The following is a 69067-nucleotide window of genomic DNA, read 5'->3' as shown; positions in this document are numbered from 1 at the left end:
AATGTTGAAACCTTATCTAAAGTAGTTGCCGTTCAAATATAAAAATAAATTTGACGGACCAATTGTTTTTAGTAAAATCATCTTAACCAATCTTATATCAAATATTACGTTCATCAAATATATTATGACATTATTTTTAATAATAAAAAAATTTACATTTATATTTTTAGTCTTTTATTAAAAAATAGTATTTATGTTGCTACCATATGACAATAAAAATTATATGTATAGTAGTTAGGGATTTGTAATATTTGGGTACAATTGAATTAATCAATCGAATCAAATTAGAAGTTTGGTTACTTTGGTTTGATTATAATTATAATTAATTTTTTGAGAGAAATATTAATCCTGCTTGGTTTGATTTTTAGTCCAAATTTTTTAAATTAACTAAGCCGACCGAATTAATTGAGTTATCAACATTACTTTTATAATTTTCCAAAAGCTATTTCTCTAATTTATTTATCAAGTTGCTCCCTCAATTTATATATAATGAGCAATTAGCATCAACATTTATATTTTTTAATAATTAAGGTTAATGACACCAAACCAAATATATTATTTTGGTTTGGTTATAAGTTAGTTTTAATTATAGTCCGATACCGTTGAGATATAATTCAAATGGTATAAGTGTTAGACAATAATCTGTTAAGTCGTGGGTTTGATTTCTCTCACAAGCGTTCCTCTTTTCTAATTATCAAAAAAATTATAGTCTGATTAATAAAATTTAAAGAAATTTAACTTAATTAAATATCTAACCAAACCGACATGAAAGGTGGGGAGTTTTTCAAAGGTTAAGCCTTAATATCTTAATCGAATCGACTATTGGAAAAGAATCCAATTTATAGGAGTTGGCCCTTCTACCGGAGATGGCCTAAGAGCTATAAAACTTGATTCTGAAAAGTTTTTCATTTCGAGTAGCATATTGTTTAGAAGAAAGGATTAATACCTGATCAAGCACCTAATTAGATGGCTAATTACGTTTTTATTAAGATAATATGGAACAATTATGACTATTGATTATAGTCAAGAAAGAACAATGTTGCCATGATTTAATTTTGACCCAAAATCCACTTGAAATTTTATAGTAATATCTCAAATTATTTCAATTTGAAGTAAAAAGTTTCAAAATAAAGGAATTAATAAAATCAGCAGCCAGTCTATTCTATTGGTTTATACAGCAGAGCTGTTGAGCAACTATATGGATTTTAGTCTATGATGAAATTATGATGCTGAAATTTCCTTTCCTTTTCTCGATTACAAATTTATTTAGTTAATTGGGTCTTTGTAAATCCATAATTGCATTCCACAATTTAAACATGTAGATTTTTTTATATGTTTTTTTTTAAATTGAAAAATAAATAAAAATCAAATCCAAACATCGCCGAATTTGAACTAGATTTGGTTATAAAATTTAAAACTCGAGAGTGGTATGATAATTAATCGAGTTCAAGCCCGCACGGGTTTGGTCTATTGGTTTAAACCTCAGCCATCTGGGCGCCAAAGGTCGCGGGTTCAAATCCCGGCTACGCCCTTTCTTAATATGGAGTGGTTGAGGTTAGATTGCTAGCCATTATAGCCCAGAATTACCAGGTATATATGTGGGCTTGCGGGCAGTTCACATCCCGGGGTTTGACAATGATATTGAGTTTCGGCTCAGTAGAGTGAGTTCTCGTCACCAAAAAAATTAAGGGTTTTTTAGATAAATACCAAAAAAAGATAAAATATTCTCAAGAATACTACCTCAAATTTTTTTTTTGAAAAATACAACCTGTACTTTTTTTTTTTGAAAAATAACTTTTATTATTCTCAAAAATATCTTTTTTAATCTCAGGAATACGATTTTAGTTATCCAACGGTATACTAACACTGTTGGTTAACCAACAAACAAAACTATTACAAATTCAAACCTCCATCTTTATTAAACTAGTTGAAAATTCTATTACAAATCCCTCCGCCTTCATCACCGCAAGAATAATTGTCAAATAAAACCCAAATCGTCTTTTTAAAATCTAAAATTATTGATTAACCATTTGTTAACCAACAAGGTACTAAAAACAAGGTCATTGGTGTACTATTAGTACACCATTGGTTAACTAGCAACAAACATAAAATTCAGCAACTGTTTACTAACGATTTTATTAACGATATATTCAAAATAAAAATTACAGGTTACCTAACAGTTTACCCAATATTAACCATTGGTTATCCAACATCCAAAAATATTATAATTCTCACAAGCATTTCTTCAAACACCTAGAGTGCAACATATTGTGCAACACAAAAAAATCGAACCACAAACATAAAATTCAACAACTGTTTACTAACGATTTTATTAATAATATATTCAAAACAAAAATTACAGGTTATCTAACGGTTTACCCAATGTTAACCATTAGTTACCCAACACCCAAAAAATATTACAATTCTCACAAGCATTTTTTCAAACAATTAGAGTGCAACATGTTGTGCAACACAAAAAAAATCGAACCACCATTCATCAACAGCATCGTTCACAAAAGAAAAATAAAAAATGGATTAAAAAACACACAAAATGTAATTAACTCAAAATATTCACATTAACAAAGGATTAGACTGAAATCAAACTTCGGATCTGCCCATGAAACCTAATTTCCTTCACCATTTTTAATGATTCTGCTGTGGAAAAAGTATTTGTAATTTTCTGGAAACGTAGGCAATCTCTTCACGAACGGCGATGGCGGACGATGGCGGCAGACTTACAACGGCGCCGATGGTTTGTTGACGATTGAATAGAGGAGAGGAGATCTCTAGGGTTTGGAGATTGAAGATGAAGAATTGATATGGGATTAGAGATAGAAATGGATTGATTGTAGAATAAAACAATAATAGAAAACGTAAATGTCAAAAATAGAAAATCTAAAACTCAAAAATAAAAGATGGAAATTGTATTCCTCAAAAAGTGAAAGTTCAACCGTATTATTCTAATTACTTTGGGTAATGAAGGTATTTTGTCTAATTAACTCAAAAATTAATCGAGTTCATCTCGTTCAACTTAATTATTTGTATTAAAATCTAAATTTAACTTTAGCATAAAAAATTTATTAATAAATTATATAATAATGAAAAATAAAAAAAAAAGTAAATAAATTGTAGCTTGATTAAGCTTGTAAATTTATCGAACCGAATATTTTTATGTTGGAATTCGACTTGACAGTTGATTCGGATAGTTCAAATTTAACTTTAACTTGGTTAATACTGAATTGATTAAATACTAAATAAGTTATGAGTTATCTCGATTACATTATATATTTTCGAGAAATTTTTAGCTAAACTCAGTTCACCATATCATTCATGGACTAAACCCATAACATTACGACACGTCATTAAAATAATGACACTATCCTAATATTACTATTCAAAAGTATAAAAACATAATAAACAAAATTACGATAGTGCCACTATTTTAATAATGTGTCATAATGTGATAGATTAGTTCACGGATGACGTGGTAGACTCAGTCTACCTAAGAATCTCTTTATATTTTTATCCGTGAGGAATATACAAGATTTAACAAAGTAATTATTAGGACTACCATATGATCAAATGTTTCTCTTTTCTTTTTCTTATGGAAACATTTGGATTGAGAAATTTAAAAAAATTAAAAAATTATGAATTTTACTCGATTCATATATTTAAACCAAATTTATCATTTGGTAAGATTAGAAATTATAAAAAACATACAGATTTTTGAAATTTTTCATTCCTCAATTTTTTTTGATTTGAATTCCCACCTTTTAAGTAGAAAAATTTTATGTATTACTTTTCAAAAATGATGGATTATTTTAAAAATACTTTTATAAATTTATTGATTCTCACATCCAATTCAAATAGTAAAATCTATAATTTTATAAATGTCACATTCTATAAATTTAAATCTATAAACTTAGTAAAATTTAAAATTTTAAAAGTACCTAATAATGAAAAATAATAAAAAGAAGCATCTATACTATAAAAATAAAATAAAATATCACTTATCTAATTAAATCAATTCCTATAAAATATAATTTATCCATAAGTATCTTATCTATTGCGTGTTCAACATTGTTTATATCTTATTAAATGATTATTTTTAGTGTTTTTCTGGCCAGTTCTTATATGTAAATTTAGAAATCATTTATTTCGTATTCAAATTCTTATGCTCATCCTAATCATTCGCTATTAATCACTATGACACTCCAACTTAAAATTCCCTATTATTAAACTTTCTGAATTTTAAAATCGGCTACTAAACCTCTTAAACTTCACCTGATGATCAACTAAATTTACTCCAAAACCGCCTCAAACAACCGCCCCAAACCCCTTATTTTCTCAAAAATGCCCAAAATACCCCTAAAGTCAATAAGAAAAACCAAACCAACCCAATCTAATCAAATTTAAAATCACCTACCCAACCAAATCAAACATAATCCATCCATCCGACCAAAACGTACCTAAATCACCAATCCACCTATTTAAATCAGACCACTCAACCGAAAACCGCCACCCGTCGTCGCCAATTTTCCCGGCCACCACCGCCCATCGTCGAAAAAAAATTGTTCAAATAATAAATATATATATTTCTAAGTAAAAAATTAAATAAATAATTATTTTTAATTTTAATAATTTTAATAAGTATTTTTTTTTTATTTTTTTAAGCTGATACGGTGAACAGACCCTCTGTAGTGAGTTTGCTCTTTGTAGCAGACCTGCTACAAAGAGATTCATTCTTCGAAGAACAGGTCGAAAAAGATAACCGGACCGGAAAATTTATGGCGGTAGTCAGGTGGCGGCGGGCGACGATCGATGGTGGATGAGTTGACCGGGTGAGTTGGATTTGATCGGGTTGGGTTGGGTTGGTTTTTTTATTTGTCTTTTTAATTAAATATTAATAGTTCTAGTGGTGTTTTTGGTGTTTTAAGTTTTTTGACTCTTTGGTGATGTGGCATGGTCAATTACAGTTGCCAAAAAAAGATGATGCTATAGGTATTTTCGTCCATAAAGGCCGTGAATGGGCGCCGACATAAAGTACTACAGGTTTATTGAAGCTTTTCGAAGTAGATGGGGTTTACTGGTAGAAAGGCCAAAGAAAAGGGACTGTGGTTGATTATTAGCCGATCTATAATAGACTTTAAAAAAATTAAAAAATCAAACACATCCATAAAACAACCATATCTATTTTTGCTCGGGCCAAAAGGAATTTAAATTCTAAAATTAAATCTAAATTCAGTTCACAATGGTCGGACTCGATTGGTAGACAACAATTAAACCAACATTTTCAAAATCGGACTGGACGTGCAAGTTCATTCAGAGGCAAGATGAATTCAGTTTTTTAAATTAAAAATACAGTTGAACCGGTTTGAACTAAGAAAAACCATTTGAACTAGCGATTGTTGAACCAGATGGACCGTATAAATCAAACCCTTTTTATAACTTTTAGTTGTATATTTTTCTTTTAAAAATTTATAAAAACTCAGATATAAAGTTAAATTGTATTTTTATTTTATCGCTATTTAAACCAGTTGAATTATGAATCGATGACCATACCAGTCCAATTACTAGTCTGGTTTTTATATACTGCATTTTTAAAAATATTTGAAGAGGGGTGAAATTGTACTTATCGGAAAAATTGAACGTACAATTTAATAGTTTGATGTTCAACATTTAAATCATTTGAGCGATAGCTTATTAGTATAAACTGCATTGAACGTTTTTACTTATGAATTATGATAAATATGGAATTTGATGGATTAATTGATCATTCTTTCTAATTTCCATAAACAAGTCAAGAAAAAATCAAATTTGACGTGTATGACTTTTGCTACCCAAAAGGCACGAAATTAAGTTAGTGGCCAATATATATCACTATCAAACACCACACCAAACCCTACACCTAAAACTTGTTCAAATATTCAACTTCCTCTCATTTCTCTTCTCAGCCTCTCTATCCAAAAATATCAAACTCAAAGCATTCAAGAATTCCAAAGAAGGTTCATCAATGGAGGGTCTCCTACCTCTCGTGTATAAAGCGATAAAGAAGAACAAAACTCGACGGAACTACGAGTGTCTTTCGTCCGGTGTAGCTCTTTCAGACCTTTATATCAATGATCATGAAGATATTTACTTGACAAACTCATCTTCGAATAATATGGATAGGAAAGTTCATCGGAGATCATACAGTTCTGTAGAGTTTTCGAAGGATTATCGTAGCGGAACTAGCGGTGATTCTCCTCCGACGAAGAAGATTGTTAGATTTGGAAGTCAAAGAATGTTTTCTTGTGTTAGAGGTTGCTAGGAACATAGAAATGTTCTTATATATATATTTATTTGTTTGCTTTCTGTTTCTTTTGATGTTTTTATAATCTGTAAATTGGGTATCAATTACTGCCTTTGAATCTTAAAATCTTGAAGGACGATTCTTGTGTTGTGTATAGTTTGAGGTAACTGCGAAATCAGAATGAGTTGAAAGAATTAAGGTGTGTGTGCATTTAGTTCAGCTGAACTGAATCATCTAACGAAACCAAAATTTTATTTTATTTTTAGAATCAATTTTAATTTTTTAAAAATCATTTCAAATCTCATATCTCAGGAAACTTATTGAAAGTATTTGGACGAGTTGTTGCAAGCCCGTATTAAGTGGAAGGTGGTATGCGGAGGCTAGTCTCCCCAAGAGTTTATCCACATGGTCGTACTCTGTCCAAAGAGATTGTCGGCCTCCGCCCGAAATCTCTCGTCACAAAAAGAATATCATAATCAAACTAAATTGAATGAGATTATATCAAATTATTATTTTATTTTATTCGATTTTTACACATTTTAAAAGTAGTATCAAATAGTTAGTTGAATTCAGACTATTTTTAACCGTATGTAGCACGGAAATGGAAACGGGAAACGGAAACGATACGAAACGGACACGAAGAAACGACGAATTTTTAAAATAAAGGACACGAAACGTGGAGGAAACGTGTAAATAATAAAAATATAAGGATATATTTATAATATTAGAAATTATAAAATGCTATATATATTAAATTTTATTTATATATTTATGCCAATTAATAAAATAAATCAAACATAATTAAATCCAACAAAAATAAGAAAATAAGCTAGATTATAGATAAAGTAAATAATAAAATTTGTGGGTAATTGATTCATAAAAATTATTTATTGAGATTTTTTTAGGTTTTTTTATGACTATATAATTTTTTTTATTTATGAAGATGGCCCGAAACGTTTCCTTATGAATTTCAGAGAGTTTCTGGTTTCCGAAACGGGACACGCAACTTTGTCGAAATTTCCGTGCTTTTAGGTCACCAGTCACCCTGCTCCTTAATTGACCATATTAGTCCATCCTTGCGAGAGTAATTCCTATTTAAGAGAAGTAACCTTAATACTCAAGAACTAATGAAAGGAATCCAAATTAATCTCAACATACCAATTCAAACATTATCATCACCGATTATAATTATATAGGATAATTAGAATTTTAGTGTTTGCACTTATTTGAAATTTTTTTCTATAAGTTTAGTGTTTGAACCGGATAAAAAGTAAACATGAGCTTTTTATCAGGTCACCTTCATGTTGCTAATTACAAAGCCATAAAAGATAATCTTAGGCAAATCTCATAAGAAAGTTCTTGTACTATACAATTTTTATTCCGGAAGTTTTTATATAGTATTTTTTTATTTTTCTAATTTCTCTATCTATTCAATTTTCGATTTTCATACCATTTTTTAATTTTTTTTAAAAAAAATTCTTCTACTTACAATTTTATTTCCCTCAAGTCATATAAAATGGCATAAAAATGAAAAATCAAGTAAATAGAAGGACTAAAAAATAAAAAAAATAGTTCAAAAACTCTTAGAACAAAAATAGTATAGTACATGGACCTCCGTATGGATATATAGCCATCATTTTATGCCCTTACTGTACATCAAATATCAAAGGGGTCATAGAGTAAACTTGAGAGTATTTTCTATCCTCGTTATCTTTTTAAGTTCTACCTGCTGAGAGATTAATCTAAATTTTCAAGTGACGAAGATTAGTGACAATTACTATATGATACGCATTATTTATATAGAATTTTTTACGTATTTAATTTAGTATTATCATGTATTTTTAGGATATTATATTTAAAAAGGTGTTTATTTTGTAATTTTTTGCGTATGGAGTGAAGCGGAGCAACAATGAGCAAATTCGTGAAGTTTGGAGCAAATTGGAAAAAGCTGACAAAACATGACGAATTCCTTAAAAGTGACGAGTTCCTTGAAACCAGGCATTTTTAGGAACCCGCCCGGAAGGCATTTTGATTGCCTTCCTTGCCGAATTCTAAGAGTGCCGGATTCCCAAACCCGATACTATTGAGGAATCCGGCACTTTTGTACTGCGAGTTAAAAAGATGAATTTTTTTTCCTTCGCGGCTTTGTCCCGAATTCAATTACAACTCTTGCATTACTTCAAGGGCTCTTCCACTATATAAAGGCATCTCAAGATTATGTATTCTAGCGAGTTTTTCATTATTTTCTATTTTACAAATAATTTGTCTTAGGTTAATTTTATTTTAGTCCTTAGTTTATTTTTAAAACTTAAACCTTCAAAGGTTTGATTCGTAGGCTTGTGTTCCGAATAATTCCAAATTTTTATTTCAAGTATTTTTATTTCAAACTCTTATTTTAATTATGTTTATTATTATTATTGATTGCTTATTTAATTTAATTATGTCTAGTTAAATTTCTTGATTTAGAATATTGTGAGTAGCATAGATGCTAGGTTTAAATTCTGAAAACTAAATTTTATATCTTTTTTTGTTAATGCAATCCTTAATTATTGAGAGTAATGCTTGTGATTGAGTAACTAACAATCACATGAACTTAAAATAAATTGTGAGGAGGGGGAGGGGACCTAAGCAATTTAATTGGAAAAGAGTAATTAAGACATAATTATAGGACATTGAGATTTTAATTTGTAGAAAAGAGGATTTATTTGAATATATTTTAAGTTAAATCATTTGTTTTAATCCATTTTGGAAAGAATATAATATAGTCTTTAAATTTAGTTTTTTTAAGTACTTTTATTCTTATAATAATAAAATTATCTATTTTTTTTAATTTAAGGTGCTATTAAAACGTAAAAATTTAAAATAGATTGCAATTGACTATTTTACAGGATCAGAATGCTATTGAATAAAAAAATAAAGGCCAAAGGTACAAAAAAAACCCTCGTAGTTTTCACAAAAGTACAAATCAGCCCTTTTACTCTTTTAGGGTATAATTAAGCCCTCTTTGTTTTCAAATCGAACAAAAAACCCCTTTCATCCAGCATCATTAGAAACACTCGTTAATGGCTGACATGTCTCTCATAATCATATAAGAAAAAAGTTCAAAAATAATTTTAACGTTTAAAATATTTACCGAAAATTTGAGGGGGTAAGTGACCCAAAAATAAACTAAAAGGGTTTATTTATTCGATTTTAAAACAATAAGGGTTTAATTATTCAATTTTAAAAACACGAGGGTTTAATTGTGCCCAAAAAAAGTAAAAGGGCTGATTTGTACTTTTGAAGAAAAGTCGAGGATTTTTTTATACCTTCTGCCAAAAATAAAGATGCATAGTTTTTGAGCTATTAACCTTTGTTATATGTTTAATTAAAATACATATCAAATATTAATAATATATAACTACCTTAAGAAACACGAAGGTACATGAATGGCAGGAGTATGAGAATTGATGTAGGGCCATCTTATATATATATAACCTCCCTATGGCGGTTGACTCTGGGCCGGACGCAGCCTTATAAGCTGAGGTGGCGGCTGTTTTTTCATATTTCTTGTAAAGAAAAATGTACTCTTTTAACTTTTTTTTTTAAAATATAATTATTATAGTTTAATTTCTATACAATTCGCTCCTTCAAAATAAATTGTACCAACCAGCAACCCTAGTTTAAAATTTCTAATTCTGCCCTTTGATTGACTAAATTTCTAGGTGCTTCTTGATTGGTTGTTCTTATTTCTAATCATTTATTTATCCAATAGAAAAATATAGAAAAAAACTAGAGAATTAAAGAAGTTAAAGAAAATAAGTCGGCCACTTTTTATACCCCTCAATGACTACTTTCTTGAAACGCTCCTTCTTCTCTTACCAAGTCGCTTTTTAAAATCTTAATTTTTACACGGCTAATTCTCGATCTTCAATTTTCATGTATTTCATTATTAATTTTTCATTGAGGTTGTCTTTTAATGTTCCATGATCCTCCGTATTGTTATTTCGACAATCAAAATTTGAAGGAGAAATTTTATAAAAAAAGGTTTAATTACATATAAAATCACCATCTTTACATAAAATTGCAAAAAAAACACGACCTTTAAAACGTGGCACTTCAGGGCACCACCTTTCATTTCTTTTCAAAACGGACACATTTTTAGTGGCATTTTTGCTGACGTGGCGTGACACGTGGCACTCTCATCGGATGTTCAAGTCAGCAAAATTTTATCAAAAAATATGCCCATGTTGTTTTTGAAAAGAAATGAAAGGTGGTGCCCTGAATTGACACGTTTTAAAGGTCGTGTTATTTTTGAAAATTCGTGTAAAGGTGGTGATTTTATATGTAATTAACCCTAAAAAAGATAATTGAGGAGAGGATATTAGGACTAAAACAAATAATGTAATATATAAAAATTTAAAGGGTTAATTGCAAATTTATACACGAACTTTACCCTAATTTGCAATTACAACATAAACTTTAAAACTTGGCAATGTTAGTAACCAACTTTACACTTTTGGCAAATCGATACACCATACACGAAAAACACTAACGTGGATATTGTAATATACCGCCATGTGTCGTTGCGTGATTGGTCGGTGTACCAATTTGCCAAAAAATGAAAGTTGGTTACTGACATTGCCAAGTTTTAAAGTTTATGTCGTAATTGCAAATTAGGGTAAAGTTCGTGTATGCATTTGCAATTAACCCAAATTTAAAGAATGTTATCATTCGCCAATTTTAAAGCATAAGTGTATGCGCTCTTAATGAATATCCAAGGAAAAAACTCAAAATGGTATTTTTTTATTTTGATACTCAAATCAAATTTTAATTAAAGAAAAGGGCAAAAACGATCCAAAATAACTTTCTTGATTACAGCTTGGCCGCTATTTGGAGGTGTGATGGAAATAAAACTTCCGGCACTGAATTTTTATTTTAGAAAAAAAAAAGTTGGAAGATAATTCATGTGAATGTTATGTTGTTTGATAATTTTTTGGATAGACTAAGGTTACTATATTATCCGTATTTTAAACAAATCACATTATAATTATTTATTAAAATAATGAAAAAATTATAATATATGTATTTAAATTTTATTGTTAATATTACAATTTTATCATCATTTTAATGGGATGTTATATATAATTAATTTAGTTTACGAATGATGTAGTAAACTCAATCCATCTAAAAGAATTTATTAAATTTTTCCTATTTCACAGGAAAGCTTCCCGCTAGTACTTCCTCCTCTTTTGTCTTTCTAATTCTAAAAGTTAAGGGTGCCACTAATCCCCCTAAATTTAGACCAATAAATTTGATTAACGGTCTTTATAAAATTTAGTGATGATCTAGACATATAAGTTCGAAAGGGCCAATTTATAACTGAACTGATATATATATAATTTTTATATATATAATAATAAAATAAAATCTTAAAAAATTCAAAAACTATAATTTATAGCAATATATTATCATTGTATATAGATATGATAAAGGAATAATATTAAAACTGAATAAAACAATTAATAAAGAAATAAGTATATACAAATAGTCAAAATAAATATAATATAATCATAATTTTAAATAATAATAAACATTTAATTAGAACTTTAGCAGAATTTCATTTTTCTATTCGGAGAAAATGAGAGCAAAATAATTAGTAAAAATAAGCATCTTTTTAATTGCCAGGCTCATATTAGTAGGATTAATTTCGAATGGAACATATGTTATACTGTAACATTTATTTCTCTTCTTTGAGGGGGCCATGGCAACCCCTGGTCATAATGACGGTCCGTCATTGATAAAATCATCGATAAAACTTTCTTTCTTTGTATGAGACCAGTTACTAGTTGAAGAATTACAAAGAGCAAAAATAAAATTTAAAAACTAGATAATCAAACCACATATAATTAAAGAAACTGATAATGGTTTAGCCTAAATTTTATATCAAAGTTTATTTTAATTGATTAACGTAGTAAAATAATACGAATAGTAATAAGAGATTTAATAAAAGGTACCGAAAAGACCTTCTAAGGTAAAATTGATTATTGCAAATTGTGGAAATAAATTAAGTAGAAAATATCTTAATTTTTTTTTTGCCAAAGATATATCTTCATTGAAGAGAAAAACGACTATAGAAGTCTCGTTTCTAGCCACTCAACTTGGGCTAGAGGGTTACAACAAAAACTATAATCAGAGAGGGCTTTCTTGGCTACATTATGCGCCACCCAATTACAATTCCTCCTAACAAAAGCAAAAGAGCAATCACTTATCCTGCGGCAAAAGTTTTGACAGTCCACCACCGCAATTTGGCAGTCCAAATCAACCAAAGCATTCCCATTCACGGCATCAATAATTGATTTGGCATCACTCTCAAAAATGACACTGTTGAGCTTAAGCCGAATAGCGAGGCTAATAGCTTCCCGGAGGGCTAACGCCTCCACTAAGGCCGGAGACGAGACCTGCTGAAACCGCCTGGAGATAGAGGCGATGACCTGCCCCCTGTTGTTACGAACCACACAAGCACCTACACCCAGACAGGCAGCAGCTCTAAAGGCCCCATCAAAGTTGATCTTATACGAGGTCACCGGAGGAGGGAGCCATTGTTGTAAGGGCTCTGAGCTCCTACCAGAAAGACTGTCAACCCTATTGTTTCGCCCTCGACCTCCAACGTCATTCCATTCTTTCTGCAAATCGCTAGCCACTCTTATAACAGAATTAGGGTCACAATCCTCGTTCCTGAAGATTAACGCATTTCTGGCCAGCCACACCGACCAAAGCATCCACGCAACATTTAAGAGCACAGCCTCTCTCACCACACCCTCCACCGTCATATTATACAAGTCAGCCCAAAATTCTCTCATAGAGAGCCACGACGCCATACCAACCTGCAAGTTTAAAGCCGAGCCAAGCCAAACCACTTCCACAAAAGGGCAAAAAAGAAATAGATGAACCTGGGACTCAACTGCGTTGCAACGAGGGCACATGCCTATTCGATCTGGGATGCGACGGTTGATATTTCCATTTGTAGCTAAACCATTATTAAAAATCTTCCACATGAAGCATTTTATATTTGGCGGGAGCTTGAGTTTCCACAGGTGTTGCCAGTTAAAGTGAGATGGGTGTTGATGGTGGTGGTTCTCACTGCTAGCACCCCTGAGATTCGAGTTTTCCATAGCTAAGTGATATGCCGATCTAACTGAGAAGGTGCCAGCCTTGTTAAAGTGCCAGATCAGTTTATCACTCTGCCCAGACGCACTGATAGGAGAACTCAGGATAGCCAACGCTTCACTAGCTGGGAAAATCTGCCTGACTAGCTCAGCGTTCCACTCGTTCCTATTTCTACAAATAAGATCAGAGACAAGATTCACCTCCCTAGGAATCACCGTTGAAGCTGAAACCTTAAACGGGAAATAAGTTGGCAGCCAAGGGTCATTCCGAATCTCAATGTTGGTACCCGACCTAGCTTGCCAACGCACCCCAAGCTTCAAAATCTCCCTCCCTTTTAAAAGACTTTTCCAAGCCCACGAACCATTAGAGTGGGAGTTCGCATCAAGAAAGGAACCATAGGGAAAATATTTACCTCGGAAGACTTTAGATAACAGAGACTCTGGATGCACCAGGAACCTCCATCCTTGCTTGGCTAGAAGAGCTAAGTTAAAGTGCTCAAGGTCCCTAAATCCAAGCCCCCCCCCCTACTCCCTTCGAGTTACACATCCGCTTCCAAGCAATCCAATGGATATTCCTAATATCTTAATTGGAGTGATATTTCCGTGATATATATTATATTAAATGGGAAAAATAATACATAAGCTTTAAATAATTAAGATATCAAAATAAAACACTACCAATTTATTTTGTACACTTACCCGATTACCTCATGTGAGTATAATCTAAGCTTGATTAGATGCAATATGCATGAATGTGTTTGTTGATGGTCATCTAACCATAATATAGAAAAAAAAAATGAACAGATGACAATCAACAAATATATCCATGGATGCAAATATATAAACATTCTTCAAGCTAGCCTATAATCATCATCATATTGTAGCAAAAACAATATGTATATAATAGTATCTAAAGAGTATATTCCTAAGCATTATTCTAATAGAAAAGCATATCCAAAGGAATATTAACAAAATTGATTGGCACGAAAATGAAGTTTGATTGAAAACATCCAGCTTCATGAAAGCGGAAGATCAATGCTGGAAGGCAGGTTGTAAATTTTGGGTACGTACTCTACGAGACAAGTGCAAGAGCAAGAAAATGATTTTTCATTTTTATTTTGAGAAAATTAATTAGATCAATTTCTGAGATCACGGAATAAACGGGTATCCGTTTTAAGGACCCGATAAATTAAAAAATAAAATGAATAATAAATTAGATAAATCAAATATCAAAATATGATTACTAGATAATATCAAATGAAAATTGAGAGATTAGATAAATAAAAAATATAAATTATTTTTGATAATTGAACACAATATAGCAGTTTGGTGCCCCACGTTTATGCCATATAAAGTTAAGAGACATTAGAATGAATATAATATTGGTTTATATTGAATTATTTGAATAAGTATATGTGTATTTATATATTTTTAGGCTTTTATAAAAGACTATTTTAAAAAAAAGCAGAGTTAAACACCACATTTAAAACTTGATAATAGTATCATTTTTAAGTCTACTCATCTTAAGAGCAAATTACTCTAAGACCCCTCACATTTGTCATAATTCACAGTTTAGTATCCCTTGTTTGAAAATCAAACGATTTGGTATCTCATTTTTGATTTTGTAAACTATAAGGCTCTTCTGTTAGTTCAGTTAATAATTTAAAATTTTACTTTCAAACGATTTGCTATCTCAGTTTCATTTATATAAACGATTTCAATTTCAATTATATAAACGATTTGCTACCTTATTTTCAAACGATTTGGTACCTCACATTTTATTCCGTTAACGATTTAATACCTATATTTAACAGAAAGATCGACTATAGTTTATAATTCAAAACTAAAATGTCAAATCATTTGATTTTCAAATAAAGAGTATCAAACTATAAATTATGACAAATATGATAGAACTCACAGTAAGTTGCTCTAATTTTGACTAAAATACTATTTTGTGATATCTGAATGCATGAAACACACATAATATAAAGATTTTCCATGCAATTGTAGCACTAACCCAGACACATCGATTTTTCATTTAACAAAACAATGGTGTTTTGAATTTATTAAACACATCGATGAGTTTTAGCCTTAGGAAATAAGAACGTGAAAGTAACTGAAATACACAAAATAAAATAAAATTGTAAGCTCGCAAGTTTTATTGGCATTGAATTTTCTTATACTTTTTTTTTTGGTTTGATCATGAGCTGTCCTAAACAAATTTTAACTATAAAACGACACTTTTCATCCTTCCACACTCAGACTAATCTCCACTTGAGTTGGTTAGGTCTCTTGCCAGAGGCAAAACTCTGACCTCAAATTTTAAATGGCTGCATACATGAGTACGGTTCGAACCTGCGACATCACTTAACCCAGAAGAGCGCCTTATCAACTCACATGCGTTTTGGGGTTGATCTTTTTTTTTTAATTATCTTAAAAAAAACTCTTTGAAAAGTTCAACTATCATTAATAGTCGTAAAGCATGAAAAAATATGAAAAAACAAAAATAATAAATGTTTTGTTAATTTATGTGTAAATGAGACTTTTTAAATGTAACGGAGAAAATAATTAAAATTTCCAAAGATACTGTTCAAAAATCTTTATTTATTCGAAGTAGATTTAGTTAATCCAGTTCGTGATTTATCTCCAAAAAAAAAGAAAATTAAAGATTAAAGACTTTATTCGATTCTTAGATAATTTTCCCGTGTTTATTTTCTCTATTTATAATTTGCTTTGTGCTTATATTTCTAGCGATTACTTTAATTTTTGTGTATCATATTTTCTTTCTCTTTTTTTTCTTATTTAATATTAAAATGTTCTGAATATATTTCAGGGCTTAATTCCTTAAAAAAAACCACCATGCACTTTTTCTTCGTTTGTACTCTGACCTTATAAAAACACCATTTGTATCTAATTTTGGATTTTTATGTTTCATCCCTACCCAAAAGCATTAAATTGTACTCTTTTCATTTGTAAAAGAGTTTAAAACATAATTTTTTCTATTTTAAAAAATACAAACAAATCCCTAAACTTAAAAAATAATCAAATATATCCATAATTAGTTAATTTTTTTAATTTTATAAATAATAAAAAAAATTAAAAAAAATCTGAAACCAATGAGGACACGCCGCTGCTCCTTCTCATCGGAGGAGCGGCGGCGCTCCTTTTCCAATTTGAAGAAGGAGCGGCCGCTCCTTCTCCAAAAGTGGAGAAGAGCGGCGACGGTTCCTAAAATAATTTTTTAAAAAATTAGAAATTATTATAATTTTTGATTTTTTTTCAAGAAGATGACATTTTTGTATTATTAATAGCATTAATATCTAATTAGTATATAGGTTAAAAATAAAGGATTGTTTTAAACTCTTTTTCAAATAAAAAGAGTACAATTTAATGGTTTTGGGTAGAGATAAAACATAAAAATTTAAAATTTGATACAAATGATGTTTTTGAAGGTCATGGTATAAACGAAAAAAAAATACAAGGTGAATTTTTTTAAGGATTTAAGCCTACATTCCAATTATAAAACGTCACCTTTAATTTTTTTATATTCAAACTAATTCTTCTTAATTATTTTTTAAATAGCAGCGTGCTACAGGAAACCTCTAGCACAGTCATGCACGCACTGCTCCTTTCAATTGTAGTTAATTAGAGTATTTTTTATTTATTTTAATTCTAATTTTCTTGTGTAATTAAATCATTTAGTCATCATGTTTGTCTATTTTAGCTTTTAGTCACATTTGTCGTTTAGGCTTTTTACATCTAATTTTTTGAATTATACAAATTGATCTATAAATTTTTAAAATTTTAAATTATTGTCAGCACGTCCGCATACACTTTAATCTTTTTTTTTGAGAGGTATACACTTTAATCTTGTGTTTAAAGAGATTCAAACAATTTGAACGGCAGTTCAGTTATTTCTTGTTGTAAATTAAATCTTTTCATTTACTAACACATGGATTATACTATAAAAAATTAGTAACATATAGAACATTGTATTACAAAGCCAAGGTGCTTGTCTACTAAGAAATCAAAGAAAATTGTCCAAATAAAGAAAATTATAACCCAAAACATTGTAACTATCTAAGCACACAATAAATTATCCACAAAGAACAAAATAGGTCAACTATTTCTTGGTGATATAGAAAAGTTTAAACGCGGAATGAACCAAAAACTCGAACATAGTCATTTTTATTAGTTCTAATAGCTAAAAAAACACTTCACCTTTAATTTTTTTTTTATAATTGCACTATAATGTTGGAAAATTCTCTCAAAATCCTCCCACCTTTAAATTCTATTCCAATTGCACCCCGATGTAGGAAAATTCTCTCAAAATCCCCACCTGTAGATTTTTTTCAATTCTACCCTAAATTGAAATTTTTTATAGTGTTGATTTTAAAAAGTTATTGGATATAATTTTAAGAAGAATGATTTTTTTACATTATTAATAATATTAGTGTTTAATTAGAAAAAAGTAAAAATGAAAGATTATTTTAATTTTTTTTCATGAAAAAAGATGTAATTTAATAATTTGGGATACAATTGAAAAAAAATCTAAAGATGGAGGAGTTCTGAAAAAAAAATTTCTACATCAGAGTATAATTGAAAAAAAATTAAAGATGGGGGGCTTTTGAGTGATAAAGTCTTTTTATTAACTGCAGACCTCTTTTGAAAAAATTACTTTAATCATAATCAAATCCGCTTAATTAACCAATGAGCTATAGCTCAAATGATATAAGCGCTAGGCAGCAAACTGCTATGTCGTGGGTTCGATTCCTTCCACAAGCACTCCACCTCCCCAATTATTAAAAAAAAAAATCCGCTTAATTGAATCAATTGATTTTGAATTTACTCACGTGATAATTATTGAATGATTATCATTTTTCTTGTTAGCCTTTTTTCAGTTTGGTAAATTTATCTTTGATATGCCATTATTTAACGACTGCAATATGAATACAATCATGTTCAGTTTATCCAATTAAGAAGACTTGAATATCATTAAAATAAAACCCTTCCAATGAGATGAAAATTGACACATTAATGCTTTTGTTAGTATTGATAAAAGTGACAAACACTAATTTTTTGAACCATTAAACAAATTTAAACTAACAAAAATATTGGCAAAATACATTTTTAGGTCCCTATACTATTACACTTTTTGAATTGGATCCCACCATTACCATTTCTATACAATGAGTCCTCGCATTTTTAATTTTATAGACATTAAATATCCCATCACAAAAAGTATTAATGGTGTCAAGTCAGATCCAAAAAGTCGAATCAAGCTTACTTTCAAAAAAAAAAGTGTAGCTAGGAACTCAATTAGAAAAATGAGTAATTTTTTTATTATAGCTGAATTAACGGCGCGTGGAGTAGACACGCTTCAGTTATGTGACATCGGGACTTAATATTTATAAAATTAAAAGTGCATGGACTCAAATTTTCAACAAATTATAGTAGAAGGATCCAATTCATAAAAGTATAATAGTAAAAGGATCCAAATACATATTTTGCCAAAATGATTCCTATCAAATTGATAAAGAAAGCTATATATATAAGGTGATAAAATCAAGAACCCAAGACAATATTATAAGAACAACACAAGAAACCACAATAAAATTAAAGATTGCAAAAATGGTTAGACACAGCATGTTCTTGTTCTTGCTTTTAGGTATGATAATTAATTCTCGTAATATTGTAAATGGTTCAAAAAGTGCGAAGCTTTGTGGGCATTGCTCAAAGTGTGACACAAAACAATGTCCAGCAAGTGATGCTTACCCGCATATGACTGCACACGATGACACTCTGATTGCTGGTGCCATGCAGTCTGATTATGTGGATGTCAATGATAATAGTGTTTATTCAGTGCCTGATTTTAAAGGTGGTGCTTCCTCTAAATTTAATTCTTACTTTGGCTGGGAATCCTCTTCTGGTTCTGCTTCTGGCTACCATAGGTACACTTCAATATTTTATAATTCCATTTACATAACTAGCTAGAATGTTGATATTAGCGGTTGTGCCGAATTGAGCTAACTCGTGAGTTATTCAAGATTAATTCGGAATTGATTTGACTTGATTGAGTCGACATTGATTTCGAGCTATTAGAGTCACTTGCATGTCGAAACAAATTCTAATATATTTAAGATATTCAACACGACATACTCGTGAGCCTAATTAATTTTTTCGGTTTGGTGTCTTTTATAATTAACTAGTTTCGCATTACGTGCTATGCACGTGGCTCGTAACGTAACTCGTCAATGAAAATATTAGTAAATTTATTATAATTATATCAATTTTTTATTTATAATTAATATTAAATTAGTTAAGAATTTTTGTAAAAATAAATATAATATATTTGGTTATTAAATTTTTTTCCATACTGAATTTATTCTTCTTTTGGTTTTATAATCATCATAATTAAATAATTAATTTAATTTTATTAATAATATCTTTAAAAATAATAAGATAGAAATTTGAATAACAATATATTGACCAAATATAATATTTTAATTTTATAGTTCAATCAAACTAAAAGATAGGTATTCCTATTAACTTGGAGACAATTTAGTTATATTTTACATACTACAAACTAAATTGGAGATAATTTAGCTACCTATTCTAATTAGGATTTTAATTACAATAGTGATTAATTAAATAACTAATTAGTTATTGACTATAAAACCTTTATTCAGTAGTAAACTGAAAAGGATTATTCAGTAAATTTGCCTGTTTCCCCCCCATCCGTGCTTTTATATATAGTATAAATATATGTACTATTGAATTAAAATTTAAAATATTATTTTTATATAAATAAATTGTAGGGCTGAGCCGAATCGATCAGATTTTCGATTATTCTATTGAAGTTGAATTCAAACTTTTAAAACAGAACATGATCGAATTCGAACAGGAATTAAATTATAAATCGTGAACTTGAACTTACAAGTATTTTTACTCAAATTCAAGTTTTCTACTTTTAATAAAATAAATTAGTATTGTTATTTGTTACAACAATTATATATGAATTTATTTTATAATTGGAAAAAGGAAACGCTTATGAGAGAAATTAAACTCACGATCTAGAAGATTGTTGTCTACTACCTAGCGCTTATGAAAAATTTCAAGTACTCTCCTCTTTTAAAATGTAAACTAAAGATAAATTATTTTCACATCTGTAAACGGTAAAAGACAAATTCCAATATCAGAATATTCGGCTAGACCGGCTTCCAAGACTGATCAAATTCTAATTAATCTGTTTTATCTTATACAATTACATATAGTATATTTTTAAGAAAAAAATTATTTTTGAAATTAAAATGTGTTTTATTTTAATTTTTTTATATAAATAATCGAGTCGAGTCTAGTTAATTATTCTATCGAACTCGGGTCAAAACTTCAAAAATACAATTCAATCAAGTTAGATCAAATTATCGAGTTTCGATTTTCAAATTTTATTAATTAAATAGAACTCTTTTTTTTTGTCAAAGTTAATTAAATAGAACTCGAATATGACATTTTTGCGACTTAAATTGACTCAATTACATTGCTATAATTGGCCCCTAGACAGAGTAAGCCTGCCGCAATATTTAACCAAAAGTAGACTTGAGCTAACCTAACAGACTCTTAATTACTTATTGTATAACAGGTTCAGAAACTACATGGACAAATGTTCACATGGAGGAACCTATCTAACAGTAGACAAGCATGGCAAGGTAAATCTTCGCTCATTGAAATCGCTACAAAACTTATCGGAAGCTGACTGGAAATCCGTAAACCCGCCAAAGAAGCTAAACCACAGAGAATTTCGGTTCTGGGTGTCTCGTAGAACAGGCAAATGCCTCACAGTTCTCCACGGAAAGTCCCATAAGAAAACAGTTGGTGTATCTGAATGCAAGTTCGATGGCTCGAACCCTTTTCAGCTCTTCGCGTTCCGATTTCATTACCATAAAGCATTCTGCTGCTGTGGACTTAGCAATGAGTGAATTCTTGATGATTATATAAGAATGTTTACAGGCATATTGTCATAAGAATTATGCATTTCTGCTGAAACTGTGAACTGTATGATCTAAGGGTTAAAAGCCTGAATGGTATCAAGTCTTTTACTATTGTATCAATTTCATATCTTATTTTTAATTTGTAATTTTTATACAATTGTTCTATTTTTATTTTTATAAAATTAATATCGATTGTTTATGATGTGATCATCCGAGTGAGATTTTCTCGGATATTAAACTCTGTAGATCACTAAACTTTCCTCAAATTACAGAAAGGTCACTAAAAAACTTTTGTTACAAAAATTAAAAATATAGTAACCAGAATAAAACAAATCAAAATTTGATCAACAAAATATAATAAAGAGATATTTTAGGCACTTTTAAAATCAACTACTCTATATAAGCTCGATTAAGAAATCACGTGCTTGATCATATATGAGCTCGACTATGGATAAACCATCTCGTTCATGGATAAATCCGGTTATTAGTTCCGTAATTGACTTATTAATTTTAATAAATTATTTTTAATTTAATGTGTATTATTCCTCAAATGAATTCTAAATTATTTTCATTAAATTTATTTATTTGTTTTCACTAAAATTATTTATTACTTCAAATATTTAATATATTAACTTTTACAATATGTATGTTTTATAATTTTAAGTGAAACTACTTAATTTTAATCTACAACCAAAACTAAATAAAAGAAAAGAAAATAATGTAATGCAAACCTAAACCTCTCTCTTACTTTCATCATCTTCAACCTAAACTCAAGACACAAACATTATCTCTTGCCCCCTCTACTAGTGCTAGTGCTGTGCCTTCCCGCCAACTTCTGCCGCCGTTGCTACTGCTGTTCCTCCCCCCGCCGCTAGTCCTGCGCCGTTCTGCCGCCGCTATCCGTCGCTGCCGTTGTAGCTACTGTTTCGTGCTGTGCTCCTCCATCTGCTGCAATTAGGTAATTTTTTGTATTTTGTCCATCATAAATTGATCTTGTTTTTGAGTGATATTTTAAGTTTGCTTTATTTGCTGACTAGTTCTTATTTCTGATGTTGGAATTCAATGGTTGTTGAAATATACATCAAGAATTCTCAAAAAAGAAAATTTACATTAAGATTTAGACTAAAACGGAATAAATTGAAAAAAAATATCAAACTTTGGTCCAATTCAATTTCAGGACACTTATAAAATTGTTCATTTAGATTTCAAAAACCCTAAGAATTTCGAAGCTTTCAATATACTTTGACCAACAATGACGAACGGAATGTCCCTCTATTGTTTACAGGTGAAGCGTGACATACTGGGTCGTCGATAAAACTCGTAGATTAAATAAACAATGAAAGCAGGAAGGAAGAATATGAAGAGAGCAACAACAGAACATGGTTTGATTCTTGAAGATGGTCAAACTATTATGAAAGTCGTCTCTCTTAGAGGTTCCAATATCGTTGAGGTAATGGACGCAAAAGATCAGAAATTGTTGGCATTGTTTCCGGCTAAGTTCCAAAAGAGCATCTGGATCAAACGAGGTTCTTCTTCTTCTTTCAATCCTTCAAATTAATTGTAATACTATTGAGTTAGTTAATTATTATGTGTTGTATTGCAGGGAGTTTTGTTGTAGTTGATGAAAGTGGAAAAGAAAAGGCATTGGAGTCTGGTAGCAAGGTGGCTTGCATTGTTTCTCGAGTTCTTTTTTATGATCAAGTTCGTCTTCTTCAGAAATCTCCTCAATGGTATGATTTATTTCTTTCGTATTCTAACTTAAAACCTGGGTTGCTATAAATTGGAAACACTGAAATGTGGAGATATGGCAATGGGCGCAGCAGATGGTATTTTTCGAAGTTTCCAACTTTTTAAAAAAGCTTTTATATTCGAAGAAGCAGCTTCCATGCATCATAGCTAACACAGCCAGTAACATTGTTAAATGATGTGCTGTTGCTACCCTGCTATATGTAATAATATGTCAGCATTTTGTTTCTGTTCCCGAATTTCCCAAAACTTTATTTTTGCTCTTCTCCATTTCAGCCTTTCATCAAATGTAGATGTTCTTAATTGTATTTTTGCTTTGAATAGTGTGCGTCTCTCAAACAAATTATTTTTTTGATTGTACTGAGGCATGTTGAATATGTATTCTTCTTGAAGTGTTTAGACCTCGTACTATTAATTGATGTTTCTTCAATTAAGTATATGCAACAGAGAGTACATAATAGATATAGCTTATGAGTTACTACTGCTAGAATCTTGAGGATCTTGTTTTCCCTAAGATTAATAGTGATCTTGGTCTTCTTTTTATCTTTTGTTTTCTTCTTTATATGATCACCAATTTTCAAATAAAATTGAGTATATCTAAAGTTACTTGCATTTTAAGTGGGAAAACTTGAGCAAGATTGTCTTCCAACTGCGTTAACCAGATCTTACATGTTTCATTCTTCTATGTCATACTTCGTAGTTTGCGACGTTCTGCTTTTCGTTGCCGATAGATTGTTCTATTTTCTCATTTCTGAGATGTATCACTGATGCAGGGTGGACTTTTTCCAGTCTACAACTTCAAATAATCCCGATGCAAGTTTGCAGAAGAATACCCAGAAACAAGAAGATGATAAGCATGATTCCGATGGTGATGAAAGACTCCCTCAGTTAGAAGCCAATATGAATACAATGAAGCTGGCAGAGTTACGAGAAGAAGATGACGAGCTTGATTCAAGTGATGATGACGATCTCCCTCCACTAGTAGCCAATACAAATAGAATTAAGCTACCAGAATACCAATCAGATTCCGAGTCAAATTCAGGATCCGACACAGATTCTTGAACTATCATACATGTAGCATTTGTATGCAAATTTAGAGATACTTATCTTAAAATTATCATTTATTTAACAATTTTAAGGTTAGAGAAAAGGAGAAGAAGAGAGTTGCCATCAAAATTTCCAATTTTTGTACCTGCTGATCTTAATTTGTAAAGTTTTCAAATTTTTCTTTGGTTGTAATAACTGAGAATTAATTATTTATAGGATATCTTGCTTGAAAGTTTATTGGTTCAAGTGAAGAGTACAAACATTAAACTAAAAGCTCAAACTTTATTTTATGCATATCTAAACTCATTAAATTAGTAACATTTTTTACACTAAGCCAATTGTAGAAGGAACTGCATCATAGCAAATTTTGCATTTGTTGCACAGAATTGATTCACTTCTACTGAAGTGGCTGTACAATCATTATTTGAGCATTTTTAGTTCCTGATAGCAACAGATGGAATCGATTCCTGACTGTCACCAGCGCCATTCAAACAAGGCGGTTTGCCAGCTCCATAATAGAAGTAGGCCATCATTTTTGAAAGCTCGTCCGCATTTCGAGTCACTGAATAGGGAGAGAGATGTGAGAACAAATCTCAACTCCATAATAGAACATAGATAAATAAACTGAAGACACCATATCTCAAATTAATGAATTCGGGAATTACCTTTTTCACGGTACAAGATCTTCCCGGCTTTAGTGAAAATAACTTCTGGGAAAACAGACACGTTGAGAGCAGAGACTAAATTGGTCTGGACAACAGCATCAACCGCAACACACTGTGTATGGAAAGAAATATCAGAAAAAGGAATCTATGCAAAGGAATGGATTCAACGGAAGGGACCAGGGATGCAAAACGTCTTTACTTACTCGTGGTGACGGTAGTCTGCAGTTCCATATGATATGCACAGCCTTCTCCAGTTCGTCTCGAATCCTTTCATTTTCCTTTGGTCTGGTGACAATAAAAATTTAGGTGAAGAGTTAACAGCAATTGAATACTATGAATGCAGCAAACGTTGAATAGCACAATGTGTTTCCTCTCTGGCAAGCATTAAACACACACCGTATTAAGTTATATCATGCTAAATTATAATGGTTTATGTTAATTGAGAGGAATCTTGCATAAATTTAGAATCAGAAGACAGAAAATATAGCAAATTTCAGACTAAAAACGGGTAAATCTCAGAACGCATATAACATGATAATGAAAACCGGGTAACAGCTTGCGAAAAGGGCAGCAACAAATGAAATTCATCGGTTAGTGAATCTAAACAGAAAAAAAAAATGCATTTTTTACAGTAAACGAATCAAATGAAACACATTTAAAAGGATTAAAAACATGTAGACATGGGAGGAAAAAGCAGCGAAACCTTTTATAGCGATTATGCACTAGGATGATCAAAGGACTGATATCTTTGAACACAGTTTCCTCCCATTCTGCAGTGGTAATGTCTTTGATTGGACGAATGTAATTGTCATCTTGCCATACTATCTCATTTTCACTGTCATAATTTTCATCGTCGTCGTCCTTCTTCTTGTTCTTGATAGTAATCTTATCGAAGAATTGACCCAAGTTGAATCCCCACCCATCATCATCTTCAGGCCAATCAGGGTCATCTTCCTCCACTGAAAGGGGGTAATCATCTAGTAGCTTTTGCAACTTTATCTTTTTTTCTTCAGCATTAATCTCCTCATCAACATCGGGATGCTTAACCAACATTTCTCTAATTTTTCTTCTCCAGTCACGTCTCTCTTCAGCATCCATAAGATACGGGTCATTTACCTTGTCTCTTCTTGTTGAGGGATCATCATCTTCCTCATCACTGTCACTAGAATCTTCTCGTCGCTTTTTCTTTCCATCATCAGACCTCAAAGTTTCCGCTGTTCGAATTGCTCTCACTTGACTGCTTCTGAATTTACCACCCTGCAGCTTTGAAGAAGACATTTTTCATTCAAACTATTGAAAACAATTCTGGATATTCTCATGATAACATCAATTGTCTAACACAAATGAATAGCTGGTAAGTAAGTAGGAACATACCAGCAAAGGAATCCTGGAAAACTTTGATTGGTGACGATAATAACAAGATGATACCTCGGTGTTGCTTCGTTTTGCTTTAGAATGAGATAAAAATAAATTTTGAAGCTTTAATGTATGTTGCAGTGCCATTTCTACAAAATCAAATTCCATTAAAAACAACATCAGAAATATATAGATTAATATAATAAGAAAAGAACTAAAGAAAACTGCAAATGAAACAGACATATTAACATGAATAAATAAAAAGAACTTGAAATCACATAAGTAAAATATTAGACAAGTCATATAAGTATTATGCTAAATTTCAACATACGAATTAGGCTACTTTATAAAGAGAGCCGGCAAGTCAAAATTCCACTGAAGATGCAATTAAACCCCAAGAAAATTCACTCAAGTTTGTTACGCAAAAATTCAAACTATAATTTTATTATCATCTCTAACATAATCGCACGTTAGTTCCCATTGAGTTAAAATAGCGAACAAGCACATATCCACTATACTTTTGCATTATATTAATCAAATGAGTTACCAAGTATCAAATTTTGAACCATTCCATCACAGATACTCCGTTACCATATCAAATAACCAATTCATCCAAAAGTTGAAAGATAAAAAAGTCCAAACTTTTAGATGAAACTATGATGTTATTATCATCTCTAACAAAGTTACATCATAAAGCTTGATAAAATACACATGCCAATAACTATCTAGCTTACCCTAGCCCAAGACATTCAATAAACACCAAAGAATCATTAAAATCCTGAAATTGAAATTTGCATATGACTATAAGCATGCTTTTCTCACCAAACCCTTGTTTTTTCAACTATTTTCTTACATTTGCATTAAAGGGTGGTACGAGAAATTGAATTCCCATCATTAAAAGTATATGTAATATCATTTCTTGAAATTTATATGAAGCCTTTTGCTTGACAAGCAGGAAGTGAGATAAAAGTTGAAGTGAAGTAAGAAAGATTTGCTTACCACTTGGCAAATGTGGTAATGAAAATGAAGCTCAGAAGAAGTAGAATCTTTGCTGGTGACTGTCTCTTGTTCGCTTAGCCTCCAACTAAAGCTCCCAAGCAGACTGTAAAACAGGATAAGCTTTGTTTATTGCGATTTTATTTACTAAATTTATTCATTTGACTCTAATCTATACAATTTATTTCATTTTAGCCCTTATCATGTAATTCTTGAATTGAAAGACAAAAAAAAAGGCCAAATGTCGTAAAAAGGCCAAACCTTTCATAAAAATTTCACAAAAGTCCTGACCTTTCAATTTTGTCGATTTTGGCCAAAAACAGATTATTTGGTTTCAATTGTGGCCAACTCTCAATTTGATTTCAATTTTGCCTATGTGACGCCTACGTGGCATGCACATATATTGAAAGGTCAAGATTTTTGTGAAACCAAATAATCCATTTTTGGCCAAAATCGACAAAATTGAAAGGTCAGGACTTTTGTGAAATCAAATAATCAATTTTTGGCCAAAATCGATAAAATTGAAAGGTCATGACTTTTCTGAAACTTTTGTGAAAGGTTTGGCCTTTTTACGACATTTGGCCAAAAAAACACATTCTAAATTATTTTCATTTTTGCTTAATTTTCATTCAATAACTAAAAATTGCTTCAAACAGTTCCAAATTTATAGAGTTTTATAGTTCTCACGTTGAAGTGCTTGTTAAGTTGTTATCATTTTAGTATTTAAGAAAATACATAAAATTAATCTTAATGACTACTTAATTTTAAAATAATAATATTTTTTTATATTTTAAAGAGAAATGTAGATTTGATTACTCTCTCCATTTCCATTTGTTGAACATTTTAAAACAAACACATAGATAAAATATAATTTAACAAAATTTCATGAATTACTTTATAATTTTTTTTATATATAAATCAAGTAGTAGCATTATGTAGTACTATCTTTTTGATAATTGGAAAGCATTATGTATTTGATAATTGGAAGGGAAAGCGTTTGTACAATAAATTAAACCTACAACGTAGCATGCAGCTCAACGCTTATACTATTTAAACTATAACTCATTGGTAAAAACATGTGATATTTCTCTCTCAAAAAAGAAGACGTGATATTTAATCACTTGAATATAATTAATTGCAAATTTAAATATTGTCTATCAAAACCTAAGAGTATTCTAATCCATTTGCTAATTGTGTTTACTTTTGAAAAAATGCAAGCCCTAATTTTCCTCTTAAAAACAAGACTACTATTAGTGCATAAGAACCTAATAAGTTACAAAATTGATTTACAAAGGTTTCACACATTTGAAGTGGAAGCTTGATGGGGAATTGGCGATGGAAGCAGCCATGTAAAGAAGCCTACTTTAGTTTCCCTGTTGAACCTCTGGTATGAATACTCTACCAACATATTCCACAGATCTCCCACTGTCCATTCATGTGACATAATCCACTGGCTCACCTGCCCCAATAACATAAAATCAATTACTCATGTTGTATTAAGACCACACACACACACACATATATATATAGCTAACACCTTCACTAGGTTACGAATTTGAGTCATACAGCCAACATAGCACGTAAACGAAAAGGCTGAAATAAAAAATGTCGAAATCGGAAACAGGAAAACATTTTTTTTATAAGAATAGCTTATAAATAATAGAGTTTCGTAATTGCATAAGCATTTTCACAAGGTGGTAGCCATACAAAGTAAACCTGGCAGCTAAAAGGACATTATGTAGTTGTCCATTTGGACGTATCGTCATATGAAACCTTGATCTTGGCAAGGATGACGTAAGTACCTTATCGAGATTCTTCAGTGCACTGGTGCCAAACGTGTAATACAGAATGAAGGGTCTTAGTGCCTGAAAGAAAAAGCACTGTAATTCACGATCTTCAAAATAAATAAAGGCATTACTTTATCATGTTTACATGATTTCGACAGCTAATACCCCAAATAAATTTTACCTGAGAAGCTGCAAGCCACTGAATTATGGCCTTTACTTCTGGATCTCCTCCAAAGGCGCCACAGCCCCAGTTCCCGGTTGCAATCCCAATTCTATCTTCGACATGTGGATATGAACTACTCTTTTTATCAGACTCTCCAACCATCCCATTTATCAGCTTCCCTTCACACGTGTCATTTTCAATGGGGGCTGAACGAGCTTCATTAGACTAATACAGAGCACAAGAATGATGATAGGGAAATATTGGAATAAGCAATTTAATTATTACATGAACGATTAACTGTTTACCATTCTATGTAGATAATTACTTGAAAAATGGATAAAGGTGGTGATTCTTGGAACATTATTGTACTAAGTAAAATGTGAAACCAAACCAAACACTAGAGGAAGGCATAAAGAACTCACACCAGAAAGTTGTCCCCAGATGTAAACTTGATGTCCCGGTCATCTAAGTTAGATCTTGCTCCTTGAACACCACAATCTTGAATTAATATCTCATACTGACTATATTTAGATTTATCAGCAAATCCACAGAAAGCCTTGTTGACCTCCCTGCCAAAAGCATACAAATAAGAGTTGCAACTAATTTGCATGTAAGAATGAAAATAGATGCTGACTTGCAGGTCTGCACAGTGCACATAATCTTGGATATATACGCAGATTGGACTTAAAAACTCATGGTGCAAAGATAGTTAGAAAAATAACAATTAAAAGAGGCTCAGATTCTCTCGAGTTCACTTGAAGATGAGAGGTCACGTTCGGTTAATCTACACCGTTCATTGCAAATGAAAGGTGTAGATTAAAAGTGTCTCAATTATTACATTAATCTCACCATTCATTAGAAGTGTAGATTTATCGAATATGACCTCTAATGTTCAAGTGAACTTGAGAGGATCCTAATCCATCTAAAGAGTATTTTTCACAATAAACAAAGCTATAGAAGTAGTGGAATAAACTAACAAGAAACTTGATTACAATTAGGAGAAATTCAGCTGTACTTGTAAGACTTTCTGAGTTTATATTGGTAAGCTAAAACTTGTTTAAAGGCATAATCAAGCTATTTTGTTAATTGAATTTTATCTACAAATAATGTGTTTAAATCTGATACAACCAACTCTAAAAAATTATATTTTACACTATCAGTCTTCATAAAGTACATAGTTGTCTTGCTTGCATCATTCAAATGGGTTAGAACTATATCTAAAGAGGTATATGGCAGCATGCCAAAGCCATAAATATTTTAATAAAGACAAGCACCTTTACATTTACAGCAAAGGACAAGTTACTTCTAGCAGAGACCGTAGCTAATCCGCTAATTATTGCACAAAGAAGCACAAACTCTCCTAAACAACCAGAAGTTTATAAACAGCAGCTTAAAAGCATACCAAACCCCCAAAAAAAGAAAATGAAGTTCTCATAAGAATCTAAAAACATGCACATAATATTAATCTCACAAATAAGGATTAGCAAAAATTTGGTTAAACCGAATTAACCAATCTATTCACTTAAGTTCGTTAAATTTTTTTGTTAATTCAGTTAACAAAAATTTCAGTTTGGTTAAAAGAGTATTAAAAATTCAGAAGTTGACAACATATTTTTTTTCTTATTTGTAATTATTATTCTTTGTTTTTTTACCACTTTAACCAACTAGTTTGGTCGGTTTAGTTTTGTATTTTGGAGATTTTGGTTAATTCAGTTTTGGATACTTCGGTTGATTCAATTAAAGAGATAAAGTGACTATGTTAATCCAATTTGATTAAATCGGTCAGTTTTTAACTAAACTCATGTTTACTTACCCCCTACCCCTACTCACAAAGCCTATTTTGTGCAAGGCTGCTTATGCATGTTAGCCAAATAACAGGGGAAATGAACTTGTATGAATCAAGTAATTGATATTTTTGTGGCACTACAGAAAAATTACTTACCGAAGGAGGTATTTAAGTTTAAATTGCCTCAAGCCTGGGCTGCATAGTGCATCTATGGCAACAATCCTAGTTTTACGCCTTCCAAAACAATCGTAATTGCTTTTATCCACATAATTGCCAGAAAAGCGAAATGAAGAGGCATACCTGCACAGCTCAAATCATATTGCAGCAAAAGTTATTACAAGGGGCATTTTTTTACTTCATCTTGCAAAAGTAAATACAAGTATGGTCTTGGTTAATGTTGATCAAAGATAAAGAAAAATACAACAAAACAAAAAAAGTTCAGAAGGGGCAAATCCTGTCAGCATAAGCACCTTTTAGCACAAGTCTGAAAATAATGAGTCTTGAACCATTGAGCTTGTGCCTCGTGTAAAGTGTAAATGGCAAGTCTCAAAAAAAAAATTTGCTTTTCAATCCTTTGAAAAAATGCTTACCCTCTGTAGTCAGAGAACCTTTCTGCACCTACAATTTCTATAGCCTCATTGTCTTCCATGCAAGGCAAGAAAAACATGCCGGCAATTAGTTCAGGATTGATCATGAAACGGATCTCTTCCTACATGAGATGATGACATTAAGTTTCCATAAGAGTGAAGGCATTTAACACCATTTCCAAAAGCTAATGGCCCCAACAGCATGCAGCAGAGAAAATCATGAAAGAAAACAATTATAACAGAAAGAAAATAATGAAATAACCGTGGAAAAACTGAAATCCTACTGGAAGGATATACCTGTACACAGCCACTACGAAGTGCACCACCTCCAAGATACATGTTAGCAAAATCAACTTCAAGAGCTTCACTGGCTTGATCTTCTATAAGGCCTGAATCGCAGACCTGCAACAATGTTATGAACCACTCATGAATTAATTGTCCACAGCTGAAAAATGAAAATAAGGAAACTAGATTGATCAGATTCTATGAAGTGAAACTAAGCTATCAAATCATAAATCAGTTCATATGCTATCGTACCTCAAAAGAGCAGAGTGGTGCAACAGATTTATACCAAAAGTCGGCATTAGGATAAGAAATACACTTAGTAAGTTGTTCCAAAGATAGAACCTTCCTCTCAAATGAGACAAAGCCCACAGGTGTAGATAAGCATATCCTTTCAAAATAGTGCATAATGCACTTAATCTTGTCTTCCTGCTTTTCACTGTAACTATCATACAGAGTCCTGAAAGGCAATAGAGTTTTAGACAAATTCACATTAAGGAAAAAAAACTCAATTTTTTAAAATTTTGTTAACAAAACTAAAAAATTAAAAACCAAATGATACAACTTTGAGATCAATTAAACCCACTAACATCACATCCATAATGAACCCTTTAACATACTTCTAAAATCGTAGTGATTTCCAAATGTTTAATCTTTGGCTTTTGCCACAAGACCTAACCAGAAGGCCCATTACGTTGCAGACTAAAACAATCATAGCATCCATGCCATGTGATCCTCCAACCATGTCTGACTTACATAACATCATATTTACTTACAAAAACAGTAAGAATATTTAAGCAACTTATTGTGAAACTGGATATTAGGCTGCTAAGCTTGAAGGCATTTTTTTGGCCATCTATACTTCATAGAATCAACATTAAGGAATTGGCAGAAGTTTGCATGTCGTATAAGCCTCATTCAGTTAAGAAATGTTGGGACTGTAATTTGGAAAGCTAGTTCCTAAAAACAAATTTAGGTTCCTAAGCAATATGTCACTCCACTCGGTATTTTCTTGCAAAGAGCTAAGTAATTTGCATCTCTTTAACTAATAACTTACCAGATAACATATGTACAATATTTTGGAGATTTTGGAGGAGTACATTAACTCTTAATGAAAGATATTGCACTCTAACCAGATAAAAGTTAATCCAGTAACCATTGAAATGATATACATATTCAAAATTATTTGTCTATCAAATTTTCCTACTCTAATACTAGAATGCGATATTTATCATGCAGCAGTATAGTTCAGGAAGTTAAAGCAAAGACACGTACTCAAACAACTGATCAAAATTGATCATTGGAAGATGTTTTACATCTCTACCAGCAACTGGAAACAAACAAAAGAAAGCACATGCAAGAAGAGCACCAATCAGTTCCTGAAAAGTAACATTGACATAATCAAAAACTATACAACAGAGAGAGAAATTATTCTAAGTGACAGAAGAAAGTTCAACTTGGATGACAAAAACAAAAATTAACTTAACATGGCAGGATGTCATTTAAGTAAGCTCAAGAGTTGTGATTTGAATACTCTTATCAATTTATCATTTTTTTTAACTTAAGCATTTGATATTTCGGTTTTCTACCAATATAAGCCATGCAATGAAATGACGGAACTTAAGTGTATAGTTAACCAGATAAGCAAGTAAGTTAAACTCTAGAGTACCTGGTTGAGATACACTATCCCAGCTTGTTGTGGACCCAAAAACCGGAGACCAGTTTTGACACCATCAAGCAAGTTATCTGCATTTTGATAGTGCGACTCTAACAGAGTTGGCAGCCGCAATAGCAAGTTAGCCAATGCTGGAAGAACCTCTCCAAACCATTTTGCGGATTCAGCCCGTGAAATCAACTGAAAAAAAACACAAACAAACAAAAACTAAATCTTCATATCTCATTGCCAACGTTGTCTTCCTAGACATAACATACTATTCATATTAGTGAAGTAATCAACACACAGTAGCTTATCCATGAAGGAACTTACCCGTTCCTTCAGTTGCCACATATTAAATGATAAAAAAACAAATGTATAACCTACAAACATATAGAATTGAATGGTATGATTTTTCCACCTCAAAATTCATAATTTGCCAATTTTGCGCAATTTTTAAACTTTCAACACATTCTTGCGCACCTTTTAAAAACTTTTGTCAGCAACAAAAGCTCCAAGTAATTCATAAAAAACACAAACCCTAACTTAAGTAAAAGACTATAATTCATCAGAACCTCATAATTAAGGTAACAAATTATTGAACTAGTAGTTACCTCATCGAAGTATAGGGCATAACCATGCTGAGCAGAAGAAGCTAGGGATTGCGTAGATAGAGACAGAGAATTTCTGAGGTCAGAAATTGCGAAGAATAATAATTCACCGGATTTAACATTGCTAAGATGAGGTCCTTGGGATAATTCTTTAAGCGTTTGAACAACTTGTGATGGCCAAAACAGAGTGGAAGATCTAATTAGAAGCGGTAGAAATGGTAGGATTGAATTCAAGTCTTCCCTGTTCTCCATTTTCTTTTTGTTTCTAATGTCTTGCTATTTGCGTATTTCATTAATACTTTACCCTTTAAACTAAAATTCACTACTATAAGAAAAGGAAGCATATGTGGAAATAGTTGAAATCACCACCTTAAATACTTTTAATGAACAAAGGATCAAATCGCCCCCTCAACTTGGCACGAAATATCAAATAAGTCATTTTCGCCGCTTTTGGTACAAACAACCCAAAAGTTACGTTTTTATATCAAAAAGCCCCTGCCCCACTTTCACCCAAGTAAGTGAGATACACTCTCCGTAAAAATTTCAAAAACACCTTTAATATTTTATTTATCTCCAAATCAATTCTTAATAATTTTAAATTTCAATTATATCTTTTAATTTTAAAAATTTAATAAGTAATTTGTTTTTTAATAAAAAAAGAAGAACGTTTTATCCTTTATCCTTTTTCCTTTTTCCTTTCTTCTTCCTCTTCCTTTTCTTCCTATCTTCTTCTTTCCTCCCCTTTCTTACATTTTTTCCGACCACCATCTGCCACCACCACCATCCAGCCTTAACTTCCATCTCCTCAAGGGAGGAGCTGCTCCTCGTCTGAGGAGCAACAGATCTGCCGTATTTCAGGCAGCAGAGCTCCTCGCCTGAACCGTTTCGCCTGAAACGAGGAGCTGCTGCTCCTCCAACGTGGAGGAGGAGCAGCTCCACTAACAAGGAGTTGTTGCTCCTCCACGTTAGAGGAGCAGAGCTGCTGCTCAGCAGCTCCTCGTCCGAGGAGCGGTTTCCGGCGGAAATCTTGGCAGAGGTGCGGCGGGAGTTCATGTGGTGGCGGTTTTCAGTTGATTAGTTTAGGTGTTTAATTAGAATAATTTATTTTAATTACGTTTAATTAAGATTTTGAATTATGGTTAATTAGAATTAATTAGTAAAATTAGCAATTTCACTCTTTTTTTTAGTTTTTTTTCTGCCAGAGGAGCTAATTTGAGCTAAAAACGCAATTTTTGGGTATGTTTGTACTAAAAGTGTCGAGAATGACTTATTTGATATTTCGTGCCAAGTTGAGAGGGTGAATTGATCCTTTGTTTTAGTTTTAATAAAACACTTCACGTCCTTACTCTCTGTCTTACGTGAAATATCCATGTCATTTATCTGAAAAAATATTTCAGATGGCCAAAAGTAGGGGTGTTCAAACATGGGTTATGCAACCCATGAATTTTGGATGAGATAGTATTTCTAAAGTAAAATTAATTATTCAATTTTTTAAAAAAATTCACTACAAAAATGAGTTTTTCAAAATTCATAACCCACATACTCAAGTTGCACATCTCTAGCTAAAAGATAAAGTTATACAACACAGCTATTGTAATATGTTATTCGTGTAGTAAACTAATAATGTGTTATCCATGTATAAAATTAAATGATAAAAAAATTAAAAAAAATATCACAAACACTCATTAGTTTGTCGTAAAAATAAGGTGGCGTAACGGTTATACGAAATACACGTTCGGCCAAAAGAGAGAAATATTTTTCTATGGTTTAAGATTCTGTATGAATTTTCAATTTCAAATAAACTTTTGATATTTCAAAATCAGATCAAATATCTCAGATAACATTTTTAATATAGCCTACTCAAATTGTTTTATTTTTTAATTGAAGTTTTACAAACTTTTTTAGCCATTTCTTTTCACTTTGTACCTTTCCTCTTTAAGAAAAAGTCAATTTTGAGTGAATCGGTCATTTCAACTTAAAAGTTGACAAAACCAGAACTAAATTAACCCTTCTTACAGAAAAAAAATAAATTTTTAATTAAACATAATTAACTCTAATTAATTATAATTAAAATTCTAACTAATCCTAATTAGCTTTAATCAAGTCTTCCATATTCTTCATTTTTTTTATTTCTAATCTATTGCTATTTTTTTATTAATAGTTTACTATAGAAACTAAATTCCCAATTCGATTCTTGGTTTGTAACTGGTTTTTTTCCGTCAAATCGTTTAGTTTAAGGCGAATTTTAATCAGGCTCTTTAAAATCATATCATTTGGCATGTTTTAAAAGTTTGTATGTACCAATGAATTATAGTTCAACTGGTATAATCCTACACATTCATATACTAGGTTATAAGTTCAATTTTTCTAATAAGCGTTTCCCAACAATATGCTAAGTCATTGAGACTCACTTTTCAAGTTTTGTCCATCTAAATACATTTTAGTGCTATTTATAATGACTAGTGTCGCTTTACGTGTTTCACACGTGGCTCGTAGTGTGACTCGTCAAATTATTAAATAAAATCAAAAATTATAGTTAATTTAAAATATATAGTTTATCTTATTAAATCTTTAGATGACTGTTTTAATTATTTAAAAAAATTAATTGGTACTCAAATTTTATAATTACAGAAAATTTTAATAGAAAATATAAAGTAAAGATTAAAATAGTAGTTCATTGAAATAGTTTATCTTATTTAGAATTCTATACAATTAAAAATAATTAAAATAGTATTAATCAAATAGTCAAAGTAGTATATTTTAATTAGTACTCTAGACAATTATTTCAATATAGTAGTTTATTTTAGTTAGTACTCTAAATTATCTTGGCATAGTAGTTTATTTTAAGTGGTACTCTAATTTTTTAATAATTATCTTAACTAATAATTAAATTTTATAAGTAAAAAAGACAATAACGTAAAAGTGTATGTCCCCCCCCCATCTGTGCTTTTATATATAGTATAGATATAGGGACGAAGTAAAAAAATTCGAAGAAAACGAAGTAAAAAATTCGAAGAGGACGAGGTAAAGTTAAAAGCAACGGTGACTTCCGGAAAGAACCTAAATGCAGGTGTTGTTGAATGCTATTTGTGGCATGTAATCAGTTTTTTTTTATCGGAAGATGGTTTCATGTAAGCTTAGGAATCGACTACAAGAGTTTCAGGTCTAGCTGTAAAAAAACGGACTAGAAAATTACAATATATGAGGCTATATGACAATTTAATGTGTCAGCCAAAAACATCAAAAATCTAGATCTAAAACTAAATCTAGCTAAATGACATAAATTTACAAATTTAAAAATTACAACAAGAAATTTTTAGATCTACAAAGATTGTCGAGAGTAAACATTCAAGCTGCATAAATTAAATTTATAAACAAATCTTACAAATGGAAACACAAGTAAAATACAAGCTTTGTCGGTACCACTTGTTCTGATTGACTCCTAAACGAAGAACCACCAAGCGATTTGAGAGCACGCAAAAACTCGGACTGTAGATCTTAAGATTTCCTAACGAAATTAAGAAAAAATATCTATGTAAAGCTTCTCATTTGAAGAAGAACAACCCATTTAGGGTGAATAAAAATCCACAAAAGGGTAAATGAAACCATGGAGAGAAGAAAAATAAAAGACATATAGCAAATGCTATTTATTTGTGGTAGAATTAGAAAATATAAAGGGTGGAATGCCAAAAACCACCTCAGGTGAAGGCGGCTGCTGTTAGGTTAAAAAGAGAGGGAGAGTTTTGCTGTTAATATTTGTAGGTTCAGTTTGGCATTTTGTTATAGGTTATATGTAATCAGTTGATTTTAGCTGAATTGTATTCCACTATTACTCTGAAGTTGTAATGGGTTGTCTTGAATTGGCGAGTTTAGAATTAGGCTGGTTCTGTTGTAGAAGCTTAGGTCTGTCGGATTTATGGCTTAGGCCAAATTGTATTCTTCTACTATTTCAGTATTAGAAGGTTTTTTAATTTGTTTCGCTTAGAAAATGAAGAAAATAAAAAATGAACTTGTATGCACCTAGGGAAGTTAGTTTACTCCAATCTCTCAATATTTTTGAAAGCACATTATGCATATCATATGTTATGTTTTCAAATACCGAAATTCAATATTTAGGTAATAGTTAATGTAATTATCAAAAGGTTGTCATTTTTAACATATGATGAAGCAAAATGAAACTAACATGACTATAAACAAAATAGTTAGCTAGTTATCACACAATTTGAACTCTATAATTTCAAAAATCTAAGTTGTTTGAAAATATATAAAAAAGATTTTAAAATCTCTAATATGTATACAATATATCCTTTAATAATTAATATTCAACAAATTAACGCTTCTGATAATTAATAAAATTTCAGGAAACCAATTTTAATATTACGTCTTATATAATATTTAATAAATTAATAATTCTAATAATTAAAAAAAAATTAAGTCCACAATATATTAATTATTAGAAAGTCGGCTGTATCTATAAAATTTCACATTATCTTATTCTATGGATGTACCGGTGAGTGAGAGTACCTTTGAAATTATCCTTAACAAAAAAAAGACTTCATCAATAAAAGAATATCCAATACTTTTAAATTTGGTTGGTACATTTTCATTGTAGCCAAGCTATGCATTGTAAAATTATATTTATAAAAAAAATATCAAATATTCTTGACTGTTTTTATTTATGACTAAACTTTATACTTCCGTGAATTGTAGCATAATTTTGATAAATATTTGTTAGGTGAAAAAAGGTTAACTTGATATAATACATACTAAGAAAAATTTGATATGCACAATTGACAACAATTGAAATATATTTATTAAAATTATGTCACAATTGACAATTTAAGAGATTGAACTATAAGTATACAAATTGACAAAAAATAAAATTTTAATGATTATGTGCAGCAAATTTTATACATGTCGAATATGATTTGTACAAGACAGTTTTAAAAAGATAAAAGGAAAAATTTGAATAAAAAAATTTATAATTTTGGCTTGCCATCTAAATAAAAACATTATGTTTTAGCGTGAAAGCGGCAGATTTGGATGAACTCTTTTATAGCAAAAAGTATAGCTCGATGATATTTTTATAGCAAAATAAAATATACTCCCTCCGTCCCGTTTAAGAAGTTCCATATTCCATTTTGGGATGTCCCATTTAAAAAGTCCCATTACTATTTTTAGAATATTTTTTCCATTGAATACATTTTACCCTTATTTTAGTTATCTTAAAAAAGTTTTATGGAAAATTCCACTATCATTAATAGGGACAAAATATGAAAAGACAAGAATAATTAATGTTTTCTTAATCTGTGTGTAAAGTCAAATGGGACTTCTAAAGTGGGACGGAGGGAGTAATAATTTTTCTGTAAATACTGATAATCCAGTGATTCGATAAGTTTAATATCCATACTTGACCATACCTACTCTCCCACTTTGTATAAAACATTAACATTTGGAGGCTAAATCCTCCATCCTATCGGTCTTTATTTATTTTTTTCAAATAAAACTTTACACAAAGAATCTTCTCACCTTAAATGATAGAAAGATTCTATATTAGAAAAGGTGGTTTTGTTAGCTGAAAAACCACCTGTGTCTTTATCTAGTAGTTTTTTCTTTCAAAATCTAATGAGACCTTTTTTTTCTTATTTTAGTTTGATGGATTTTCGACCCGGTTAAAAGGTTTTGTAATTTTTATAAATAACAATAGTTAGTAAACTGTTATTTTATAAATAAGCACCGTTAGTAAACTGTTAGTAAACCGATAGTAAACTTTTTATTTGTAAACCATTAGTAAACTGTTAGTAAACCGATATTAAACTTACCGTATTTTTAAAAATAAAATCCGTATTTTTTTAATCAAAAAGTCTAATTTCGCAACTTTTAAAAGTCAAACCGTAAAAATCAACCAAAACTGGTCAAACTATATTTTTCAAATTATTTACACACAGTATGAGTATTTTTGAAAAGCTCTCATTTTAAAAAGTCTGAAGTCTTTAGAACTGAGTTGTTTCAAGATCGTAGTTGTAATATTTGAACCATATATGTATTTGGGCAACCTTTTGATAGCGAAAAAATCCTACTCGAATAATGTATAATTTACAGCTCTTTCTCTTAAAATTGTTCTTTTAATTTGTTGAGAAACTATTCACTTCTGTAATTTTTATAATCATCAATAGAAATTTTAACCGTTGATGAAGCAAAAACCGGTGGATCTAATTAAAAAAATTAATCTAATAGAAACTCTTCGATCCAAACAGGTTCATGAAGCTTTTACACGACTTTTTATGTGCGGATATATGAGATATAAATCATTATCTTATAATCAAAATCCTCAAAAGTTTATAGAGAAGCTCGTAATCAACTTACGAAATCCAAAAAACACAGAGTTCCCTTAAATTCTGTAATATTAGTGAGTAAATCGCACATCCTTCTTTGGTGCTCTCGTCCAAAACTTGTTTGTCGGTCTGTTACGAGTTAGTTGATCTCATGTTACTCTCCCGTAAGAAATCAATCATGTTGTAGATTCGCTTATTTGCCCTAGATCAAATCTGCATTTCGCCACATCATAATTATTAAGACGGTGATAACAAATTGCCTTATAAGTAATCCTTTAATCTCCAACCCTTCATAGTTGAGCTGAGGCCATGTTTGGTTCATGTAATAAGTAATAGCTATTTCGCATCGAATGACAATTTTTTGCTTTGATTCATGGAATAGGTATTCCAAAGATGATTTTGTATAATAAGTACTCCTCTCAAAAACTAAAGAATGACTATTCCATCCCTTATGTAATAACTATTTTATTTCATGCTATTCCATTCATGAACTAAACAATGCCTTAGGGTTATACAGAAACCAAAGCAAACTGAATAACATGGCAGAACCAAACAATTTACTTTACTTTGAAAATAAAAGAATTTTATTTTTGTAATTTATTAGCTTCCACTCATATACATGTCATTTTCAACGGGGGCTGAAGGAGCTTCATTACACCAATATAGGTCACGCAGATGATTAGTGTTTTAAAAATCAAATTGGTGGCTGAACCTGGTTCACCGTTCAACTAGTTCAATAAAGAAATTAAAAGTTAAAATAATTAAAATTAGAAACGGAAAATTTGCTTTCCGATTTGATAGCGGTCAAACCATATTTTTAGTTTTTTTAGTTTTTTGAACAGAACCATTGGCCAGATTCCGGTTTGACCGGTCCAATCGGCCGGTCCGTTTTTTTAAGCACTGCTAATGATAATCGAGGGACTATAGAATAAGAATTTAAATTGTCCCATGCATCATGTATGGATAAGTGTTACCATTCTAAATGGATAATTACTTGAAAAATGGAAAGAGGTATTATGACACTGAAGTAATGTATGAAGCAAGGTCAGCTCCTACTCTATCCCACCTTTTTTTCGCAGACGATAGTCTTTTTTTTCTTTAGACCTAACAGACAAGAAAGTCTCGCTATCATGGAATGTTTGCATCTCTACGGGCAAGCTTCAGGCCAGACTGTGAATTTTGATAAATCCTCTATTATGTTTAGTCGTAATACTTCTTTGCTTGATAAATCTACTTCTTGCTCTATCCTGGGTGTAAAAGAGCAACTGGGTGAAAGGACTACTTATTTAGGCCTTCCTTGTTTGATAGGTCGGAAAAAGAAAGGAATTTTTTCTTTTATCAAAGACAGGGTGTGGAAACGGCTTCAGGGTTGGACGTATCGGTATTTATCGAAATCTGGCAAAGAGATCCTTATCAAAACTGTGTTACTCTCCCAAATTATACTATGGGTATTTATCTGATTCCTTTAAGCTTATGTGCTGAACTTGAACGAATGCATAATTCGTTTTGGTAGGGAAATGGTCGTGACGGTGGAGGTATTCATTTGAAAAACTGGGATAAACTATGTGTTCCTAGATTCATGGGGGTCTCGGCTTTTGAAAATTACATGAATTCAACCTCTCTCTTCTCGCTAAACAGGGTTGGCGACTTGCTACTAATCCGGATTCCATAGTTTCCCGATTACTAAAAGCTCACTATTTTCCTATATCGAGTTTTTTTTCTGCTAGGTTGAGTGGTAATCCTAGCTTTGTATGGATAAGCAGTTTAGTCAAATTTAGGAGTTCTTGGGTAATAGGCGATGGACAGACAGTGTCCATTAGTGGTGAACCGTGGTTGATGAACATCGATAATCCGTTTACCACGACAGATTTACATCCAACTATTGCACAAGCGAGTGTTAATTCTTTGCTCAAAGTTGATGCTAAAGAGTGGGATCTAGATGTTGTTTCAGATTTGTTTAATAGTCGGGATATCTCTGAAATTGTTAGTATTCCTCTTGTACCTGATAAAAGAGAAGACTCTCTTTCTTGGAGGCTGGAAAGAAGAGGCATATACTCGGTTAGGAGTGGGTATAAGCATTTGATGCAGACTCGACACCGTGGTAGTAATCTGGATGTTAGGAGTGGTTGGAAGGATTTATGGCATCTTCATATTCCTCCCAAAGTGAAAAATTTCCTTTGGCGGGTTATCTCCGGCTGGTTACCAACTAGAGATGCCTTGAGATCTCGTCACGTGGAGCTTGAAGCTATATGTCGTGTTTATGCTTGTGAGAGGGAATCGCTTCCTCATATTTTTTTCTAATGTTCGTTTGCTGTTTCGTGCTTGACTAAGATTGGTCTCCAATTGGTTGTAGGTCAGCTTACAACTCTTGGCCAGTGGATGCAGTTGTTCATATCCCAAATGGTTGATCAGCAAGAGCAGAATGCTATGGTTCTTTGGGGAATTTGGGAGAATCAGAACAATTTAGTATGGCACGGTCGTGGTAACTCGGCTACTTATTCTGTCTCTAGTGCACTAAGATTCCTTTCAGACTTGGAAACCAGCTCAGCTCAAAATAGGAAAATGATGATAAAGTGTTTTTTCCTATATCTATCTTCTGGCAGTTACCGCAGGTTGGTCACGTCACTTGTAATTTGGATGTTGCTATATTTCGCGATAATCATCGTATTGGAATCGCTTGTGTGGTACGAGATCATGATGGTAAATGTTTAGGAGCAAGGGCTCGTTCGATGCCAGGGTTACAAGAGCCTCTCATGGCGGAAGCTATCAGTTTTAAAGAATCTTTGACCTGGGTCAAAGGGTTGGCTTCGCACAATGTTCGGTTTGAAACAGATGCGTTACTTCTAGTTCAAGTTTTCTATTCTTCATTAGAGGATCGTTCATCTGTTGGTTTGATTGTCAAAGAGTGCAAGCATCTTCTTAGGGACTATGTCAATAGTTCATTGAGTTATGTCAGAATATCGGCGAATATGATTGCTCATACTCTTACTCGGGCGTCCATTTCTATGTCTGATATTTCAATTTGGTGGTCAGATATTCCGGAATTTTTATCTTTCTATTTGTACTCGGATATTTCTAATTAATCTAGTTTAATTTCCTCAAAAAAAAGTAATGTATGAAACCGAACATTAGAGAAAGTCATAAAGAACTCACAACATAAAGTTATTCCAAGATGTAAATATGATGTCTTGATCATCTAATTTAGATCTTGCTCCTTGAGCACCACAAGCTTGAATTAATCTCCCATACCGCTTTCAGCTTTTAGTTAGGTTCATCCCCTTAAAATCCCCCCACCCTTTACATCCAATTCGTTTGCACCCTCACATTGTAAGACTACCAAATATATCCAAATTACAACCTTTCACCTTCAATTGCACCCTCAAGCATTAAATTGACCTCTTTTCACTTGAAAAATGTTCAAATCAATACTTTAAATTTTAGCATATATTTTAAAATAGGACTTAATATTTTATTTAAAACAAAAATAAACCTATTTTTTCAAGTAAAAAGATATCAATTTAATGCTTGAGGGTGCAATTGAAAGTTAAAGATCGTAATTTGAGTATACTTGGTGGTTTTGCAATGTGAGGGTGCAAACGAATTGGGGGTAAAATGTGAGGGGGTTTTAAGGGGATAAGCTTTTTAGTTATGTGTTGCTATCTGATTTATAGTTTACTGCTGAAACTAAATGAATAAAGAATCACTTCACTCTTTAAATTTGGTGTAAAAAAATTAAAAAAACTAGTCTCTAAATTTCAATTTAAAAATAACAAAATGATTTTTGATTTTTTTTTGATTTTATAATGAATAGTGTAGCACACACGTGCGACTGGAAAAGAACTGGGGAATATGGTATTTTTGATTCAAAGATGTCAACTTCTAAATTGAATGATTCAGTTTAGTTGAGATTGAATAATTTTTTAATCTTTGTACAAATTTGAACAGGTGAAGTGATACTTTTTTCAAAATCAAAATCCCGATTCATTTTTTGGTAGATTTTTTTTTCAGGCTAACAATTTTTTTAGGCCAATTTTGTGTCGTTGTTCATAATTTTTGATGTTAAGATGGAACGGTTTTATTCTATATTAGGAAAAAGGAGCGCCCGTTAAAGAAATCGAAATCATGACCTTAATAAAATAATGCTCAGCATTTATGTTCATTGGTGACCCAATTTCAACTGTCCTAATTTGTAGTTGATGTAAACAAAAAAATGAATAAGGCTTAATTTCAACAATGTCGATTTTGTTTAAAATCGGTGATAAAATTGCAAAAAGAATTAAAAGATGACGATTTTATATGATAACTTTTAAAAGACTGTGATTTAACGTTTAAAAGTGATAATTTTATATGAAATTAAAATAAAATTAATATGTAAAGTACAATGACTTCATGAATTTAAATTTTTGAAAAAAGCGACCAGATAAATGAAATGATAAAAGCAGGACGAGTTTAGACTTTTTAGTTTAGAAACCCACAACGCTAACCAAAAATTGCAACAGCAGCATCAATTTTCATCTGATAAGAGTAAAATTACAACAGTCCTTCAAGTTTCACTCTATTTCACTTTCTTTCCCAGAAAAAACTCTAAAGTTTCACCATCTTTCAGCTGTTCAGCAGACCTACTCGGCCACTCCTTTTGAATAAAACTTTAACCATTTGGAGAATAAATCCGCACAAAAAGACCATACTAATGTATTCCTCAACTATTGGATCTAATAAAAAAAAGTTAATTTAATAAAAACTTTTCGATCCAACAGGTTCTCGCAGCTTTCACACAACTTTTTGTATACATGAGTTATAAATCAAACACCTCAAAATTTTATGGAAAAGCTCGCGATCAACTTACAAAATTCAAAAACCATAATGCCTCCTTAAATCCTGCAATAATAGTGAGTAAATCGCACATCCTTCTTACTTGCTTTCATCCAAAACTTGTTTGTCGGTTTTCACGGGCTTGGAGATGCAGGGATGATCGCACTAAACCACATTTTGGAACTATGAGATTCTTCTTTGAACAAATGCAGAGCACTGATTCCATCACCATGCGTAGACAGTGGACGCGCAGACATAATAGGAACCATTGGGCTAGTTCATCTCATGTTACCCTCCCGTAAGACATCAATCATGTTGTAGATCCGCTTATCTGCCCTTGATCGAACCTGCATTTTGCCACATCGTAATTCTTAAGATGGTCATAACAAGACGTCTTATAAGTAATCCCTCAGTCTCTAACTCATCATAGTTGAACTTAGGGGTGTACAAAAACAGAAGCAAACTGAATAACATAGCCGAGCCAAAAAATTCAGTTCAGTTTGAAATTATAAAAGAATTTAATTTCAGTTTGATTGGCTTTTCTTTTGAAATAAAAAAAATAATCAATTCACTTTTGTACAAACAATACCAAACTGAAAAAATCAATTGAACAATTAGTGCGGTTTGAAAGATTTATTTTTTTTAAAAAAGTTGATTGTCCTGTTTAAAAAAAAAAAAAAATCAAAATGTCGGTTTGGCCCAATTTGAACCGATTGCTCACCCCTAATTGAACTAACATGTTCCTAGGCTTGTAAATTAAGCTTGGCGGAAGTAATCTTACCATCTTAGCAAGGAAAATTATAGCGTCAACAGTGCCCTCTGCATAAATGGATCTTCCACAAACGTTATGTTGAAACTCAAAAGAAACACTGCATGGAAAATATAATTGTTAGTGAAAAAATTGGTTCTTGCTAGACCAGCCTAATTGATATCAAGCAAGATGTTTGTCATTACGTTTCATCAGGTGATGTGAGATGATACATATGGAATGCATGACCAGCCAAATGTTCTTCTGGAACTCCCACCATCTCAATCTGTTGCTCGGGATCTCGGATCATTTGAATCTGCCAAAGTAAGTTCAAAAGAAAAATGACTTCGGAATGATTACTAATCACAACAAATCATAGCTTAAACTTCCTCCGTGAAGAGTAATGTCAATTAGAAAAGACGTAACCGTCAAGATATAATTTCCTCCAAGCCATGCCAATCTCTGGTTAAAATTAATTAGGCTTGCATGATTGAGATGGCAGATGCAACCAAAATCAACTACGAAAGTAAGCAGATTCAAATTTTTTATTTAAATCAAAAAGCAATACTGCTGAAACATCAAGATAATTTGAACAAACCGTATCCATGTCGAAAGCCACACCCAATTTCTGGAAGCAAGAGATAACAGCCTTTGCCGTTCCGGATGTGTCCAACTTTGCAGCTTGATGGGACTCCAGCACCTATATTGGTAAATAGGTGTATGAATAAGCACTCATAAAGAGTAATAAATCAATTCAGAAAAATATGATTGCCCATAAAGTAGAAACAATATATAATCATACTAATAAACAATGACCGCAGATTCTACATTTCCAAATCAAACCAGTACTGTGCAAGCACTATAAATCCATTAAAAGCAAGTATTTACTAGTTTAATCTTCAACTGGCCATCTTTGAAGTCAATTTTATCTCTGCCTATTAGCTGCACAGCTGTTAAACTTAGTTCTCTGATCTCCAAAATGAAAATTAGACCTGATCCAATACAAAATAGCAGTTCAGCTGACTGCTAGAGTCAACAAGGTAAGGACTCCGTGTTCTATACCTTGATTTTTTTTGTAATTACTATATTTATATCTATTGCGCCTGACAATGCTACACAGCTTAAACCAGGTGAACAGAAAAATCTGAAGACAGCCCTATCAAACGAAGTCCAAGGAATTCTTTCACACTTGCTCAAAACAATGTGCTTAGCAGTTAGCGGAGCAGTTTAAAAGGGTTAAAACGCTCACGAAGAGACAGTCTGAAAATATATAACACAAAAGGTTCTCATCAAAAGCCACATTGCAAACGAAATTAAAAGGTTTCACATAACTTCTCAGAAAGGACCTTCCAGTTATTATATATTTCTCATTTGATAGATCAAAGCAAACCAAGAAAGCAGAACAGAGCTTTTAACCAAGGGTGAAGATGTAAAAGATCAATACCTGAAGTGAATACCCAGCAAAAGCTCCAGGAAATTGCTCAGCCATAATATCCATTGCTGCAAGAAACGCAACCACCTGCCAAAATTATAGCCTGTTACGACAATGAACATGATAGCCTTTTAAGTTTTGAAAATCATATTCCAGTTTAAATTACCTGCTTTCCCATCTGTGGAGAGATCACAGCATAAACTTTTGAGTGTTCTACTACCTTATACAAGAGATCCCTGTCTCCACCAGTGGTTCCCATAACAAAAGGCACTCCAACTTTGCAATATAGATCTGCATTACCTGAACATCATAAATGATATAAAAAAAAGGCAAAAAGTTAGCAACCATAACATAAAGTATTAACAAGCATCAAGGAAGCTTCTACTACAATAAAATGACTGAAATCTTAGACCTTTAGTAATCCTCACAAGTCTTAAAGATATTAAAAATCTGTTTCTGTGAGCGAATTGCAATCATGTAGAGGATAATAACACTATATTTTACGTAATTGCTCTTTACAATCAATACAAATCAGACAAATACGTAAGAAAGTGAAGCATCTCGATAGCAAAAAGGGTAAGCACGTGATCTCCTACTACTAATATTTTGTTTTTATAAGGGTTGAGCAAAATCAACACTTCAGGTTTATCGTTAACTCCTTCAAATAACAAGACACATATTACTTACCATTTACTGCTGTAGGAACAGTGTAATCAACCACAATCAGATTCGGATGTTCATTATACATTGTTGCAAGAACATCTTCTCTTTCAGAAGGACCGTATATCTTAATGTCTTTCCCACATACTTGCACATTCTGCCCAGATTCTTCTGGTGAGCCAAATGATACTGGAAGAATTTGAAGCCCTGCTGAGTCTGCTGCCTTAATAACAGCCTTCCCCATATTCCCACTACAACCATTTACCTAAAATCAACAAATTAATGTCAAAAGCGTCAAATGAAATTAAAACAAAACAAGTCCATAGTGATTATGTTTTGGGGCACATAATATGCGAACAGAAATGAACCGACCACCATTAATGTACTTTAGATAACATTATTATTTACTAGAGACCGAAATACCAATCATGGTCACGGCCAGAAGATCACTCAAGCAGGTGAAAAGTAAAAACAAATTACAGAACTTAACTGAAAACCAAGATTCCTAAGAAAATAATTACCTACTCAACTATAAGTTGAAAGAAAAGCAATAGATAAATCCATCTTAATATTGGCATAACATCATCATATTCTCGAGAAAACAACATATATCCAACATATACCCGCAATCCCCAATGCACTTAATTATTTTATTTTAAAAAATGCATAAATGAGAAATAATAAAAAGGCACAATTATTAGGCCACTTGATAAATTACAAGCTATATACCATTAACATACATCAAGCATAGTATATTTGATAGACAGACATCGGCTTATAACAATTTCACATCCATATTATCACATTCTCCACATAATAGGCTAGCCAACGAACAAGACAACATTTTTGAATTTAAAATAAATCAAGCAATATACCATAATCGGGATGTCAAAACTGCCCGTTGACATGGCCACTACCGCCATGGAAGTTCTCCGTCTCTGTTGCAAAGAAGCTCTAATCCTCTGCCTCCCATTACCATTGCACAATGTATAGCTCAATGGTTTAACAGAAGCACAAAATGCTGACATTGTCTGCATCATAACAAAAAATAACACACATAAACACAAAAAATTAGCATATTTAAAGGAATCAAATTAAAACCTACATTCATAAAGATTAAATCTCGAGTTTTACAAATTAAAATAGAAAACATTTACATAACGGATTTAAACTCCATTTTTGATTAATTAACAACAGAAGGACTTACTTGGCAGTCGGCGATGCGGTTTGAGCGGCAAATGAGCTTCAGATTTGGTTGTTTGTTTTACCGGTTAGGGTTTTGGGTTTTAGAGGATTAAAAAAATTTAACTGCTTCTGTGTAGATTGGTTTTGGTTGCACAAACCAACCGAACAGAGCAAGTAGTATACAGTTGGTTTTTGGTTCGGTTCATAAGGCCATTTCTATAAACCGATTAAGTTTTCAAGAAAATAAAAATTGAACTGAAATGATATATTTTGATTCTGTTTATTTTTCAATTTTGTTTAAATTTAAAAATATTTGTTTATAAAGGATCAAAATTAAATAGGTATAAATTAGACTTAATTGCACGAAAAATCACCAACTTTGTCGTATTTTTGTATATTAATATGAACTTTTAATATTGTCAATTTCAGACATGAACTTTCACATTTTTGCAATTAAAACATATGTTGAATTTCCGATTGCAAGCTGCTTATGTAGACATCAAAGTATGCCGCGTGGGAACAATTTTTGCCACTCAATAACTGTATTGTTTTGGTTTAATGCATTAAAAATCACCAATATTAGCGTCTTTTGCATATCTAAAATTTAAATATGAAAAGAATTACTAGAATTTATAAAAAATAGATACCTAATGCTAATAAATATATTTTATTTTAGTGAAAGAATGTTTTACTGCATTCTTAAAGGAATCAAGTTTGATTAGTGTAATTATTTACTTGTAAAATTATCAAAATAAATGAAAGAGATTGACTAGTATATTGAATAAAATTTTAGGAATTTAAAGCAATTATCTCAATTTAAAACATGGAGAAACATGACACTATGGCAGCCTAAAAGGAAATAATAATATAATCCTTCATTAGCAACAATGTTGATCCTAACTATGTCTAGTATGGTAGAAGATAACAAAATAAATACATTGACCAAAAGGAATGTAGGACAAATTGGGAACAAAATAATGAAGCAAAAAAAGTTGAAAGAAATCCCTACCTTAATCCTTACTTCATTCCAAATTGCCCCAACATTTAATACAATTGCCTTAGTCCTTCATGCTTCATTTTGAATTAGAATCAACTTGTAATTTCTTATTTTTGTTTACAGGGGAAGAAGGAAGTTATAACCAATATTTTTAAGTTGAACTGAAAATCAAATTCGCTTCATAAAAAGTTTATGATTCAACAAAAAAAAAACGAGAGAGTGAGAATCATATAAAAAAAGATAAATTGTCGAAGAGTGAGCTACGTAAAGAAAAAAATAAAATAGTTATAAATTGAACTATAAATTTATTTGAGTCATTTTTGAAGACCGAATTTGTCCGCTTTACTTAATAAAATCAAATTTTACCGGTTTAATCCTTTTTTGATTTGTTGAAATTTAGCATCTAACCGAACTGGACAGTTTGCTGATTCTCGGTTAAATCAGTTCGACCAACCTGTCTGATTTTAAGAAATAGCTCGAACCTATGAAACTAATATTTTAAAGTAGTATATTTTTACCATTACAATAAAAAATTAATAGTTTCCAAATTTATGACGGAATTATGGAGAATTTGTGACGGAATTATAGTAATTTGGGACGAAATTTTAAAAGTTTATAATCTTCAAATTTAACAGTCACGATTTGATAGTTATTTTATTCTTTTAATTAGACTATTCTTCAAACTTGTAAACGATCCTAATATACAATGGTACAACTCATTCTTGTACATAGTTCACTTTGAGTTATTATAAGAAAAGAAAAAGTGAATCAAAATCCATAAAACCAAGAGAATAAAGCAAAACAAGAAGTTTAGAATCAAAGTTAAACATTTAGTATCAGCACCACATGAAAAATAAGAAGCTTCATCATAACTTATAAAGCTGTACATAACACTAAACAATTAATGTCAAAAATCCATGCCAAGTAACAAGTACAACCAATGCAGGCAACAAAGTGATAGCCATGAAGAAGAAGAAACCTAAATATTCTCTTCAATTTAATTCTCTCTATTAAATCTCTATTTTAGAAAGGAATTTAAATGTGTGAAGTTATTTTCTTGACAAAATAATATTTCTGTCACTGGTCATGGTGGTGGCATTGCAGCTTCCTAGTTCTAAAATTCCCATTCTTGAAATAGGAAGACATTTATCAAATGTATCTTCTTCTTCTTCTTCAAGAAAGCGTTTCGTGTCGAATTCGCATCAACCACCTCAATATCCCACTCTGTTCTCTCCAATTAATCAGGTAATAGTTTCTCTTGTACATCATTAGAATGTGCCATCCTTTTTTGGTTCGTTTCATACAAAAATGGACTTTTAAAAAATTGGTCGGTTTTTGAAAAAATAAAATAAAAAAAAAACCGAGTTAGAGGGGTAAAGTTTGATTCCATTTTTAAATTTTATTGGAATTTAAGGATATTTTAGAAAATAAAGGAAAAAATAAAACATTAAAGTGGGTATCAATACTAGATCAAATAACAGTATAGCATACATTGTAATTACTTGAATACATAAGAATATAATATTATCTTTTAGAAAAAAAAATAGTGTATTATAAATATATAGTTTGTTTTTTCTAATTTTAAAATTACACATTGAACCGAACCAAAATATTTAAAATTTAAAATTTATGTACCAAACATATTATTTTGGGCTCGGAACAATTTAGTTTTAGTTTTTTGGTCGGTTCAATTCGGTGCACACCCCTAGCTAGAGACCTTATATATGTAGAATAAATGATATTAATATTCATTTCTATGGCTGCAGAGTGTTGCAGCCATTGTATTCGGAGACGGATCGGAGTCGAGGTTATATCCATTGACAAAGAGAAGATCAGAAGGAGCAATTCCTATAGCAGCAAATTACAGGCTAATTGATGCAGTTATAAGCAACTGTATTAACAGTAATATTAACAGAATATATGCCATTACACAATTCAATTCCACTTCACTCAATTCTCACCTCTCAAGAGCATATAATGGAATTGGCCTTGGCAAAGAAGGATTCGTCCAAGTAATTGCAGCTTATCAGACTCCCGAAGATCAAGGCTGGTTTCAGGTATTCCTCGTAAAATAAACGGATAGGTTATATCGTTTTTCGTTTAGTGAACTATAGGTGTTTTACATAACGATTAGCGACATTTTATATATACATTTTGGTAAGTGAACTTTCATTTTACAACTACAAGAAGTTACTTATAAAATTAACTTGGCATAACTATTTCGAACAAGTAGTTTGGATCTGAAAGTTAATTGGATGAGTTCGTTCCGAAATGCTTACACTATATGGTTCTTTTTCTCTCAGGGGACTGCTGATGCCATCAGAAGATGCTTGTGGGTACTAGATGAGTATCCTGTGACGGAGTTTTTAGTACTTCCTGGCCACCATCTTTACAAAATGGACTATCAGAAACTGGTGGAAGCGCATCGGAGTAGCCAGTCTGATATAACAATTGCTGCTTTGAATTGTGTTAGAGAACCAGACCCAGGTTTCGGGATTCTTAAAGTGGATTCACAGGATAGAATTGTAGAGTTTAGTTTAAGATTGGTAAGTTGATTTATCAGCATTATTGTTCTGTAAGTACTTGTGTGGCTTAATTATCTGTGGAATCTTGTAATTAATTGCAGGTAAAGAACTCTGAAAAGCCCAACGATTCGACACACAGTACATTTTCGAGTATGGGGATCTATCTTGTTAATAAGAAGATTATGACAGAACTTCTTGACAGTTACATTCCTGAGGCAAATGACTTCGGAACAGAAGTGATTCCTGCTGCGATATCTGCTGGAATGAAGGTTAGTTTCAATCTGTGTTGCACTGAAACTTTCCGATTTTAGGTTTCTACATTTTGTTTCTGTTTTTAAAAACCCTTTAAAAACTCCGAAATTCTACGTTCATTACACATTCTGATAAAAGGTATTGTTTCAGAGTTTCTCTTTCAGAACAGCAGTGTTCTGCATTTACTTCAGAAATAAAAAATTGTTTTGATGAATATAATTATTTTTACATTTTAACGTTTCAGCCTTTCCAATTTATAACAATTTAGTCGATCGTTGATATTCTTTAACAATTTTCAACTAGAAAGCATGAGAAGTTTTCTTGTTATATGGAAAGAACAGGTTAGCGCGTATCGATTTGATGGATATTGGGAGGACTTGCCGAGCATTTCGGCATTTTACCAAGCAAATATGGAATGCATACAAAGATCAAACATGGGATATAAGTCAGTACTTTAATACCGGGAAGGGTTCAAACTATAATACAACTACAATAAGCTTAAGCAGTCGGTACTCTTAGACGCTCTATTGCACGGAAATTTATTGAGTCTTAACTTCGATATTTTGTCTTCGAAACTTTATAGTATTTATAAAGTATTCATATGAATAAAATATCATTTTACTATTATTAATATGTTGATCAATGATCACACTACTTAAACTATATCATAAACTAACTAATATTTTCACCTTTTTAGCAGCTTTTCAGATAAAGAATCTCCAGTATACACCATGCCAAGATACTTGCCACCAACTACAATATCTGATGCAGTCATAACAGATAGTATCATTGGAGATGGTTGCATTCTCAATGTAAGATTTAACAATATTTTACCCATTTGCCCTCTATTTAATCTTTAGTTGCAATTTAACCAACTCTGAACTTTTCATCAAAACTTTATATGGGGGAAATTGTTTGTTTGGCTTCCTGGAAAATGGTTGTGCAACTTTCTAAGAATAGAGGTGCAAGATCAAAAACACAGTGGTAGGCATGAGGACACGAATAGGAGATCGGGTTATAATTGAAGATTCGGTGATCATGGGTTCTGATTTTTATCAAGTAAGATGCAAATTAAAACATTAGCCTAAATTTGTTTCTAATAAGACATTATTGTTAACAGAATTTTGTGTACTAAACAGAGAGACTGTATTCAAAAGAATGGAATAGGCATCAGCATTCCAATTGGAATTGGAGATGATACTCGGATACGGAAAGCTGTAATAGATAAGAATGCAAGAATTGGCAGAAATGTCATGGTATGAACTATCACATTTATCACATAACTTATATAATGAACTAAAATTAATATGCAAGTCGCTTTATTTCGTAACTACACACTATCCATCAACAATAGTTATAGAATATGTATTATTTCTTACTAATGCAGAGTTAATAACTTGATGCTAAGCAGATAATAAACAAGGAGAATGTGCAAGAAGGCAACAGGGAAGATAATGGGTATATAATTAGTTCAGGAATTGTGGTTATTCTCCAAAGTGCAGTGATCCCTGATAGCACCATTTTATGATATCACTATGCATGCAAGAATCAAGCAGACAGGTCTCCAAAGAATCAAAGACAAGCATAAAAAAGATTGAAAAATTCGACAACCATTAGAATATAAGAGAGCGGCGCAGATAGCTTGCATCATCCAAAAACAAAGGCAAGCATCTGGCCAAGTGCAGTAAGATTCGAAGTAATGATATCGGTTTCTCTGTATAATTTTGGACATTTATCAGTACTTCCATTGCATATGCACCTTTACTAATGCCATTGGCTACATAATATAAGCAATTCTACTTGCACATCATTAACCGGCACTACCACATAAGTCACTTTCAGCAACACTAACATTGCAACACTATTGATACTGTTGCAATAGTACATATAAGGCAACAGAAAGGTTACGGTTAAAAACCGTTGCACAAAATTTAGCAAAATTCAGCAATTTACAACATAAGGCAGCATATATGGAAAACGGTTGCATTAGCTTTAGAAGATGCAACAGTTTTAGCGAATCTAGCAACACTTTTAAACTGTTATCTTATTTCAAATATAAAATATTTGAAAATTTCTATATATAATTGTTAATTAAAATGGGAAACTTTTACTATATTTTCATTTTTAAAAAATCAAAATCATTTTTTTAATTTTTGAATCAAAATCTCAATTTTTTTTTATTTTTAATATTTTTTGATAATTTAATTTTTCTTATTCTATTACATTGCAATTATCATTCTCAAGTATTTTTTTTTTAAACTAAACAATCCATTTCTTCTAGACAATAGCTTTTCTGCTAAAGTTTCTGATTTCTTTGCATTTGAAATTAGAACGCGATTGTTTTCATAAATATGATGATAAATTATTATAACTAGCACCTGCACAATTTTCATTGGAACTAGCACTTGGAACAAAAACATTAAAAATTAATCTCCGGCTTCTTCACTTCACAGTCTAAATTTGGAATCAATTTTCTCTCTCAATTCAAAATAAAACTCGTTCGAGAACCTTTTAATTGACCTAGGGTTTTCATTTCAAATTTCAAAAAAACTTCGTATCTATACAAGAGATTAATTAAAATCACTAATATATTGTGAAATGAAGTTGAAGATCAACAAAGTCTGCGATCTCAGCTCTATATGTATACTTCCTCAGTCAAGGTTTTAGTTTCTCTTCCTCGCTGATCTTTGTTTGTTTCCCCAGAAAATATATCAGAACGCGATTGTTTTCATTTTATTGAGAATTGTGTATGTTCGTTTTGTTAAACTTAAACAAGCTTACAATTTTTTTGATTTTATGTTATTCTTTGCAATCAATAAGTAATCTCCATCTCCATTTTCATTTTCAATTTTATTTGCGATTACAATTTCATTTGCATTTTCAATTTCTTCGATTGAAAGGTAAGCTCTCATTTTCGTTGCTCTCTTTTTCAATTTCAATTGATTTACAGTGCATAATTTCCATCGATTGAAGGTAATCTCATTTTTAATTCATTTTCAATTTGATTTACATGCTTAATGTTTTAGAACCGGTTTTTGTGCGTGAATTTGTTTTCCATATTCTTATTCAGGTTCTTGGATTAGCTGTTAACAGGAATCCAAAGTTCACCAATCTTGTTGAGGTTTATTACTGGTAAGTTTATTCTATTTTATTACTTTTGCAAATGTTTTCAGAGCTGTTAAGTCTGAGATTATATCTGTGTAGAAAAGAAAATAGCAGGCAGAGCTGTTTGAATAAGTATATTAGAGGACTTGTTTAATGAAGATATTTATATCATAGCTGCTGATGTGAAAACTCATGGTGATCGTTACTTATTGATTGCTAAAAGGGGAGGCCTAAAACATTATAGGGGTGAGTTTCCTTATCAAAGAATTATATGTTTTAGTTTTATTTAATATGGTGTTAAATGAGATTTTGAATACTAGCTGTCTGATTTCTTTCATGGATGCAGATAACAAATGTTGTCATTGAACCGTATATTCTGAATGCTACTCTTGTTGTTACAAAACTGAATCAAAAATCATTCTGAAAGATTCTAGGTATTTTGTTCCATTACATGGCTATGTGATGATTCTATAATTCATTTTCTATTCGGTGTGTTTATGTGATATTCCGTTCAAGTGAATACTATTGATGTTGTGCACGTTTTCCTGATGAAGATATTGACGATGTTGATGATTATCGACAAGGGATGGTAATGGAGATTTTTTTTGACATTTCTTGGCTGCAGGGTATAGATGTGTTAGCAGGATTAGAAGCAGTTATCAGTCATCTAGTGGTTAAGGAATTCCAGATTCCTTGTGCACATGCTCCTGCAATGCTGCCACAACCTTTGACCAGAGCTCTTTGTCCCAAATCAGCTGCTGAGGAGGTTTGTGAACTTAATCAAAATTGGCAATGATTTTGGCTATTGCAAATAATTTTAAAATGATAACTTTAAAAACCATACATTATTTAGTTGTTTAGATGATAACTTTTAAAACCATAGGCATGAAGTTCATATTCCATTATTTTGTGATCGATGAAAACAGCTCAAGCTGAAAAATAAAGAAAGTACCTAGAATCAGAGATAAAATATCTAGAAGTGAATATTTGAAGGTTAGTATAGCTGAAACAAAACTACATGCTCTTCAATGTTTTAAACCAAAAATAGAAGTTGATTAAGACGATGAAGATGAGCTATTGTTAGTTTAGGGATTATTTAAAAGATCTTGAGTGTTATTGTTAGTTGTTGAGTTGTTCTTTATTCATGTTTGTATGTGATAATGCCTAATTGCTTTATAGTCATGACATTAATATGCAGGTAAGGTGTTGAAGGTATGCGCGTCGGAGGACAGGCGAGACAATTTTCTAGCACGTATGCTGTTAATTATGACTGTAATATTGGTTGAATTGTAATTAATTGTATACTGTTTATAAATTATGTTTTGCAGCCTTTGTTAATTGTTCCACCTGAGCTAGCATATGGAAGTAAGGGAGTTCAAGAAATTCCCCCAAATACGACAATAGAGGTACGAAGTTTATCATCTCTTTTGATTTATAAAAACATTCATTTTAGTTTTGTTTGGAACATATAAAGGATATTTAAAATCTTTTACGCATCTGAAAGCAAATTGATCACCCATCGATCCTTTAATTCTGGAATAGCAAACCTACAATATATCATAAGAAAATTCATATGAATAGTTAAATGATCCAAGATCATTACTGAGCTTATCCTTCCATTTTTTTTCAAAAGAATTTGGTTTCATGCTATCTTCCTAAATTAGTAGCCCAATGCTTGATTGGTAAGAGAAAAATGAGAATTTGATTTCTTCTTAAAAGAACATACGAGGCAATATTTTCTTAAATCTAGGGTGTGGGATGAACTAGTCAATTTGATAAAGTCACAGTTCCTCTTTTTCCCAATGTCATAAATTCTTCAATATCAATCTTCATAAATTGATCTCAAGATGGATTACGGAAAGCGGCTTTGACTTTGCTAAGTTACATTTCTTCAGAAGCACACAAAATACTTCAGTCAGAGTGTTGGCTATAGGAGATTATATGTAAAACAAAATAGAAAAAAATAGGCTTTTTACACTGTCTACATATTAAATGACTGCCATTTTTCCTTTTAGACTCTTCCAGTTTAATGTGACTGTTATTCCTTTTGAATTTGCAGATAGATGTTGAACTGTTGTCCATCAAAACAAGCCCATTCGGGTGAGTGAAAGACTTCCAAGGAGTTTCATGTACTTCAACTCGCAGGAAGAGGTACGACACCTTCAGTTTAGTTAAAGTGCTAATGCAGTCTATTAAGCATTGAGTTGAAATTGAATAATATTGTTTTCATTTGCAGACGTTGGCTAAATTTTGAGCGACACTCTACTTAAGTACTCGTTCTTATGCACATTTATCTTATTATGTATTATGTTTGCATATATTGAGTATCATTGTTTATGGTTTTGCAGGATTTCAGGAAGATATTTGTGGAAAATGATTCCGTAGCAGAAAAGGCGCTCAATGTTTAAAAGTATAATCGTTATTTTTGATAAATATTTTGGTGAACATTTTATGTTTGTAATGTAATGGATGGATGGATGAAATATTTTCCGATTTTGAATTTTATGGATATTTTCCGTTTTTTTATTTTGGTGAATATTCTGTTATTGCAATTTAGTTAATATTTTCCGTTTCTAAATTTAGCGTATAATTTTAGTTTCCGCTTTTAATTCTTGTTCTTTAAATATAAACTGTTGCGTATTCTATATAAACCGTTATTTAAAGTTTTAGCCAAACCATTGCATCAGTATATATAAGTGTTGCCTAAAGTACCATTCAAATTGTTGCCTTATAAAAATAAATGTTGCCCAAAGTACTATACAATCGTTGCCTTATAAAAATAAATGTTGCCTAAAGTACTATACAAATCGTTGCAAAATGCATTATAAAACTGTTACAATAGATGTTTGAAACTGTTGCTTTTGCTATAAATTGCAGCGCTTTTATTTGTATTACAATAGTATAAAAAAACTGTTGCAATAGCTGTCAAAACCTATTGCAGCGGCCGCAAATGTAGCCGATTGAAAAGCGTTGCAACAGACCTAACATATAGCAACACTTGTCCGGTGTTGCTGAAAGTGACTTATGTGGTAGTGCGGATACCCCTAATCATGTGGTATATATGTTGTCTATCACCGCAACATTTACTTAAGCAAAAGTATTGGCAGTCACTCACCTAGAATTTATCTGGGAATCGGATACCGCAAGGTAAAACTATTTGCAAAAAGTTCAAAACTGCCTAGATAAATACTAGGTGAGTGGGAATGCACAATTACAAACATGCAATTAGTAAAAATAGTTATATGAAATCCACTTGACTTTAACACGGAGGCCGTCAATAGATCCACCCGCAGGCTCAGACATTCCCTCCTTGATAGGAACAAAAAAAGTTTTGCCACCATTGGAAATGGCGTTGCCATGTTGATCGCACAGCTTTTCAGCTACAATGACAAGAGAGGCATGTCCCGGAACAGCAATAATACACCTCTTCAGCTTAATGGTGCCATCATCAGCCACCTCGGTCGCCTTATCTCCAATAAGGGGGGATTGATATGTGAAACAGCAAGGACGAGCATAAATAGAACCGGAGATGGTGCTGACACCCGGTCGATTCCGGATTTCAACAGTAATCTGGGCCAATGCCGCATACTGTATAATAGCATACTGTAAATACATTCTGAAAGGAGATGTCCTTGTACCCAACATCTCAACTCGTTGCTCTAGAACACGGTTACAAAAAGAAAGAACCGATGTATCTAAATCCAGAAAGTAGATACAGCCTCCATAAATCGGTTTATACTGACTAAACTCATCAATACCTTCCAGTAAAGGTCGACTGTCCAAACGCAGATCAAAGTGAACATATATCGAAGGCAGACAGGTAGGTAGTCGAGCGATATTGGTAGGACCGAACAGCTTAATCTCGTACTTATCAGTAGCAGACAGATCCACCGGATCAGCATCTTTGTTCCCTTCCTCTACCGTGAATAAATTGATGTCCACCGGCGGCTCCTTGAATTTCCCATAACCCTCGGTTCTAATTTCCCCATACAGTTTACCTTTCAAAGATAATTGATCGTCATGAATATTTTTATCACGCCTCAGGATAACTGCATATGTATCCAAGAGTTTATTCGGCTTATTGATTGCAGATTTGTGAGGACGTTTACAATACTCTGGTATCAAGCAGTTCCTATCTATTTGTTCCACGAGAAGATCAATATTAATACGATCATCAACACACCTCATTGGAAGATCTTCATCAGAAGCTTCCCCTTTCGTAAAAATTTCTGAAACTGAAAGACCCACATCATAGCTTTCTTCAGAACTGTCTGAAAGTCCATCGGAATCGGAATAAGAATCGAAATCTGGGAAGTCAGGATCCATCTCAGAGTAATTTGGAACCCTAAATTTTCCAGAACGAATAGTATCTATAAGAATTTCGAATACAAAAAGAATCCAACATTATATAGGAGTCCATATTAAGTGAAAAAGTTAATTCGAATATAAAAAGAATCCAACATTAAATAGGAATCTAAATGAAAGTGAACTTCCAAATTTTACTTTTCCAGCAAGCAACCAATATTACAAGCACATCATAGTATTCCATTATGATTAGATGTTGTAAGATAGTAGGAATTGTTTTCAAAGTTAACTCCTATGCATATATATATGTTAGTGTTTATCTCTAATCTATATCTATCTATATCTATAACAAATATAAAAGTGTATTTGCGGGAAACACTTCCATTTACGGACAAAAATAACCTCTACATATTTTATCCAAGTTGATATTCCTAATTGTGACATATAAGAATTTTTGTGCTTAACAAATAGAAAGATAACATTCTTAATTCATAAAGGAAACATATTAAAAACAATTATCGCAATAGCAACCATTATGTATTAAATTTCTAATCCTAAAAGGAATTGTGCAACAAGTTAAATTCCTAATCTTAAAAGGAATTGCACAGATATATCACTATATATAAAAAAATATGACGAGTTTCGTTAACATTAAATAATTATATTATAATATTTGTGGTAAAGCTTTGATATTTTTTATATTTATTAGTTATTTACTATAAAAAAACAATATAAATTTGCTTCAATCATATTATCATTTTTTTAATAACAACAATATTAAAAATTAAATCTATTGCCTAATTCTAACTATTTAACATTTCCAATAAAAAAAATTAAAATTTTATAAAATAATAAAAAAAAACAAATAAAAAAACACAAGTTTAATAAAATTAAATAATAATATATTATTAAAAAATATACAGCTATAATTTTAAATAACGGGTCATGTAGATATCGTTAACGTGCGTAGCACGTGGCCAAAAAAACTAGTCTTTTTAAATTTACTACATATTGATTAAATTAAATCCGTATTTTAATTCTATTCTATAATGAAAGCAGCAAATTGTATTGAGGGTGAATTTTTTTTTTTGTCAATATTGAGGGTGAAGTTGAAACTATAAAAAATCAAGATATAGATTGATCTCCTCAATTCACTTGAACAAAGTCAAACACACTTTACAATTAAAGTGATACTCCTACGTATATTAAAACTTCCACTACTTAAATTAGTATATAAAATACATTACATTATAACAATACGTGATTTAAAGTCTAATCTTTTCCAATTTACGAATTCTTTCCACATATTGAATGTTTGATTTAAAGTCTACTATTTGATGCGACACTACTGGTGGAGTTATCGATTAGAAAACAAGAGGAAACTCCTAATTTCTTCAGTGACAACACTTCGTTGTGACGTGTGCACGGGGTGAAGACAGGCAGTTGAAGTAAATAGGTTTACAGTGAAGTATACATATCCACTTTGAACCACTTTTGTATAGTGCACATGACAGTAGATATTGAAGATTATCTTAAACTGAATTTATGTAGAATTTTTTTTATCAATGTTGAATATGTATTGTTCTCAACGATTGGAATTGAAGGATTATTTGATCAATAATTTCGTAGACTTTTATATGTATTCCGTAAATTTCCATTTAGTACATATTTATTTAATTTGTTTTACTTTCATGTTAATTTATTAAATACAGTACTTTAGCAAAGGATTATTTATTCTCAACAATTGTTATAAATACTTTCATGTGATTTAAAGATTAATTAATTAAACTATTAAATATAGTATTATGGTATATATATATTTAAATTGTTATAAATTATATTTTTATTTAAAAGTTTAATTAATCTTTAAATCAAACAACGGGTCATATAATTATCACTTACATGCGTAGCACGTACAAATAAAATATTATATTTAATTAATATTTAAATCAAATAAGGAGTCATATAATTATTACTTACAGGCATAGCACGTATAAATAAAAAATTATCCATAACAATTTATTAAAATTAAACTATTTTATTTTAAATTTTACTTATTATTAGATTATAACGGGTCATGTAAGTGCCGCTCATGTGCGTAGAACGTGGTGAAACGCTAGTATTATATATAAAAGTATGGATGGGGGAATATGCACTTTTACGTTAAGTCCTTAATCCTGTTTTAATTATTACTATAAATAATCAATAAAATTAATAGTCTTAATACAACCAATAAGATGTTTTCTATTCAAATAAGGACTCTAATTATTCTCTAAATAATTTTTTTATTAATTAAATAAATACCCTTAATCCTACTTCTAAGCAATTTAAATAGTAAACACTTTTATTAAAATCTAAATACTAAAAACTCACGGAAAGTAAGAGCAATCTAAATAGTGAAGACTTTTGTTAAGACCCTAAAACTACAAACTCACGGAAGAGCTGCTAATGAATATCAGACACATGCCAGAGAAGAATTGGAAAGTTAACATAACTCAAATCTAGGACAGGGAAGCAAATTTTTTAGCTGATAGATTGGCTGCAATGGCAAGCAAACTTTCTTTTGGTGTCCACATGATCTTTAGTAATCCTCTTACAGAGATATCTTCTTAACTGTTACATGACAGTATTGGAGTCTCCTATAATAGGTTAATTTGTAACTAGGTGTTGTTGTAGCCTACATCCTGATGAAGAAAAAACACTACAAACTCACAAATAGCTTACAATCCTATTTCTAATGCATTTTACGTACTCATGTGTTCAAAACCTACCACTAAAAATCATACGATTACCCGTATAAACTTAATTGTAATTATAAATTAAGTTATATCATATCATCCTATTTTTAATAAAATTTGAATACTCCCATCAATTGTGTTGAAAATCTACCTCAAGAAAAATATTTTATTTTATTTAATTAATTATTAACTTAATAAATAAATTGAATTCAATTATATCATATAATCCTACTTCTATATTATTAAAATACTCACTTCTTGTGTTTAAAATTTATTATAAAAATATTACACATACTACTTAAACTCATAAAGATATTTATAACCCAACAAAAATACTAGTCAATTTAATGTTATTTATAAATAAATTACATATAAAAAATAATAATAATTTAATAAAACTAATATATAAAAGTGTATTAGCGGGGAAACACTTTCATGACAAAAATACCATCTTCATAATTTATAGACTTAAACTATTAGAAACCTTTTCTAATCCTAATCAGTCACTAACACTTTCATAAAAATAATTAATTTCTATACATGGCATCTCAACTTTAACTATTAAAAAACATTTTTAATCCTAATCAACCATTTAAAAGTTTAAAAGTCATGCTCAACAATCTCAAATATAGATAGTAACATACTAATTAATAAATTGAAAATATTTATTTATTAATAAAAAATTATATTTTAATCTATCACGTAAATTAAGAATTTATTTTTTATATTTGTTATTATAAATAATACATTAAGCGGATTACAATATCAATCACTATATTAATTAACCATGTGCATCACACCTATATTAAAAGTAAATAAAAATAAATTATTACAAATAGGTTTACGACCATACATAATTTAAATTTTGGGGGTTGCAAGAAATTTATCTAAAAAAATCATATACAATTAGTACATTTTATATGTTGCCGTCTTTATATGATTATAAGTATTAGCTTATTATATTATTATAAAAGAAAATTACATATAATGATTTCAAATATAATCACGATGCATAAATAATTAAAAAAATACGTTTAGCAATTTCAAATATAAATCATGATAAATACAAAAAATTATAAACCACATGCAACACACGTACACAACAAACTAGTAGTTTTAACAAGAGGATAGCGGGATAATAAAGTTCTACATATTTATAATTGATAAATCACCATAGACTGCGCCGGTTTATAGAGTTTGAGATAACAGGAACAAACAAACGTCTGACAAAATACCAGTGGGCGACACCAATAAATTGTTCTGACGGTCTAGTCAGTGTTTAAGGAAAGAAGAGAAAGAAATAAAAAAAGAAGAAGAAGGTGTTGAGTTCCTTTTGCATAGCATCCAAAAGAAACTATATCAAACTGATGTTCTCTGACCTGGCAAAACATATTTTCTGTGCAAATATAATTAAACTAGGTCGATGCTTCGCATTGCACGGGTGATATTATATAGTTTGTAATAATTAAATTAAATTTGTATTTATAAAATAATCTTTTTCATAATTTTATTTAATATAATGGTTGATTTTTTTTCTAATTGGGGAACGGGGAGCACTTGTGGGAGAAATGAACTCCCGACCTTGACAGTTTGTTGTCCAATGGTTATATCATTTGAGCTACAGTTCGTCGGTAATATAATGGTTGATTAGTTGATATAAGATGTACTTTTAAATTAAATTTATTAATATGGTGTAATTAGATTTCTAAATTTAATTGTAGTAATTTAAATTTAAATAAAGTTTTATTATTTGGTCTTAAATTGTTTTAATTTTTTTAACCTACATTAAATTAAAATTTTCAATTTATTAATATAAATTAAAGTTTAATATAAGGGGTAATGTTATAAAAATTCACAAACTTTACATGTTTTTTCCTTTAAATCATGTTGTTTAAAAATCGTCATTTTCATATACCAACTATCATTTTTTTCTCAAATTCATACACCGTTCAAAAATCCGGCAAAAATTTGCTAACGTGTCACTATTCGGCTGTCAACTCAGGAATTTTTACCGGGTTTTTGAACGGTGTATGGATTTGAGAAAATTTGATAGTTCGTGTATGAAAATGACGATTTTAAACGGCGTGATTAAAATAAAAAAACGTATAAAACTGATGAATTTTTATAACATTAACCTTTAATATAATACAATTAAATGTAAATAAAAAATTATCAAAAATTTGTTAGATAAATTAATATTACCGTGTATCGACCTAGTTAACTATAATCTCACATATTTTATTTTCAAATTATATTGTAAGATTTTTAATAGGTTATTTATGTTTTCCTGCTGCACCAAAGCAATATATTTCATAAATTTTGTTTATGATAATTATTAACAGATTACATTAAAAACCAAGTAAATCAAATTCAACTACTGAATTTATAATGGATATACCAATAAATTTAAGCAGATTTGCATAAATTAATTTACTTATTCAAATATACCAGTTAAGTTTTAATTTACAGAAGAATGTATTGTAATATTATATTAATTGTAAGAGCTGGAATCACAATTATTTTTGATAAAAGGTTCATGAGTTCCGATTCGACAATTACATTTCTCCAGAAAATAAAAATCCAAGAATTTTATAAAAAATCAACCCAAAGAATAAAGATTGTATCTCTTTCCATTTTTCGTTCTATCTCCTACACCGCCGCCTTGGAGCATCCACAATGGGGAGTTTTTAAAGCTTAATAACCTATTGGTATTAAACACTTCCTATTATGAGAGCTCAATATTTATTGAGTGGTTGATATACACCAACCACTCAATAAGGGACCCACTTTTCTCTATTACTTTTTATTTTGTTCTTTTAAATTGTATTCAATGTAATAAATAAAAATATGAGACCCTTATTAGTTTACTTTTTAAAGTCTAACTACTGTGCAGATTGTATAATAAATATGGGTTTTATGAAAAGCTGGCGTGGCATGACTATCAGACTCAAAAACAGTCTAACGACTGTGAATGCTCTTACACCTCGTCAAACGCTTCTTTTTTTCCGTGTCGCCGCAGTTTACATCAAACAAGATGCATATTAATGAAAAACAATTCCTCTTTCAAATGTTGGATAAGAACGGTCAATTGGTTTAGCTCGGATTTGTAATGGATAGACTTTGCAACAACGAACTAGTGCTGGTAAGGGAAAGACCGCTGCCGTAGAGGAAAAATTTAACTGTAGAAATCAACCACGTAAGATCATTACTAAGAGAGTCTAGAAAGCATGAAACGGTGTCAAAATGGTGAGACTGGCTGCTCATTTTTTCAGACGTTGGAGATATAAATGAATCTTTTTAGATGTTGTGTCCTCACTTGATCCTAGCCCCAAAATTTAGATGCATATATGACCTTTTTTGCTTAGCCACGCAGGATTACATAAATAGACTCTCAGAAACAATGAGACGGTGTCAAATTGGGAACTTGACTGTTCATTTTTTCAGACGTTGAAAGCATATATGAATTTTTTCGGACGTTGAAAGCATATATGAATTTTTTCGGACGTTGAAGGTTCACTTGATTTTTCCCAAACCTCAAGGGTACAAATGACCCTTTTCTTTAACAAAATTGAAATCCTCTCAAAAAAGAAAATGAACAAAGGATCAATTCACCCCTTTAATTTAGCACGAAATATCAAAAAAGTCATTTGGACTATTTCGGATCAAATAGACCCGCAACTTTGCATAATCGAACAAATCGCACCCTCCCTAAGAGAGTTTGACACACTATTTGGTTTTAAAGGGCAAAAAGTTCAAAATAGTACTCAATGTTTTATTCATTATCTGGTTTAATACTTAATATATTTTAAATTTCAACTTTGCCCTTTATATTTCAAAACATAAAAAATTAATTTTTTCAAACTAAAATCCAAGGACTCTTTTTTACTTTTTTTCTTCCCAATTTTTTCGCTGAAAAACTGAGCAGTAGCTCCTCATTTTTCTGGTAGAAGCTAGAAAACAAGAAGCTGTAGAGGAGCTCTACTTTTTTTAATTATGATTAATTAAGATTAATTTTTTTAATTAGAAAACTCACTCTCCTTTTTTGTGTCAGGAAGGTGAAATTAATCGGTTTTGCTAAGTTTCGGGTTGAAATGATCCGATATTGTTAAGTTGCGGGTTAAATTGTACCAAAATCGTCCAAAATGACTCATTTGATATTTTGTGCAAAGGGGTGAATTGATCCTTTGTTAAAAGGAAAAGGCTAATGGTCTGAAAAAACCTCCACCTTTTAGCCCCTTTTCGTTTGCACCCTGACATTGTAAAATCACTGATTACACCCAAATCCACACCTTTTGTTTTCAATTCCACCCTAACCTAGAAAATTTGACACCGTGGCAAGCATGTCAGCCAATTTTGCTTACTCATCGGCTGACATGGCTGCCACGGTGTTAAAAATGTCCTTAAAACTTTAAAACCTTAAAATCATAACCTAAAAACTAAAATCCTAAAAATCTAGGGACTTCTTTTACTCTTTTTACATTTTATGTCTTCTTCCTCCATTTTTCTTCACTTCTTCTTCTTCTTCTCCGCTGCACATTCACTATCATCAATCTCACTTCTTCTTCTTTCCTCTCACCGCCAACTGCTTCTTTCCCTAAAAATATGAATGAATAAGAACTATCCCTAAAACTTCAACCCCACCCAGTTTCTCTAATCCATTTCTCATCCCTATGTTATGGGCTATATTAGCGCCGACGCTCTCTCCGGCAAGAAACACTTTGCTCAGATCAGCATGGCGGTTATCCACTCTTCAGGGCTATCTCCAATGGAATGTGAGGCGACCCATTTGAGAGCATTCCATGAATCATCGTACGCCGCCGGGAGAGGATGCTCCGGCGCTCTTCTCCTTTGTATAAATTGCAGCTGCAGACCCATTATGTCCATCAAATAACTACAATACTACAACAATTAAAAGAATATAAATATATCTATCACCAAATCAATCCAGAATTCTTAACAATTAATTTAGATATAGAAATTAGAATACCCCAAAATCTGAATAAGTACTAACACCGTCGCCAAAAACTCTTTGACATTCGATGAAAATATAATTGAATGTTCTTGCAGTGATGTTATAATGTATAATCCTGAAATCAAACGATGAAGAATAAAATTGAATGGCCAAATCAAAAATACATTTCTATTTCAGATAACAAAACGCATACAAAACGACAAAGAATTTACGAATACAATTATTTTTCTGAGATTGACTAGATCGATGTAATGTAGCAAACATTTAATCCAGAATAAGATAGATCTTGTTAAATCGAGCGGATTGATAACGGAAAAGAAAATAAAAGCAAAAGAAGAGAATTACAGTGAAAGGAAAATGGAGAATTGTAATTGGTGTTAGCTAATACAGCGAATTAACAAAGAAACAGTAGCTCGAGGCGTGAGAATTTTTCACTGGCCTAAAAGTATATTTCGCCGTTAAGCTTATACCCCAGGATACATCGAGTTCTTCAACTTATATGAAGTTGGAACAGAAGTAGCAGTGAACAAAATATTTGATACGATTTTCGTATCCCACTAATCCAGCCATGATCTGATTTGTATTTTAAATTTGTAATTAACAAGTAAAATGAATGTAGACATAAAAGAGGTTAAGTTAAATAAAACCAAAAATGTTAGTGGAGGTTCCTTAATCAAAACGTGGTTTTCATTTAATTAAACTCAGATAATAAAACTTAGTCAAAGTTTGTTCCGGATTTTTAGGCTTCAACCAAAATAATTTTACATATGCTAAAATAGGCCCTTCTCATATAAGGCTTTTATTATTATTAAATAAATAATAAAACCGGGTTGCAAAAAGTTTAGTCAAGCCTCGGACAAGCCCACTTGACTTTCATCCCGAACCCCAACCCA

General features: G+C 31.3%; 8 protein-coding genes and 2 long non-coding RNA genes across 12 annotated transcripts; 6 read left to right on the top strand and 4 right to left on the bottom strand.

The window, feature by feature from the left end:
- The first annotated feature begins 5898 nt into the window (after positions 1-5898).
- Positions 5899-6428, top strand: LOC126688023 (uncharacterized). Its single transcript, XM_050382585.1, has one exon. It carries the CDS (start codon positions 6014-6016, stop codon positions 6308-6310), a length of 297 nt encoding a protein of 98 aa, XP_050238542.1. The 5' UTR covers positions 5899-6013; the 3' UTR covers positions 6311-6428.
- A 12605-nt stretch (positions 6429-19033) lies between these two features.
- On the top strand, positions 19034-21499 carry LOC126653873 (uncharacterized). The gene is made up of 2 exons (XM_050347864.2): positions 19034-19391; positions 21080-21499. Exons 1-2 carry the CDS (start codon positions 19072-19074, stop codon positions 21414-21416), a joined length of 657 nt encoding a protein of 218 aa, XP_050203821.1. The 5' UTR covers positions 19034-19071; the 3' UTR covers positions 21417-21499.
- Positions 21500-22136: 637 nt separating this feature from the next.
- LOC126687371 (uncharacterized) lies at positions 22137-24456 on the top strand. Its single transcript, XM_050381921.2, has 4 exons — positions 22137-22386; positions 22714-22954; positions 23032-23158; positions 23948-24456. Exons 2-4 carry the CDS (start codon positions 22765-22767, stop codon positions 24234-24236), a joined length of 606 nt encoding a protein of 201 aa, XP_050237878.1. The 5' UTR covers positions 22137-22386; positions 22714-22764; the 3' UTR covers positions 24237-24456.
- A 27-nt stretch (positions 24457-24483) lies between these two features.
- Positions 24484-27370, bottom strand: LOC126687370 (thioredoxin-like fold domain-containing protein MRL7L, chloroplastic). 2 transcript variants are annotated; one of them, XM_050381918.2, is made up of 6 exons: positions 27242-27370; positions 26261-26391; positions 25590-26149; positions 25090-25171; positions 24887-24998; positions 24484-24783 (listed from the first exon to the last, which is right to left on the bottom strand). In XM_050381918.2, exons 2-6 carry the CDS (start codon positions 26387-26389, stop codon positions 24656-24658), a joined length of 1011 nt encoding a protein of 336 aa, XP_050237875.1. In that variant the 5' UTR covers positions 26390-26391; positions 27242-27370; the 3' UTR covers positions 24484-24655. The 2 variants fall into 2 exon arrangements, with proteins under 2 accessions (XP_050237875.1, XP_050237876.1); XM_050381919.2 differs by having other exon boundaries at positions 25590-26143; positions 27242-27369.
- Positions 27371-28322: 952 nt separating this feature from the next.
- Positions 28323-34451, bottom strand: LOC126653552 (poly(ADP-ribose) glycohydrolase 1). The gene is made up of 11 exons (XM_050347467.2): positions 34112-34451; positions 33513-33698; positions 33119-33222; positions 32099-32303; positions 31859-31963; positions 31565-31683; positions 31131-31274; positions 29613-29757; positions 29207-29413; positions 29041-29103; positions 28323-28697 (listed from the first exon to the last, which is right to left on the bottom strand). Exons 1-11 carry the CDS (start codon positions 34358-34360, stop codon positions 28536-28538), a joined length of 1689 nt encoding a protein of 562 aa, XP_050203424.1. The 5' UTR covers positions 34361-34451; the 3' UTR covers positions 28323-28535.
- A 6974-nt stretch (positions 34452-41425) lies between these two features.
- LOC126687501 (uncharacterized) lies at positions 41426-43526 on the top strand. Its single transcript, XM_050382060.1, has 6 exons — positions 41426-41487; positions 41555-41891; positions 41957-42028; positions 42082-42709; positions 42797-42945; positions 43047-43526. The coding sequence occupies exons 1-6, from the start codon at positions 41426-41428 to the stop codon at positions 43524-43526; spliced, it is 1728 nt and encodes a 575-aa protein (XP_050238017.1).
- Positions 43527-45156: 1630 nt separating this feature from the next.
- LOC126653959 (4-hydroxy-tetrahydrodipicolinate reductase 2, chloroplastic) lies at positions 45157-49457 on the bottom strand. Its single transcript, XM_050347964.2, has 9 exons — positions 49303-49457; positions 48971-49126; positions 48123-48360; positions 47602-47735; positions 47448-47522; positions 46602-46703; positions 46210-46319; positions 46037-46124; positions 45157-45602 (listed from the first exon to the last, which is right to left on the bottom strand). Exons 2-9 carry the CDS (start codon positions 49121-49123, stop codon positions 45534-45536), a joined length of 969 nt encoding a protein of 322 aa, XP_050203921.1. The 5' UTR covers positions 49124-49126; positions 49303-49457; the 3' UTR covers positions 45157-45533.
- A 1725-nt stretch (positions 49458-51182) lies between these two features.
- Positions 51183-54864, top strand: LOC126686209 (inactive glucose-1-phosphate adenylyltransferase small subunit 2, chloroplastic). Of its 2 annotated transcripts, none has more exons than XM_050380254.1 (9): positions 51183-51522; positions 52044-52334; positions 52581-52823; positions 52904-53071; positions 53396-53499; positions 53755-53866; positions 54015-54113; positions 54194-54310; positions 54466-54864. In XM_050380254.1, the coding sequence occupies exons 1-9, from the start codon at positions 51364-51366 to the stop codon at positions 54580-54582; spliced, it is 1410 nt and encodes a 469-aa protein (XP_050236211.1). In that variant the 5' UTR covers positions 51183-51363; the 3' UTR covers positions 54583-54864. The 2 variants fall into 2 exon arrangements, with proteins under 2 accessions (XP_050236211.1, XP_050236210.1); XM_050380253.1 differs by having other exon boundaries at positions 53752-53866.
- Positions 54865-56026: 1162 nt separating this feature from the next.
- On the top strand, positions 56027-56916 carry LOC126686120 (uncharacterized). Its single transcript, XR_007643786.2, has 4 exons — positions 56027-56186; positions 56334-56405; positions 56506-56593; positions 56785-56916. It is a non-coding gene; the product is annotated as an uncharacterized LOC126686120 (long non-coding RNA).
- Positions 56917-67407: 10491 nt separating this feature from the next.
- Positions 67408-68543, bottom strand: LOC126686151 (uncharacterized). Its single transcript, XR_008790899.1, has 3 exons — positions 68393-68543; positions 68190-68289; positions 67408-68101 (listed from the first exon to the last, which is right to left on the bottom strand). It is a non-coding gene; the product is annotated as an uncharacterized LOC126686151 (long non-coding RNA).
- Positions 68544-69067: the final 524 nt, after the last annotated feature.

Source organism: Mercurialis annua, linkage group LG6 (assembly GCF_937616625.2).
Source record: "Mercurialis annua linkage group LG6, ddMerAnnu1.2, whole genome shotgun sequence".
NCBI classification, from domain to species: Eukaryota; Viridiplantae; Streptophyta; class Magnoliopsida; order Malpighiales; family Euphorbiaceae; genus Mercurialis; species Mercurialis annua.
Note: the sequence above shows the minus strand (reverse complement) of the source record. Positions and strands in the feature narration are given on the sequence as shown.

Coding starts and splice junctions, on each gene's coding strand:
- LOC126688023 (XM_050382585.1), top strand. CDS start 6,014: ATGGAGGGTCTCCTACCTCTCGTGTATAAAGCGATAAAGAAGAACAAA.
- LOC126653873 (XM_050347864.2), top strand. CDS start 19,072: ATGGTTAGACACAGCATGTTCTTGTTCTTGCTTTTAGGTATGATAATT. Junction 19,392..21,079: donor TCTGCTTCTGGCTACCATAG/GTACACTTCAAT, acceptor ATTGTATAACAG/GTTCAGAAACTACATGGACA.
- LOC126687371 (XM_050381921.2), top strand. CDS start 22,765: ATGAAAGCAGGAAGGAAGAATATGAAGAGAGCAACAACAGAACATGGT. Junction 22,955..23,031: donor GAGCATCTGGATCAAACGAG/GTTCTTCTTCTT, acceptor GTTGTATTGCAG/GGAGTTTTGTTGTAGTTGAT. Junction 23,159..23,947: donor CTTCAGAAATCTCCTCAATG/GTATGATTTATT, acceptor TCACTGATGCAG/GGTGGACTTTTTCCAGTCTA.
- LOC126687370 (XM_050381918.2), bottom strand. CDS start 26,389: ATGGCACTGCAACATACATTAAAGCTTCAAAATTTATTTTTATCTCAT. Junction 26,150..26,260: donor TTTCCAGGATTCCTTTGCTG/GTATGTTCCTAC, acceptor TCTTCTTCAAAG/CTGCAGGGTGGTAAATTCAG. Junction 24,784..24,886: donor GATCTTGTACCGTGAAAAAG/GTAATTCCCGAA, acceptor CTCCCTATTCAG/TGACTCGAAATGCGGACGAG.
- LOC126653552 (XM_050347467.2), bottom strand. CDS start 34,360: ATGGAGAACAGGGAAGACTTGAATTCAATCCTACCATTTCTACCGCTT. Junction 32,304..33,118: donor AATTTTGATCAGTTGTTTGA/GTACGTGTCTTT, acceptor ATTGCCTTTCAG/GACTCTGTATGATAGTTACA. Junction 31,684..31,858: donor TTCGTAGTGGCTGTGTACAG/GTATATCCTTCC, acceptor CATCTCATGTAG/GAAGAGATCCGTTTCATGAT.
- LOC126687501 (XM_050382060.1), top strand. CDS start 41,426: ATGGATAATTACTTGAAAAATGGAAAGAGGTATTATGACACTGAAGTA. Junction 41,892..41,956: donor TCTCCCAAATTATACTATGG/GTATTTATCTGA, acceptor TCGTTTTGGTAG/GGAAATGGTCGTGACGGTGG. Junction 42,710..42,796: donor TATATGTCGTGTTTATGCTT/GTGAGAGGGAAT, acceptor AATTGGTTGTAG/GTCAGCTTACAACTCTTGGC.
- LOC126653959 (XM_050347964.2), bottom strand. CDS start 49,123: ATGTCAGCATTTTGTGCTTCTGTTAAACCATTGAGCTATACATTGTGC. Junction 46,704..47,447: donor TTGCTGGGTATTCACTTCAG/GTATTGATCTTT, acceptor TTACCAATATAG/GTGCTGGAGTCCCATCAAGC. Junction 46,320..46,601: donor TGGCTTTCGACATGGATACG/GTTTGTTCAAAT, acceptor TTACTTTGGCAG/ATTCAAATGATCCGAGATCC.
- LOC126686209 (XM_050380253.1), top strand. CDS start 51,364: ATGGTGGTGGCATTGCAGCTTCCTAGTTCTAAAATTCCCATTCTTGAA. Junction 52,824..52,903: donor TAGAGTTTAGTTTAAGATTG/GTAAGTTGATTT, acceptor AATTAATTGCAG/GTAAAGAACTCTGAAAAGCC. Junction 54,114..54,193: donor TGGGTTCTGATTTTTATCAA/GTAAGATGCAAA, acceptor TGTACTAAACAG/AGAGACTGTATTCAAAAGAA.